The 70,215-nt window shown below is 58.4% G+C and overlaps 1 protein-coding gene and 1 pseudogene across 1 annotated transcript; both read right to left on the reverse strand.

Moving 5' to 3' along the window:
* Positions 1-9,164: 9,164 nt before the first annotated feature.
* LOC135893066 (immunoglobulin superfamily member 1-like) lies at positions 9,165-16,929 on the reverse strand (annotated as a pseudogene).
* Positions 16,930-18,164: 1,235 nt separating this feature from the next.
* Positions 18,165-28,682, reverse strand: LOC135893067 (leukocyte immunoglobulin-like receptor subfamily A member 2). Its single transcript, XM_065420856.1, is given in 7 exon segments — positions 18,165-18,295; positions 18,893-19,023; positions 19,620-19,722; positions 21,633-21,923; positions 22,671-22,763; positions 27,545-27,616; positions 28,652-28,682. Coding segments are annotated over 7 exon segments (852 nt in total).
* Positions 28,683-70,215: the final 41,533 nt, after the last annotated feature.

Consider the following 70,215-nt stretch of genomic DNA (forward strand, 5'->3'; position numbering starts at 1 on the left):
CAGCACATCCATTGGCCATACCATCACATAATATACTGAGAGATGGAGGATAAAATGAACGCTCTACACATAATCGGGCTGTAGTGAGCAGAGCAGCCTCCCTCTGGACTTGAGAGCGAGGGACCACTATGTCCCCCCCCGGTGGGTGGAGCCAAATGTGCCCCGCCCCCTTCCCAGAAGTATCAGGGCAGGGCTGGAAGTATAAAGGGAGGGCCCTGCAGGGGAAGGAGGCAGATATCTCCAGCCTGCTGCCGAATGCGAGAGCTGAGCCTGCGCTGTGCAGTGCCCTGCCCCCGGGGGAGACCAACCCTGGAGACGAGGTGCCGGGACTGTCGTCCGCAGTGTACCCTGAGGAGATAGAGGACCCATGGACCACGGAACTCCCCCCCCCCCCGCCCAGACTGTGGTAGGAAGTAGCCCATGGACACCAGACTTTCGTCCAGTTTTGTCGCCGGAGCACAGGCCGGCGTGTTTGGGTAGGATCCCCGCTGACCCAGTTGTGGCACTTCATATTTTTCATAGAGATACGGTTCTGAAAGGAATAGGGCATAACTGAGATGTATTTTATGCAAGATGAGTCATGTAAGATATCACTGGAAAAGTGATGATTTACTGAATGCAATTATCTTATTATCCTATTTGTATGCATGGATAATTTCTGTATCAGTCAATATTCCTAACTTCAATGTACCAATTACAAAAGTGTTTGCACCTGAGGAACGCCCACCAGACAAAATGCCAACAGTCTGGCTGGTTAGTCAATGAACCATTAGGGGGAACAATAGGACTTTGAAGAGGCTAATCTCCCACCTTCCTCAGATGTTTCCTGGGATGCTCCGAACAACCTTTGACTCGTGGCTGCTTTGACATGGCAAGGTCATGTGATCATGTCACCTGGTACTGGACTCCACCTTGGACTGCTAGTATTTTTCCACTAGTAGGGGGTGGGGATCAAACTGGGAAACAAAGGATTCCCACCTTATGTAAATCCTATTTAAGGCTGGGGAGTGAGATAATCAGGGTCGGTTCTTTACTGAATCCCTGCGCAACCTGACTGCTGAAAACAACTAAGACTGATCTGGGGAAGAAAAGACTGAACCCAGGCTAGAAAATGTCTGGCCTGTGAAAGGAATAGCTGGAGCTTCAAGCTGCAAGCAAGAGAAGTTTGTCTACAAGAAACTCTGCAACCTGCTTAAAACAACATTTAGGGTGAGAAATTATTACTTGTAACCAGTTTCTTTAGTGTATTAAGCTTGGTTTGCAGGTTTGTTTTATTTGCTCAGCAATCTGCTTTGATCTGTTTGCTATCCCTTATAATCACTGAAAATCTGTCCTTTGTAGTTAATAAACTTGTTTTGTTTTCTCAAAATCCAGTTTGTGGAACTCATTACTGGGGGAGCTGTGCATCTCTTCCTCCACATTGAGGGAGGAGGCAAATTTCAATCAGCTTATGCAGTACAGGTCTCTGTGCAGCACAAGACAATACAATTTTGGGTTTACACCCCTGAGAGGGTGTGCACTTGAGTGTGGGTCAATTCCTTAGCTGAAGGCTTCGCACGCCGAGCTGGTTTCAGTGTCTGTGTCTTTCTGCAGCTGGGTGTGTCCCTACCTGTGTGTGTGCTGGAGGAGGCTTGAGGGCCTGGCTCAGCAGGACAGGGTGAGAGAGCCCAGGCTGGTGAAATGGGTGGGTTCAGTGGTACTCCAATACATCAGGTGGCATCCCCGGAGTGGGGGGCAACCATCACACCAGTGTTGGAACCATTCACCATTGTTTATTCCTAGGGGAATTCTGTGCATCTGCAAATGTGCAGAATTAATCTGTCCTGCATAATCTTGATTTTTCCCGCATTAAATATATTCTGGCCAAGAAGTGCTGCAGTTCCATGTTTTGCCCACCAGAGGCCGGCATGGCACCAGAATAGCCGGCTGCATCCATGCACTGCCAGCCACTGAGGGAGTGGCATTAGCTGGGCAGTGAAGGGAAAACTGCCTGAGACCGCTGGTGTGGAGGGAGACTTTGAACGGGGGAAAACGCCTGTCGTGACCTGGCCGCCGGGCTGAGTCACGAAGAGGCAGCAGAAGCTGCTGGAGTGAGAGAGAGAGGCGGGGAGACTGCAGGCTGCCACGGGAAGGGGCGTCGAGCTGGCGAGCTGCTCCCCAGAGCACCCCGTCACAGCACTGTGCAAAAGTCAACAGAGGTGCTACTTAGGGAAGAAAAACCAAATGCACAAGCACAGGATGGGGGCTAGCGGACTTGGCTGCAGCACTGCTGAGACGGATCGGGGAGCTGTCGTGGATCATCACACCCTCAACGTGAGTCAGCAACGCGATGCCGTTGCAAAACAAAAGCAAATGCAATGTTCGGCTGCATTAAGAGGGGTGCAGCGTGCAAGTCACGGGCGGTGAGAGTACCGCTCTGCTCGGCGCTGGGCAGGCCGGGAGTGCTGTGTCCAGTTCTGGTCACTGCTGTGTAGGAAGGATGTGGAGAAACTGGAAAAGGATCCAGAGGCGAGCGACAAAGGGGTCACCTCACCTAGGGCGCCCCCCTCAGGCGGCTGTAAGAGGCCTCAGCCAGGATCAGCCCCAGGATGAGCAGGACCACGGCACCCAGCCCCAGGCGGGCGATGTTGGCGTGGGTGAAATCCGGGCGCCCTGGGGGTTTTGCTGTTGGGGGAAGGGGAGAGTCACTTGGCGGCTCGGACGGGGAGATCAGCAGCTGGTGCTGCCCTGGGAGCGGAGCCCCCAACCTACCTCCAGCAGGTCTGGCTCTTTCCCCAACAAAGCGGTTGCCCAGGTGAATGAACTGCTCCTGCCCCGAGGCCTCACCCCTAACTCACTCCATCCCCCCCCTCCCTCCATCACTCGCTCTCCCCCACCCTCACTCACTTGCTCATTTTCACCAGGTTGGGCAGGTGGTTGGGGTGTGGGAGGGGGTGAAGGCTCTAGCTGGGGGTGTGGGCTCTGGCTGGAGCCAGGGATGAGGGGGTGGGGCTGAGGGGTTGGGAGTGTGGCAGAGGGCTCTGGGCTGGGGCAGGGGCGCAGAAGAGGGTGTGGGCTCTGGGAGGGAGTTTGGGTGCAGGAGGGGGCTCAGGGCTGGTGCAGGGAGTTGGGGCATGCGAGGGGGTTTGGTGTGCAGGCCTCAGGCGATGCTTACTTGAGGCATCTCCCGGGAAGCAGCCGTTATGTCCCTCCGGCTCCCAGGTGGAGGGACAGCACTGCTCCCACCCACAGGCGCTGTCCCCCATCAGCTTCCATTGGCTGCAGTTCCTGGCCAATGGGAGCTGCGGAGACAGCACTCATGTTGGGGCCGGTACACAGAGCCCCAGTGGCCACCCTGCACCTAGGAGCCGGAGGGAGATGCCGGCTGCCGCCTGGGAGCCGTGCGGAGCCATGGCAGGCAGGGAGCCTCCCAGCCCCACTGTGCCCCCGACCGGACTTTTAACTGCCTGTAGCAGGGTGCTGGTGCAAAGGCACCTAATTAGCCCCTGCTCAGCCAGCCCCAATCAGGGGAAATAGATTGGGGCTGGGGAGAAGTCTGGTGCCTGGCCTTTAGAACTGACTGCACCTGCGGGCCTGAGGGTTCACGGGCTATAAAGGCCGGCTGGCAGCAAGATGGAGGGAGAACGGCCAGGGGAAGGTCAGTCTCCGGGCTGAGGGCAGACTTTGGGTGGCAGAGGCGATTCTAAGGCCTGCAAGCTGTATATAGTATATCACTGGTGGTGGGAGAAATGTGTGAATAAAGCCACGGGTGCTGCAGAAGGAGAAGCCTCTCTGTGCTTTATTGGGGCAGCCAGTGGGCCCCAGGAAGAGGGTTGGGCAGAGGACCTGTTACACTGCCCCACCAGGGTCCCTTTGCAACTGGGTGTTTGGGTCAAAAACCGGACACCTGGCAACCCTGGCACCCAGCCGGCAGGGCCGGCTCCAGGCACCAGCGTGTCAAGCAGGTGCTTGGGGCGGCCACTCCGGAGAGGGGCGGCATGTCCGGCAATTCGGCGGACGGTCCCTCACTCCAACTCAGAGCGAAGGACCTCCCGCCGAATTGCCGCCGAAGATCACGATCGCGGCTTTTTTTTTTTTTTTTTGGCTGCTTGGGGTGGCCAAAACCCTGGAGCCAGCCCTGCGAGCCAGTTCCAACCCCAGAGCCAGGCCCCCCCAGATCCTGTCCCTCTCCTGGGATCCCCAGTAGCTTCCAGCAGCAACCTACAGGGCAGGAGGTGCCGGAGGAGCTGGGGGTCTGGTGGTGAGGGAGGGGCAGGGGCTGCCCCCCCCCCGGTGTCTGGGCTCATGCACCAGGAGTCACTTCCCCCATCCCCCCCCAACCCCCGGGGGCAGCTCCTTGGGCAGCACGAGCCTTCTAGGGCTGGTTCAAGGGTGATTCCCCCCCCGGCCCCAGTACTTGGCCCCGCCAGGGCTGGCTTTAGGAAGTGCGGGGCCCAATTCGAACATTTTCAGTGGAGCCCCGGTAGGGATGACTAAAAAAAAAAACAAATGTAAAAAAACACCTTTCATTTCTTCCATGTATTATTTACTTTCCATAACTATATAAATTATATATTACGTACATTGCGTAATGTATGCGGATGCATGTTAACCCTACCTAAAGTTCTTTTTTAAAAAGATGGGCCTGAACTAGAAATGAGCTCTGTTTCACATGTGTGGGTCCCCGCCACTCCCTGGGGGGGTGTGCACATGTGTGGGTCCCAGCTGCTCCCTGCCCCCCTCATTGAAGCAGGTGTGCAGGGTTACTGCCCTGGGAACTGCAGGACACCAGTGGACGTGGGGCTGGCTGGAGGCAGGGTAGGGGCTAACTGGAGGTAGGGGCTGGCTGCGGGCAGGGCAGGGGGTGCGGGGCTGGTGCAGGCAGGGCGCGGGGGGCTGGTGCAGGCAGGGCAGGGGGTAGTAGCAGCAGCCCCGGACTCGGGGGCTATTTAAAGGGCCTGGGGCTCCCCTGCTTCTACCGTCCCAGCCAGCTGGAGCCCTGGCCCTTTAAATAGCCCCCGGAGCCCCCCGCTACCCCAGGGCTCTGGGGGCTATTTAAAGGGCCCGGGCAGGGCTGGCTTAATGGCTTTAGGCCAATTCAACCTATTCTCCTCTTTAGGGTGCGGGGCCAGTGATGAGCTGCCAAAATATTAACAACAGGTTCCCTCCTCCTTACCCCACAAGGGGGTCATGGCCCCCCCGGGACTCCTGCCCCATCCAACCCCCCACATTCCTTGACGCCCACCCCGGTACCCCTGCCTCATCCACCCCCTTCCCTGTCCCCTGACTGCCCCCTGCCGCCCCATCCAACCCCTCCTCTCATTCCTGATGCCCCCCCGGGACCCCTGCCCCATCCAACCACCCCTTCTCTCTGTCCCAACTGCCCCTGGAACCCCTGCCCCTGACTGCCTCCCACTGCCCCATCCAACCCCTGCTCCTTCCTGACTGCCCCCCGGGACCCTTGCCCCCATTCAATCCCCCCGTTCCCTGCCCTCTGACCGCCCCGACCCCTATCCACTCCTCCACAACCAGGGCTGGCTTTAGGAAGTGCGGGGCCTAATTCGAACATTTTCGAGGGGGCCCCGGCAGGGATGACTAAAAAAAAAAAAAAAAAACCATGTAAAAAAAAAGCCTTTCATTTCTTCCATGTATTATTTACTTTCCATAACTATATAAATAATAAAATTATATATTATGTACATTGCGTCATATATGCTGTTGATCGGTTATTAATGAGCTCCGTTTCACATGTGTGGGTCCCCGCCACTCCCTGGGGGTGTGCTAGGGTGACCAGATGTCCCGATTTTATAGGGACAGTCCTGATTTTGGGGTCTTTTTCTTATATAGGCTCCTATTACCCCCCTGTCCCGATTTTTCACACTTGCTGTCTGGTCACCCTAGTGGTGTGCACATGTGTGGGTCCCGGCTGCTCCCTGACCCCCCTCATTGAAGCAGGTGTGCAGGGTTACTGCCCTGGGAACTGCAGGGCACCAGTGGACGTGGGGCTGGCTGGAGGCAGGGCAGGGGCTGACTGGAGGTAGGGGCTGGCTGCAGACAGGGCAAGGGGTGCGGGGCTGGCTGGAGACAGGGGTGTGTGGGGCGGGCTGGCTGGCTTCAGGCAGGGCTGCAGGGGGGTGCAGCAGGGGTTGGCAGGGCTGGAGACAGAGGAGTGCAGGACTGGCTGGCTTCAGGCAGGGGGGTGTGGCAGGGGTTGGCTGGAGACAGGGCAGGGGGTGCAGGGCTGGTGTGGGCAGGGCAGGGGTGCAGGGCTGGTGCAGGCAGGGGTCTATGTGGGGCTGGCTGGCTTCGGGCAGGGCTGCAGGGTGTGTGTGGCAGGGACTGGCTGCAGGCAGGGCAGGGAGTGCAGCAGGGGCTGGCTGAGGGTAGGGGGTGCAGGGCTGGTGTGGGCAGGGGTGTGTGTGGGGCTGGCTGGCTTCGGGCAGGGCCGCAGGGGGGTGCGGCAGGGGTTGGCTGGAGACAGGGCAGGGGGTGCGGCAGGGGCTTGCTGCAGGCAGGGGGTGCAGGGCTGGCTTTGGGCAGGGCAGGGGGTGCGGGGCTGGTGCGGGCAGGGGGTGCAGCAGAGGCAGCTGGAGCCCAGGTCCTTTAAATAGCCCCTGAGCCCCCCGCTACCCCAGGGCTCTGGAGGCTATTTAAAGGGCCCGGGGCTCCCCTGCTTCTACCGCCCCGGCCCTTTAAATAGCCGCGGGAGCCCTGGGGAAGTGGCGGGGCTTCGGCAAAGGGTCGGGGCGGTAGCAGCAACGGGAGTCCCGGACTTTTTAAATAGCCCCCAGAGCCCCGCAGCCCTACCCCAGGGCTCCAGCAATGGGGCTTTGGTGGCAATTTAAAGGGCCTGGGGCTCCAGCCCCTGCAGGGAGCCCCAAGCCCTTTAAATTGCCCCCTGGGGAAGCCGGGCCACCCCGGTACGGCACACCGGCTCTTGCCAGTACGCCATACTGGGGCTTGGGCGCGGGGCCCTCTTAGGAGCGGGGCCCAATTCAGGGGAATTGGTTGAATCGGCCTAAAGCCGGCCCTGGACCCGGCTGCATGGAAGATCACCTGCCCCCTCTGGCCCCACCTGAGGCCAACCAGAGACCCTGACCAGTGGGCCCCCTGCAGCTCTGCCCCCCGCCCTGGGGTTGGAAATAGTCTGTGACTGGCGGGAGTCGCACAAGACCCAACTTTTCCCCAGGCCTTGGGAACGGGGGGGCTGTGAGTGCAGGGGAGGGGGCTGTTGGGGATGGATCTAGGGATGGGGGTGGATCTGGTGGGTTCTTCCCACTGCTGCACTGACTGGGAACGTTTCGGTTCCCCAAGGGGATCTAAAGCCCACGGACGGGCCCTGTTAGTGTTTGTATGAGCTGAAATAAATCCATGTGATGACCCCCCACCCCCAATCCTCACAGCCTGGGGGGGGAGAGGGGAGGGCAGGGCTTTGAACCAAGGGACGGTTCCTGCTTCGTCAGACCCCGGGAACCAGATTCGGCTCCTAGTTACTCACTGGCGGAGGGTGGGGGAGGGACAGAAGAACGGGGCCGGGTCTGAGCTCACAGGGGGAGTTTGGGTTGAGTTTTGGGGAAGGTTCAGGGCTCAGTTCCTCTTTTCCCCACCCCACGCATCCCCTCCCCAATCCTTGATGTTACCGTCTTCCCCACAGACTGATACTCACCTCCCCACACCCCGCTGTGCCCGGCCAGCCAGCAACCTGGAAAGGAGATGGCTCATTAGTGACCAGATCCCAAAGCAACTGGATCCTACAACCTCGTCTCAGATCCGCCCCTGCATAGGCACAGACCCTGGTCTCAGATCCCCCCCATGGGTGCATGCATGAGCCTCAGATCCTGCCCCCCATGGATACACACCCGGGTCTCAGATCCCATCCCCCCCAAGAGACACGTGCCCTGGCTTTATCCGATACTCACCGAGGAGGAGGATGGTGAGAGCAGATGCCATGATGGGGGCAGTGAGGGGACCCTCAGGGCTGCCACCAACACCCTGGTGCCCAGCTCCACCGAGCCCCAAATAAGGAACTCAGCTGGTGGCTCCAGCTACAGGAAGTTGAAGATGTCTCGTCTCTTCCTGCGTCCATCACAGCAGGGTTTATTTTCGGGCATTTCCCCTGTTGCGCTGCTGGAGAGGTGCTGCGAGGGACCAGGGCAGGGGTTCCGTGTTGAGTGAAGGGACCAGAGTGGCACAAAATGATGTGGTTTAAGGATTTTCCTCTATTTTTATCCATTGAAATATTGAGAGATGTGCAAAATTATGGGGGGTGGTGTCAGGCCATGGTGAGGTCGGATGATAATTATGACATGACAGCGGATGGGGAGATGCAGGAGGTTAAGAACATAAGAACGGCCAGACTGAGTCAGACCAAAGGTCCATCCAGCCCAGTATCCCGTCTCCCGACAGTGGCCAACGCCAGGTGCCCCAGAGGGAGTGAACAGAACAGGGAATCATCATGGGATCCATCCCCTGTCGCCCATTCCCAGCTTCTGGCAAACAGAGGCTACGGACACCATCCCTGCCCATCCTGGCTAATAGCCATTGATGGACCTATCCTCCATGAACTTATCTAGTTCTTTTTTAGAACCCTGTTATAATCTTGGCCTTCACAACATCCTCTGGCAAGGAGTTCCACAGGTTAACTGTGCGTTGGGTGAAGAAATACTTCCTGTTGTTTGTTTTAAACCTGCTGCCTATTCATTTCATTGGGTGATCCCTAGTTCTTGTGTTATGAGAAGGAGTAAAATAACACTTCCTGATTTAGTTTCTCCACACCAGTCATGATTTTATAGACCTCTATCGTATCCCCCCTTAGTCATCTCTTTTCCAAGCTGTTTGAAAGTCAACAGAGGTGCTGCACTTAGGGAAGAAAAACCAAATGCACAAGCACAGGATGGGGGCTCACTGGCTTGGCAGCAGCACTGCTGAGACGGAGCGGGGAGCTGTGGTGGATCACACCCTCAACATGAGTCAGCAATGCGATGCTGTTGCAAAACAAAAGCAAATGCAATGTTCGACTGCATTAAGAGAGGTGCAGCGTGCAAGTCACGGGCGGTGAGAGTACCGCTCTGCTCGGCGCTGGGCAGGCCGGGAGTGCTGTGTCCAGTTCTGGTCACCGCTGTGTAGAAAGGATGTGGAGAAACTGGAAAAGGATCCAGAGGCGAGCGACAAAGGGGTCACCTCACCTAGGGCGCCCCCCTCGGGCGGCTGTACTAGGCCTCAGCCAGGATCAGTCCCAGGATGAGTAGGACCACGGCGCTCAGCCCCAGGCGGGCGATATTGGCGTAGGTGAAATCCGGGTGCCCCAGGGGGGCTGCTGTGGGGGAAAGGGGAGAGTCACTTGGCGGCTCGGACAGGGAGATCAGCAGCTGGCGCTGCCCTGGGAGCGGAGCCCCCAACCCCCCGTCCAGCCGGTCTGGCTCTGGGACCTCAGCTTCCCCAACAAAGCGGTTGCCCAGGTGGACGAACTGCTCCTGCTCTGAGGTCCCACCCCTCACTCACTCCATCCCCCTCCCTCCATCGCTTGGTCTCTCCCATCCTCACTCACTCGCTCATTTTCACCGGGCTGGGGCAGGGGGTTGGCGTGCACCCGGGTCCCTTTGCAATCGGATGTTCCAGTCAAAAACCGGACACCTGGGAACCCTAGTCCCAGGCCCCCTCCGGGCACCCAGCTGGTCCCAACCCCAGAGCCAGGCCCCCTAGATCCTGTCCCTCTCCTGGGATCCCCCAATAGCTTCCAGGAAGTAACATACAGGGCAGGAGGTGCCGGAGGAGGTGAGGGTCTGGTGGTGAGGGATGGCCAGGGGCTGCCCCTCCCCCTGGTGTCTGGGCTCATGCACCAAGAGTCACTGCCCCCATCCTCCCCCCCCAACCAGCCCCAACCCCCGGGGGCGGCTCCTTGGGCAGCACGAGCCTTCCAGGGCTGGTTTGATGGTGATTCCCCCCTGGCCCTGGTACCTGGCCCCGCACTGCCTGGGCGGGTGGGAGCCGGCGCCGCTCCAGGCTGGGTCGGGTCGGTTCCCCCTGCGGGAATAGAACCAGCGTCTGTTGAGGCGGGGGGGAGGGGCTGAAACAGTGACTCAGCAATTGCCCCTCCCCCAAAACTCAGCTTCAGTTATTCCCGGGGGGACAGGGTGTTTGTGTGGCTGGGGCCAGTGCCATAGGGGGCCACTTGGCCCTGACCCCTCTGTGCATCCCCGGAGCAGGGACAGCCATCTGGGGGCTGGGATCCCCCCTCAGCCCAAAATCTCAAGCAGCTGCTGCTCCCTGGGGTCACCTCACCTAGGGCGCCCCCCTCGGTCGGCTGTACTAAGCCTCAGCCAGGATCAGCCCCAGGACGAGCAGGACCACGGCGCTCAGCCCCAGATGGGCGATGTTGGCATAGGTGAAATCCGGGCACCTGGTTCAATGGTGATTCCCTCTCTGGCCCCGGTACCTGTCCATGCGCTGCCTTCCCCGCCCGCCCCAGCCCTGGGCAGATCCAGGGGCCCCCTGGGCAGATTCTCTCCCAGATCCCAGAGTTCCCCACACCCAGAATCCCGGCCCTGCCAGCTGGGCTCCCAGCCCCACAGACACCGAGCTGTGGCTCCCTAGTTCTTGGGATCCTCATATGCCGTGTGTGGCCCCTGCCTCGCTCACTGCGTCCGGCCTGCCCTGGACAGAGGGACTCACGGGCTGGTCTCTGGAGCCTGGAAAGTGGGTTGAAAAGGGAACCTGGCAGGGACACTGTCTGATTCCCTTCAGTACCCGGCCTCTGCCACCAGGGGGCGGGAAGAGCAGCAGCTGCTGGAGCCTGGAGGAGCAGTGGAGCTACTCAGCAGGGGCGTGGGTCCCCCTCCCCCACCCTGCCCCACTCACCCCCACCCCTACCCCTAGAGCCCTGATCACTTGGCAGGGGGAGGGTGGTGGAGAGAGCAGCAAGTGACGGGGGGGGAGGGGGAAGAAGAGGAGCAGGGGGCGGGGCCCCAGAGAAGGGGCAGAAAGGGGTGGGGCCATGGGAGGGGACGCAGGCTGAGGAGGCAGAACGGGAGAGTGACTGGATGGGCAGCCCCTGGGCCCTGACTCCTTTGAGTGCCCCCAGTGCAGGGGCAGCCAGGAGAGCATCCCCTGGCAAAGCCCCCCTGCTCTGCAGCTCCCCCTTGAGGCAGGGATCCCCCCTCCCTCAGCCCTTAACCTCCAGGAGCTGCTGCTCCCCCCTGGCTGGGGAACACCCTAGTGACACTGTCCCCGCCCCATGTCCAGGCGAGTCCTAGGGCTCTGGGCAGAGACTGGCTCTGAGCATCCCATTAGGGTGCCGAACTTTTGAGGGTCCGGCTGGCAGCGGGGATGTGGAGCCGGGCCCCTCACCTGCTACCACCAGCTGCACGGGGTCGCTGGGCTGCGACGAGACGAAGGGCTCTGATCGGGGCCGGTAGCTGCAGCTGTAGCTCCCTCCGTGCTGCTGGCCCACGGTGGGGATGAGGAACTCGGCCCCGTCCCCAGCAGGGTCCACGTGTTGCTGCAGGTTCAGGTCTCCAGCCTTGTGCAGGAAGAACCTCACGTCCCGGCGCTGCCCCTGACACTGGATGGTGACGTCTTCCCCTGGGGCGGTGACCCCAGTGGGGCTCAGTGAGATGGAGGGTCTGGGTAAGCTGGGATCTGCGCACAGGAGACAGGCTGTGAGAGCCAGACCCGGTCACCCACCCAGCCCCGTCCTCCAGCTGCAGAAGAGAAGAGTGAGGGGGGATTTGATAGCAGCCTTCAACTACCTGAAGGGGGGTTCCAAAGAGGATGGAACTCGGCTGTTCTCAGTGGGGGCAGATGACAGAACAAGGAGCAATGGTCTCAAGTTGCAGTGGGGGAGGTCTAGGTTGGATATTAGGAAACACTATTTCCCTAGGAGGGTGGTGAAGCACTGGAATGGGTTCCCTAGGGAGGTGGTGGAATCTCCTTCCTTAGAGGTTTTTAAGGCCTGGCTTGACAAAGCCCTGGCTGGGATGATTTAGTTGGGGTTGGTCCTGCTTTGAGCAGGGGGTTTGAGTAGATACCTCCTGAGCTCTCTTCCAACCCTCATCTTCTGTGATTCCCCAGCTGGCCCGAGGCACGGGCAGATCCAGGGGCCCCCTGGCAGAAATTCTCTTCCAGATCCAAGAGTTTTCCTGAGCCAGCCCCACAGACATAGAGCCGCGACTGCCGAGTTCTTGGGTTCTTCATATGCCGTGTGTGGCCTCTGCCTCATTCACTGCATCCAGCCTGCCCTGGACACAGAGCGACTCACAGGCTGGACTTTGGCAGGGCCTGAGTCCCACACAGGAAGGGAGTCAGCCCCCCGGGAGGCAGCGAGGCGTCTTTATCCCCCTTCTACAGGGGGGAAACTGAGGCACAGACAGATTCACTTTCCTTAGTGAGCTCCCAGGGGCAGGGGCTGTCTCTTCACTCTGTGTTTATGCAGCGCCTGGCACAGCAGGGCCCTGATCATGGCGGGGGCCCTACATGCTCCCCCAACACAAGGGCTCCCGCGCTATTGAGGCCAGCGTTTGCAGAGGTCTCCACTAACTGTGGGCGTCTCGGTTTGTGGGCACTCGGCCTGAGATCCCCCAAGATTGAGGCCCCCCCACAAGGAAGGACACTTTTGAAAACTGTGACATGTTCCCATGACACAGAGTCTGTGGCTGCGCCAGGAGCTGGCCCAGATCTCCTGGGTTCCAGCCCAGCGCCGTGTCCACCAAGTCACTGCTTCCCCTGCAGCCCCTGCCTCATTCAGCCCCGGTCAGGGCACTGCCTGGGGCGGGGCGTGGAGAACAGAGGCGATGGGATCATGGGATTAAATAGCGACTCACGGTTCCTACACACAAGGGGCAGCGTTAAAGCAGCCTCCCTGCCCCGAGTCTCCAGGGGCTGCTGCTCCCACCTGGCTGGGGAACCCCCAGTGACTCTGTCCCCGCTCCCCGGCTGGGTGTCCCCTCTGCGGGGTCAGGGCTCAGGGCAGAGCCTGGCTCTGAGTGTCCCATTGGCACCGAGCCCCCGTGAGGGTCTGGCTGGGGCTGGCAATGGGGATGCTGAGCCGGGCCCCTCACCTCTCACCACCAGCTCCACGGGGTCGCTGGGGTAGGACACGGCAAATGGCTCTGATCTGCTGTGATAGGAGCAGCTGTAGCTCCCGCCGTCCTCCCGGCGCACGTTGCTGATGGTAAACACAGCCTCAGACCCGTCCGAATCCACAGGTGGGAAATGATGTCCCTCTTTATTCAGCATGAACCACATGCCCCGGTGCTGCCCCTGACACCAGACGATCACGGCTCCCCCCAGGGAGACCCCCCCGCTGGGGCTCAGGGCGATGTTGGGTTTGGGGTAGCTGGGCTCTGCAGTGGGAAGCAGACAGGCCGTGAGACGCAGGCCCCGTCATTCAGTCCTGGGGCCCAACCTCACCACGTGGCCTCAGTGGTGGGTCAGACCCGGCGGCCCTGGGAACGGACTCCTGGATGCCTTTCCACAGGGACCAGAGTTTCCTCTGAGCCCTGGGCTAACAGCATGAGACACGGAGCAACCCCAGCCCCTGGGGGCCCAGAGCTCTGCTCCCTAGCGGGTGACAGGCCAGTCCAATCTCTAGGGTCCATTCACTGCCTGACTTCTCTGCTGGGACGGCTGGGAGCCAGGACTCCTGGGTTCTTTCCCCAGCTCAAGGAGGGGAGTGGGGTCTAGTGGGGAGAGCAGGGAGGATGGGGGCCAGAACTCCTGGGTTCTCTGCACAGCACCACCACTGACTTGTAGGGGACTGTGCAAGTCTCTACTATACACTGACGTTTATAACCTTCAGCTCCGCCCATCACCCCCTAACTAATATGTTGTCTGCGAAAGGCCCCCCCCGCTCTGCAGCTCCCCCTGGGCGCAGGGATCCCTCCTTCCTCTGCCCCAAATCTCCAGTGGCTGCTTCTCCCCCCTGGCTGGGAACCCCCCAGTGACTCCGTCCGTGCTCCCCAGCAGGACGTCCCCTCTGCTGGGCCCAGGGCTCAGGGCAGAGCCTGGCTCTGAGCGTCCCATCGATGCAGAGACCCCCTGTGGGTCTGGCTGGGTGTGGGGCTGGGAGCCGGGCTACTGAGCCGGGCCCCTCACCTGCTACAATGATCTCGACGGGGTCACTGAGATTCGACCAGCGATTCTGATCCATTATGGAGCGATAGTCACAGGTGTAGCTCCCTCCATCTTCCCGTCCGACCCTGGCGATAGGAAATTCAGCCACGGCCCGATCAGGCACCATCCACACCTGCGGGTTTGGTTGTCCAGCTTTACGCAGAAAGAACTCCATGTACAGGTACAAACCCTCACAGCGGATGGTGACGCTTCCCTCGAGCGCCACCACCCTGCTGGGGCTCACCCAGATGGTGGGTTTGGGAAATTCTCGCCCTGCTTTCAAGAAGAGACAGGAGTTAAACAGGGGAGACACAGCCACCTGCCCCCCACCCCAATTCAGTCCATCCGTCATTCGGCCTCTCTAGGAGTCTGTCCCCTACCAGGGTTGGCACTGCTACCCATGGGGCTTGGGGGCAGGGGGTTCACCCAGACATAGCTGAGGACCCGGCCAGGGCCGGCTTTAGGAAATGCGGGGCCCAATTCGAACATTTTCGAGGGGACCCCGGCAGGGATGACTAAAAAACAACAACAACCAAGTAAAAAAAAGCCTTTCATTTCTTCCATGTATTATTTACTTTCCATAACTATATAAATAATAAAATTATATATTATGTACATTGCATCATATATGCTGTTGATCGGTTATTAATGAGCTCCGTTTCACATGTGTGGGTCCCCGCCACTCCCTGGGGGTGTGCTAGGGTGACCAGATGTCCCGATTTTATAGGGACAGTCCTGATTTTGGGGTCTTTTTCTTATATAGGCTCCTATTATCGCCCCCCGTCCCGATTTTTCACACTTGCTGTCTGGTCACCCTAGTGGTGTGCACATGTGTGGGTCCCGGCTGCTCCCTGCCCCCCTCATTGAAGCAGGTGTGCAGGGTTACTGCCCTGGGAACTGCAGGGCACCAGTGGACGTGGGGCTGGCTGGAGGCAAGGCAGGACTGACTGGAGGTAGGATCTGGCTGCAGACAGGGCAAGGGGTGCAGGGCTGGCTGGAGATAGGGGTGTGTGGGGCGGGCTGGCTTCAGGCAGGGCCGCAGGGGTGTGTGGCAGGGGTTGGCAGGGCTGGAGACAGAGGAGTGCAGGACTGGCTGGCTTCAGGCAGGGGTGTGTGGCAGGGGTTGGCTGGAGACAGGGCAGGGGGTGCAGGGCTGGTGCAGGCAGGGGTCTATGTGGGGCTGGCTGGCTTCGAGCAGGGCTGCAGGGTGTGTGTGGCAGGGACTGGCTGCAGGCAGGGCAGGGAGTGCAGCAGGGGCTGGCTGAGGGTAGGGGGTGCAGGGCTGGTGTGGGCAGGGGTGTGTGTGGGGCTGGCTGGCTTCAGGCAGGGCCGCAGGGGGGTGCGGCAGGGGTTGGCTGGAGACAGGGCAGGGGGTGCGGCAGGGGCTTGCTGCAGGCAGGGGGTGCAGGGCTGGCTTTGGGCAGGGCAGGGGGTGCGGGGCTGGTGCGGGCAGGGGGTGCAGCAGAGGCAGCCAGAGCCCAGGTCCTTTAAATAGCCCCTGAGCCCCCCGCTACCCCAGGGCTCTGGGGGCTATTTAAAGGGCCCGGGGCTCCCCTGCTTCTATCGCCCCGGCCCTTTAAATAGCCGCGGGAGCCCTGGGGAAGTGGCGGGGCTTCGGCGGCTATTTAAAGGGCCGGGGCGGTAGCAGCAACGGGAGTCCCGGACTTTTTAAATAGTCCCCAGAGCCCCGCAGCCCTACCCCAGGGCTCCAGCAGTGGGGCTTTGGTGGCAATTTAAAGGGCCTGGGGCTCCAGCCCCTGCAGGGAGCCCCAAGCCCTTTAAATTGCCCCCTGGGGAAGCCAGGCCACCCCGGTACGGCACACCGGCTCTTGCCAGTACGCCATACTGGGGCTTGGGCGCGGGGCCCTCTTAGGAGCGGGGCTCGATTCAGGGGAATTGGTTGAATCGGCCTAAAGCCGGCCCTGGACCCGGCTGCATGGAAGATCACCTGCCCCCTCCGGCCCCACCTGAGGCCAACCAGAGACCCTGACCAGTGGGCCCCCTGCAGCTCTGCCCCCCGCCCTGGGGTTGGAAATAGTCTGTGACTGGCGGGAGTCGCACAAGACCCAACTTTTCCCCAGGCCTTGGGAACGGGGGGCTGTGAGTGCAGGGGAGGGAGCTGTTGGGGATGGATCTAGGGATGGGGGTGGATCTGGTGGGTTCTTCCCACTGCTGCACTGACTGGGAACGTTTCGGTTCCCCAAGGGGATCTAAAGCCCACGGACGGGCCCTGTTAGTGTTTGTATGAGCTGAAATAAATCCATGTGATGACCCCCCACCCCCAATCCTCACAGCCTGGGGGGGGAGAGGGGAGGGCAGGGCTTTGAACCAAGGGACGGTTTCTGCTTCGTCAGACCCCGGGAACCAGATTTGGCTCCTAGTTACTCACTGGCGGAGGGTGGGGGAGGGACAGAAGAACGGGGCCGGGTCTGAGCTCACAGGGGGAGTTTGGGTTGAGTTTTGGGGAAGGTTCAGGGCTCAGTTCCTCTTTTCCCCACCCCACGCATCCCCTCCCCAATCCTTGATGTTACCGTCTTCCCCACAGACTGATACTCACCTCCCCACACCCCGCTGTGCCCGGCCAGCCAGCAACCTGGAAAGGAGATGGCTCATTAGTGACCAGATCCCAAAGCAACTGGATCCTACAACCTCGTCTCAGATCCGCCCCTGCATAGGCACAGACCCTGGTCTCAGATCCCCCCCATGGGTGCATGCATGAGCCTCAGATCCTGCCCCCCATGGATACACACCCGGGTCTCAGATCCCATCCCCCCCAAGAGACACGTGCCCTGGCTTTATCCGATACTCACCGAGGAGGAGGATGGTGAGAGCAGATGCCATGATGGGGGCAGTGAGGGGACCCTCAGGGCTGCCACCAACACCCTGGTGCCCAGCTCCACCGAGCCCCAAATAAGGAACTCAGCTGGTGGCTCCAGCTACAGGAAGTTGAAGATGTCTCGTCTCTTCCTGCGTCCATCACAGCAGGGTTTATTTTCGGGCATTTCCCCTGTTGCGCTGCTGGAGAGGTGCTGCGAGGGACCAGGGCAGGGGTTCCGTGATGAGTGAAGGGACCAGAGTGGCACAAAATGATGTGGTTTAAGGATTTTCCTCTATTTTTATCCATTGAAATATTGAGAGATGTGCAAAATTATGGGGGGTGGTGTCAGGCCATGGCGAGGTCGGATGATAATTATGACATGACAGCGGATGGGGAGATGCAGGAGGTTAAGAACATAAGAACGGCCAGACTGAGTCAGACCAAAGGTCCATCCAGCCCAGTATCCCGTCTCCCGACAGTGGCCAACGCCAGGTGCCCCAGAGGGAATGAACAGAACAGGGAATCATCATGGGATCCATCCCCTGTCGCCCATTCCCAGCTTCTGGCAAACAGAGGCTACGGACACCATCCCTGCCCATCCTGGCTAATAGCCATTGATGGACCTATCCTCCATGAACTTATCTAGTTCTTTTTTAGAACCCTGTTATAATCTTGGCCTTCACAACATCCTCTGGCAAGGAGTTCCACAGGTTAACTGTGCGTTGGGTGAAGAAATACTTCCTGTTGTTTGTTTTAAACCTGCTGCCTATTCATTTCATTGGGTGATCCCTAGTTCTTGTGTTATGAGAAGGAGTAAAATAACACTTCCTGATTTAGTTTCTCCACACCAGTCATGATTTTATAGACCTCTATCGTATCCCCCCTTAGTCATCTCTTTTCCAAGCTGTTTGAAAGTCAACAGAGGTGCTGCACTTAGGGAAGAAAAACCAAATGCGCAAGCACAGGATGGGGGCTCAGTGGCTTGGCAGCAGCACTGCTGAGACGGAGCGGGGAGCTGTGGTGGATCACACCCTCAACATGAGTCAGCAATGCGATGCTGTTGCAAAACAAAAGCAAATGCAATGTTCGGCTGCATTAAGAGAGGTGCAGCGTGCAAGTCACGGGCGGTGAGAGTACCGCTCTGCTCGGCGCTGGGCAGGCCGGGAGTGCTGTGTCCAGTTCTGGTCACCGCTGTGTGGAAAGGATGTGGAGAAACTGGAAAAGGATCCAGAGGCGAGCGACAAAGGGGTCACCTCACCTAGGGCGCCCCCCTTGGGCGGCTGTACTAGGCCTCAGCCAGGATCAGTCCCAGGATGAGTAGGACCACGGCGCTCAGCCCCAGGCGGGCGATATTGGCGTAGGTGAAATCCGGGTGCCCCAGGGGGGCTGCTGTGGGGGAAAGGGGAGAGTCACTTGGCGGCTCGGACAGGGAGATCAGCAGCTGGCGCTGCCCTGGGAGCGGAGCCCCCAACCCCCCGTCCAGCCGGTCTGGCTCTGGGACCTCAGCTTCCCCAACAAAGCGGTTGCCCAGGTGGACGAACTGCTCCTGCTCTGAGGTCCCACCCCTCACTCACTCCATCCCCCTCCCTCCATCGCTTGGTCTCTCCCATCCTCACTCACTCGCTCATTTTCACCGGGCTGGGGCAGGGGGTTGGCGTGCACCCGGGTCCCTTTGCAATCGGATGTTCCAGTCAAAAACCGGACACCTGGGAACCCTAGTCCCAGGCCCCCTCCGGGCACCCAGCTGGTCCCAACCCCAGAGCCAGGCCCCCTAGATCCTGTCCCTCTCCTGGGATCCCCCAATAGCTTCCAGGAAGTAACATACAGGGCAGGAGGTGCCGGAGGAGGTGAGGGTCTGGTGGTGAGGGAGGGGCAGGGGCTGCCCCTCCCCCTGGTGTCTGGGCTCATGCACCAAGAGTCACTGCCCCCATCCTCCCCCCCCAACCAGCCCCAACCCCCGGGGGCGGCTCCTTGGGCAGCACGAGCCTTCCAGGGCTGGTTTGATGGTGATTCCCCCCTGGCCCTGGTACCTGGCCCCGCACTGCCTGGGCGGGTGGGAGCCGGCGCCGCTCCAGGCTGGGTCGGGTCGGTTCCCCCTGCGGGAATAGAACCAGCGTCTGTTGAGGCGGGGGGGAGGGGCTGAAACAGTGACTCAGCAATTGCCCCTCCCCCAAAACTCAGCTTCAGTTATTCCCGGGGGGACAGGGTGTTTGTGTGGCTGGGGCCAGTGCCATAGGGGGCCACTTGGCCCTGACGCCTCTGTGCATCCCCGGAGCAGGGACAGCCATCTGGGGGCTGGGATCCCCCCTCAGCCCAAAATCTCAAGCAGCTGCTGCTCCTCCCTGGCTGGGGAACCCCCCAGTGACTCTGTCCTGCTCCCTGGCCGGGCGTCCCCTCTGCTGGGCCCAGGGCAGAGCCTGGCTCTGAGTGGCCCATCAGTGCAGAGCCCCCATGAGGGTCCGGCTGGGTGTGGGGCTGGGACGGGGATGACGGGCTGGGCCCCTCACCTGCTACCACCAGCTGCACGGGGTCACTGGGCTCTGAGGAGACGAAGGGCTCTGATCGGGGCTGGTAGCTGCAGCTGTAGTTCCCTCCATGCTGCCGGCCCACGGTGGGGATGCGGAACTCGGCCCCGTCCCCAGCAGGGTCCATGTGTCACTGTGGGTTCAGGTCTCCAGCCTTGTGCAGGAAGAACCTGAAGAACCTCATGTACCTCATGTACCGGCGCTGCCCCTGACACCGGATGGTGATGTCTGCCCCTGGGGCGGTGACCCCAGTGGGGCTCAGAGAGATGGAGGGTCTGGGTAAGCTGGGATCTGCGCAAAGGAGACAGGGTGTGAAAGCCAGACCCAGGCAACCACCCAGCCCCCGCCGCCTGAGCCGGCCCCAACCACCACAGATCCAGGGGCCGCCGGGCAGAGATTCTCTCCCAGATCCCAGAGCTCCCCACACCCAGAATCCCGCCCTGCGAGCTGGGCTCCCAGCCCCACAGACAGCGAGCCGCGGCTCCCTAGTGCTTGGGATCCTCATATGCCCGTGTGTGGCCCCTGCCTCATTCACTGCGTCCGGCCTGCCCTGGACAGAGCGACTCATGGGCTGGTCTCTGGTGCCTGGCACCGCAGGGCCCAGGGTTGCCGGTGTCCAGTTTTCAGCCGGAAAGTGGGTTGAAAAGGGAACCTGGCAGTGCCGGTGACCAGACATTGTCTGATTCCCTGCAGTACCCGGCCTCTGCCACCAGGGGGCGGGAAGAGCAGCTGAGCTACTCAGCAGGGGCTCTGCCCCACTCACCCCCACTGCGCAGCTCTCCCTCCCCCATCCTGCCCCACTCACCCCTACCCCCACCCCTGGAGCACGGCTCACCTGGCAGGGGGGCAGAGGGAGGGTGGTGGAGAGAGCAGCGAGTGACGGTGGGGAAGGGGGGGGAAGAGGAGCAGGGGGCGGGGCCTCGGTGAAGAGGCGGAGCAGGGGGCGGGGAGGTTCCGATGCTCAATATCTGGTTTTCACTAGCAGGGCCTGAGCCCCCCACAGGAAGGGAGTCACCCCCAGGGAGGCGGGGAGGGGTCATTATCCCCATTTTACATGGGGGAAACGGAGGCACAAACAGATTCACTTTCCTCAGTGAGCTCCCAGGGGCCGGGACTGTCTCTTCACTCTGTGTTTATGCAGCGCCTGGCACAACGGGGCCCTGAACATGGCGGGGGCCCTGCGTCCTCCCCCAACACAAGGGATCCAGCGCTATTGAGGCCAGCGTTTGGAGAGGTCTCCACTAACTGTGGGTGTCTCGGTTTGTGGGCGCTTGGCCTGAGATCCCCCAAGATTGAGGCTCCCCCACAAGAAAGGACACTTTTGAAAACCGCAACGTGCTCCCATCACACAGTCTGTGGCCGCGCCAGGAGCTGGGCCAGATCTTCTGGGTCCCAGCCCAGCGCCGTGTCCACCAAGACACCGCTCCTCACGCAGCCCCTGCCTCATTCAGCCCCGGCCGGGGCACTGCCTGGGGCGGGGCCTGGAGAACAGGGAGATGGGAGCACGGGATTAAATAGCGACTCACGGTTCCTACGCACAAGGGGCAGCGTTAAAGTCGCCTCCCTGCCCCGAGTCTCCAGGGGCTGCTGCTGCCCCCTGGCTGGGGAACCCCCCAGTGACTCCATCTCCGTTCCCCGGCCGGGCGTCCCCTCTGCTGGGCCAAGTGTCTGTCTAGGTGTGGAGCTGAGAGCTGGGACCCCGAGCCTGGTCTGGATCCGAGTCGGGGGGATGATAGCAGGTGTTGCTGCCTCCGTCTGCCCGGCTCACTTTGGGGATGGGAAATTTGACCCCAGCCGAGTCCCCGCCCAGCGCTGCTGCGTTCCTGGCCCCAGCCTTGTCCAGAACAAACTCCAGACCCCGGCGCTGACCCTGACACGGGATGGTCACGGCTCCCCCCAGGGTGACCCCCCGCTGGGGCTGAGGGAGATGGAGGGTTTGGGGGAGCTGAGCTCTGCAGTGGGAGGGAGACGGGGCGTGAGACAGACCCCGGCACAGTCACTGTGCCCCGTCCCCAGCATGGAGCGTCAGTGACAGGGCAGAGACAGGGTCAGGGTCTCCCCTGGGATCCAGGGCACCAAAGCACCACGGGGCCGAGATATCCCCCCTCCACCCAACCTTCAGTGCTTGGGCTGGACGTCCCATCTGCTGGGATCCGTCTGGGTGTGGGGATGGGAGCCAAGGTGCTGGCTGGGCCCCTCACCTGCTACAATGATCTGCACAGGGTCGCTGGGCTCCGAGAAGGCAGCTTGTCCTGTTCTGTGTCTATAACGACAGGTGTAGCTGCCACCGTGTTCCCGTCTGGCGCTGGTGATGGGAAATTCAGCCTCAGAGCCAGCAGGGACTGTGTAAGTCAGATAGTTCCCATCTCCAGCCTTGTAGAGGTGGAACCTGAGGCCCAGGTGCTGATGCCGACACCGGATGGTGACGTTTCCCCCCACGGGGATCACCCCACCGGGGCTGACGGAGATGGAGGGTTTGGGGTAGGACCCCTCTGGATTCACAAACAAACAGGCAGTAAGTGGGGGTGACACAAACTGCGTCCATCTGATTCAATCCTCTGCCCATCTGTCGCTCCAGCGTTTTACCCCCCGCCCCTCCCTGGGGTACAGGCCCGGCCCCGCAGCTCACAGCCGGGGAGAGACACGGGACGGGGGAAAGGAGATTTCCAGTCTCTGATTCCTTTAGTTATGCAGGGTCAATTCAGCCCTGCCCCCGCTGCACTCAGGGGCAACTCCGGATTGACCCCAGGGGACTGAGCTCAGAATCCGGCCCTGCCCCAATCACAGTCAGGCCGTGAACTGGGATCTACGCTGTGGGGTTCCTGGTCCAAATTTGGGTCATTTGAGCAAGCGGCTCCCAGGACAGGCCCCCCAAGAAAACATGTTTACAAAATCCCCCAGTTGTTCTAACAGGTTCCCATCCCTGTAATGAGTGGGGCGAGGTCCCAGGCCCCACCTCTGGGTATGGGAGGGAGCACGTGTCTGACAGGATCATCCCTTTGGGGGATCTGTGCCCCCCACCCCCAACGCACATCGCTCGTCCTTAATGCGGAAATTCCCCCAGCTGCCCCATTCCCCACAGATACTCACGTCCCGACACTCCGCTCCGCCCGGCCAGCCAGCAATCTGGAAAGGAGATGGCTCATTAGAGATCAAATCCCAGAGTGACTGGATCCTACACCCTGGTCTCAGATCCCCGCCCCCCATGGGCACATGCCCTGGCTGTCTCCGATACTCACCGAGGAGGAGGACGGTGAGAGCAGACGCCATGACGGGGCAGTGGGGGCCCCACAGTGCTGCCACCAACACCCCAGTGCTGAGCTCCACTGAGCCTGAGGCCCGAGTGCGAGTGGAATGAGGAACTGCGCCAGGTGCTGCAGCCCCAGGAAGCCCGTGATGCGCTCGGCCCCTTTCTTCCCATCAGCTGATTTCTCTGCAATCTCCAGCCCAGGTCTACCACGGTCAGAGCAAAGCCAACTCCTTGCCACGCCCAGCAAACCACATCCCCTCCTGCAGCTGCCTGGTTCCCCCCCCCCCCCCCGCGCCCCATCACCTCCCAGCCCCAAATGGGAGCTGCCCAGTCCAGGGACCAGCTGAGAACGTGTGAATCTCAGGAGGCGTCAAGAGGTGCCCAGGCTTCCCTGACCTTTTCCAATGTTCCCGTCTAGACTCCCTGTAGCAGCAACTCAGAGCAGAGGAGGGCTCCCACCCCCCACACACAGTGCCCCCCATGGAGTGACCCTCTCCCATATAGCGGGGCAGAGGTTCCTTCCTGACCTGGTTGGGCCCAGCACCCGCCCTGGAGCATGAGGGTGGAGGGACCTGGCCAACCTCCTTCTCAGGTACCGTCGCTGCAGACACTGTTCTTAGCTGAGTGATATGGCACAGAGACAGGATGGCGGGGGTTGTGGTTTCTGGTTCCCATGAGCAGGAGAGAGAAGGGTAAATTTAGATCCTGCATTGTTAAAGGAGTAGTGGATAAATCCATGAAAGGGGAAGTCTGCCCAGAGCCAGCGCTCGCTTCCTGTTTCTGCTACTGCCAGTGAAACTCTGCGTAAACCTGATGCCCCAGCACCTACCCTGTTATATACCCTGGCTCTGGTGGGGGTGAGGGGGCAATGATTGGGGGGCAGGGATGGCTGGGAGCCAGGACTCCTGGGTTCTCTCCCTGGCTCTGGTTGGGGAAGTGGGCTGTAGTGGATAGAGAAAACGACACAGATTAGAGCCAGCCCTGCCCCCGTGGAGGTGAAAGGCCCCGTGTCCCTTCCCCATCCCATCCCCGGGGCAGTGGGTCTGCGCAGCTCAGGGCCCGGGGTGGCTGAGCCAAGTTTCCCTCTCAGGATGCTGAGAAAGGGACATGGGGGGAGGGAGGAGCCTAGAAAGGGGAGGGGACAAGATCATGGGGACAGAGCTCAAGAGAAACTGGGTCCCCTGGCAGATACCCCAGCTCTGGCTCCCCAGCTGATTTGCCCTTCACCCCCCACAACGTTCACCCATTGGCCCCCTCAGCCCCCCGTTCTGCCCCCTGGCCTGCGTCCCCTCCCCCAATCACATCCTCCCAACACCACCCCCATCCCGTGTCCCCTCATGTCCCTGGCTGTCCCCCCTGTTCTGTCCCCTCAGCCTGTAATTGCCTCACGTCCCCCCCCTCAGGTCCCCACACTCCTAGTGCTGCCCCGTCCCATGTCCCTTCACCCCCAGTTGTGCCTTCATGCCCCATGTCCCGTCCCCTGTTCTCCCCCCACCCCCTATCCCCTCACGCCCCTGATCTCCCTGTTGTAGGAAAGGGACCCCTGGCTGTCCTCAGTTAACGTGGCCGCCCCGAAACCCCCTGCAGCCCTCGCTGACCCCTGGCTAAGATGGCTGATGCTTCAGCCTGGGGACGGGAACAATCCTGCCCCCCCGACTGTTGCGGTGGGGCGATGGCTGCATGGGAACGAGCCCCCCGGCATCTCTGACCCTAGCCTGACCCCCAGCCTGTGTCCCCCCAACTCCCATCTCTTGATCCCACCCTGTGGCCATGGGGGGTCGTTTCCTCCCCCCACACCCGTCCTGCAAGTGTGGGGAGCAGAGAAGGGGGGTCAGGAAAGGGCATTGGGGGGCTGGGAATGTTGGGGCGCAGGAGTATCTAAAGGCTCAGAGAGGAGAAAGAGGGGAGGGGAAGGTGAGGCATGGGGGGGTCATTATGGGACAGGGAATGTGGGCCACAGGGAGGTGTGGGGGCAGGAGACTGAGGGGAAAGAAAGTGGGGACCCAGGACTGAGGGGCGGGAGCAGGAGGGGGCAGTGAGAGGGGAAGCTGCTGAGGGGTGGAAATGGCAGATCCCTCCCAGCCGGCACCGTCTGCCCCTCCCCCCTCAGACACCCCAACAATCCTACTCCCCCCAGCTCTGACCTTCTGGGGGGAGCCTGTCTGCCCTCAAACTCCTGTCCCCCATCCCGGCCCCCTCAACCCCTCCCGACACCCTTAACCTACTTCCCTCAAACTTCTGGCTCCCGCCAGACACCCGCCATGGGGGGGCCCAGAAACGCCGGCGGCTAAATCACTCTGGGCCCTGTTGTGTTCATGGAGCCGCAGTAAAGGCCCCAAGGTGCGAACAGGCCCCAGCTCCTGCCCCACACTGAACAGGATTAAACACGGGCCGGGGGCGGAGTCCAGAGCCCACAGCCTGCTCAGCCCCACGGCAAACCCCCCCACTGACCCCTGGGACCGGCTGTTACAGACACAGCAGAGCAGGGACCAGGGGAGCTGTGGCAGGCGCCGTGTGAAACGAGGGGTTTGTTCCAGCCCCATTCGCTGGAGCGAGTCTCTAGCCGGAAAATCCCCCGGGTTTGGGCGTCTCCCCACTGGCCCCGGAGACGCTAGTGACTGTCCGGGGGGGGGGGGGGGGCAGTGGAGCCAGTGGAGCTGGGCTGGAGCCGGCGTCACCGCGGCTGCTGTTAAAGTCCAACCCAGTTTCCTCCCAGATTGGGGGTGCATCCGGGGGAGGGGCGATGGCGTTGGGGTCCCTCTCTCTGGCCGCTTTGCTCAGGACGTGTCCACAGAGCAGGGTCTGAATGGCCCGGGGCTGAGTCTACACTGCAGAGCAATAGGGCTTGAACCCTGGGGGCCGGCTTGACTCCCATGGGGTGCTGGGGCACTAGGTCCAAGCCCCGGGGGAGCACGATGGCTGTGTAGACGGAAGCGGGGGTAGACCTGAGCCTGGGTTCGAGCTCTGGGTTTGCATTGCCATGGAGACGCAGCCACTGAGTTCACCGGTGCTTCCTGCCGTTGCGTGTGGATGGTTCAGGGTCGGGCCCTCTGGTGTCCCTCTGGATCTGGGTCGGATTCAATCAATTCCTTAAGGGCCCAGACAGCCTGGTGCCACCCACACCTCCGGGCCCGTGCTGCCCCTGAGAGCAGCTGTAACCCTAGTCCTCCCCCAACCCTGGTAGCCATGCGAAGGACAGAGGGAAACTGAGGCACGCTGAGGCTTCATAATAATATTACAGGGCATTGCCCCTTGGTCACACATGGGGAGACATCCCTGTCCTGCTGTACAAGGTGGCTCTGCAGCATGCAGAAATAGGACAGTACCCCTTTAAACTGGAGGTGAGCCCTCAATGGGCACTCACCGGGTTCTGTGTTGTACAAAGGGCCCCAGAGCAGACAGAGCAACAGGGCGCGTGAAGCCAGGCTGGACCTGTGGGGGTGTAGCTGGTGAACGGGGGTAGGTGGCACCAGTCTGGGGAGACTGTGGAAGGGGCAGAAGAGGAAGGGGCAGAAGAGGGGGGCAACCAGAACTTCCCAAAGGGAGGGGCGGCTGACGAGTTTCGGGGCAACTGGGCTCTTCCCCTGGCTCCCAGCAGCGTCCGCAGCTCCCTCCACACTGCCCCACGGCCCCGCAGCCCCTTCTGGCACCGGCTGGCTCGTAGGACAATTAGGAAGGAAAAGGGATGCCTGGTCCAGGACTGGTTCCCCCAGGCAGGGGCCTATTGCCAGGGGGGCTTGCCCTGGAAGGTCCCAGGTTTGCCACGCACTAGGCTCTTAGCCCAAAGGCTGAGGAGAGGTGGGATACGGGCCCCCCTAACTGCAATGGGCTCAGGGCTAGATTCTGATCCCAGATGGCAATCTGGAGTCACCCACTCTCCTCCCAGAGCCTGGGATAGAACCCAGGAGTCCTGGCTCCCAGTCCCCCTGCTCTAACCACTAGACCCCACTCCCTTCTCAGAGCTAGGGGTAGAACCGAGGAGTCCTGGCTCCCAGCCCCCATGCTTTAACCACTAGACCCTGCTCACCTTTCAGAGCCAGAGATAGAACCCGAGAGTCCTGACTCCCCACCCCAGTGCCCTATACCCTAATCCCACCTTTTGGCACATGGCACGGCTGTTATGGAAATACTCTCCCACTGGGAGGCGCTGTGAAGAGTAGGGTGGGAGCAGTGGCTATGTGGTGGGGGGGCTCCCCACTTCCCCAGCCCCATCTCTCCCAGTAGGGGGCGTCTCCACTGCACAGAATTGCTGCCCAACCAGTGTCCCTGCTTCGCAGGGGGCGCCGGCGACTGGAAGAATCATTTCACCATGGCGCAGAGCGAGCACTTTGCCCAGATTTACCGAGAGCGGCTGCAGGAGCTGGCCGGGACCGTCCCCTGGGACAAGGAGTGACACCCGCCCCCAGCTCAGGCAGGGTGCACGGGGCTGTACATAACCAGGGAACACCGTGGCTGCTGGATGTCCCTCCATGGAGACAGGGCTCCCCCTAGTGGTGTCCCGTGGTAGCTCCCCCCCCAGAGCAGCTGGTGCTACTGCCAGGGGGGCGCCCTCGCCTGACATCCGGTGCCCCACGCTTGCCCCTGACCACGTCCACTCTTTCCTGCCCATTTCCCTCTCCGCCAAATAAAAGCTGCCTGCATCTAGGGGTCGGTTTATATCCCACGCTGCTCCTGAACCCCCTAGTCCGGATGGCAGGACACGCCGTCAGCAGCTGCCTCGCCTATTGCATCCACCTGTGAGCCAGGACTCCTGGGTTCTCTCCTTGGCTCTGGGAGGGCAGTGGGGTCTAGTGGTTAGAACAAGGGGCGGGGCTGGGAACCAGGGCTCCTGGGTTCTATCCCTGGCTCTAGGGCCATTCATACAGTGGATGGTGACGCTTCCCCCAAGCACCACCACCCTGCTGGGGCTCACCGAGATGGTGGGTTTGGGGTATTCTCACCCTGCTTTCAACAAGAGACAGGAGTTAAACAGGGGAGACACAGCCCCCCGCCTCTCCCTGCCCCAATTCAGTCCATCCGTCATTCAGCCTCTCTAGGAGTCTGTCCCCTACCAGGGTTGGTACTGCCTGCCCATGGGGCTTGGGGGCAGGGGCTTCACCCAGACGTAGCTCAGGACCTGGCTGCATGACAGATCACCCGCCCTCCCCCCACAGCCCCACCTGAGGCCAGCCAGGGAGCCTGACCAGTGGGCCCCCTGCAGCTCTGACCCCCGCCCTGGGGTTGGAAATAGAGTCTGTGACTGACAGGAGTCGCACAAGACCCACCTTTCCCCAGGCCTTGGGAACGGGGCGGGGGGCTGTGAGTGCAGGGGAGGGGGCTGTTGGGGGTGGATCTGGGGGGTTCTCCCCACGGCTGCACTGACTGTGAACGTTTCGGTTCCCCGAGGGGATCTGGAGCCCACCGACGGGCCCTGTTAGCATCTGTATGAGCTGAAATAAATCCATGTACCACCCTCAACGCCCAATCCTCACAGCCTGTGGGGGGCAGGACATTGAAACAGGGGATGGTTCAAATCCCAGCTGCTTCGTCAGACCCCGGTAGCCAGATTCGGCTCCTAGTTACTCTATGGGGTGGAGGGCACAGAAGAACGGGGCCGGGTCTGAGCTCACAGGGGGAGTTTGGGTTGAGTTTTGGGGAAGGTTCAGGGCTCAGTTCCTCTTCCTCCCCCGCATCCCGGACCCTCCCTGATGTTAATGTCCTCCCCACAGACTGATACTCACATCCCAATGCCCAGCTGTGCCCGGCCAGCCAGCAGCCTGGAAAGGAGACGAGTCGTTAGGGACCACATCCCAGAGCAACTGGATCCTACAGCCTGGTCTCAGTTCCCCCCTCTATGTGCACACGCCCTGGTCTCAGATCCCCCCGCCATTGGCGCATGACCTGGTCGCAGATCCTCCCCCATGAGCACATGCCCTGGTTTCAGATCCCCCATCTCCATGGGCACACGCCCTGGCTGTCTCCAATACTCACCGAGTGAGAGGATGGTGAGAGCAGACGCCATGATGGGGGTAGTGGGGAGCCCCTCAGCGCTGCCACCAATGCCCCAGTGCCCAGCTCCACCGAGCACTGAAATCATAGAATCATAGAATATCAGGGTTGGAAGGGACCTCAGGAGGTCATCTAGTCCAACCCCCTGCTCAAAGCAGGACCAATTCCCAACTAAATCATCCCAGCCAGGGCTTTGTCAAGCCGGGCCTTAAAAACCTCCAAGGAAGGAGACTCCACCACCTCCCTAGGTAACGCATTCCAGTGCTTCACCACCCTCCTAGTGAAATAGTGTTTCCTAATATCCAACCTAGACCTCCCCCACTGCAACTTGAGACCATTGCTCCTTGTTCTGTCATCTGCCACCATTGAGAACAGCCGAGTTCCATCCTCTTTGGAACCCCCCTTCAGGTAGTTGAAGGCTGCTATCAAATCCCCCCCCATTCTTCTCTTCTGGAGACTAAACAATCCCAGTTCCCTCAGCCTCTCCTCATAAGTCATGCGCTCCAGACCCCTAATCATTTTTGTTGCCCTCCGCTGGACTCTTTCCAATTTTTCCACATCCTTCTTGTAGTGTGGGGCCCAAAACTGGACACAGTACTCCAGATGAGGCCTCACCAATGTCGAATAAAGGGGAAGGATCACGTCCCTTGATCTGCTGGCAATGCCCCTACTTATACAGCCCAAAATGCCGTTAGCCTTCTTGGCAACAAGAGCACACTGTTGACTCATATCCAGCTTCTCGTCCACTGTGACCCCTAGGTCCTTTTCTGCAGAACTGCTACCTAGCCATTCGGTCCCTAGTCTGTAGCTGTGCATGGGATTCGTCCGTCCTAAGTGCAGGACTCTGCACTTGTCCTTGTTGAACCTCATCAGGTTTCTTTTGGCCCAATCCTCTAATTTGTCTAGGTCCCTCTGTATCCGATCCCTACCCTCTAGTGTATCTACCACGCCTCCTAGTTTAGTGTCATCGGCAAACTTGCTGAGAGTGCAGTCCACGCCATCCTCCAGATCATTAATAAAGATATTGAACAAAACCGGCCCCAGGACCGACCCTTGGGGCACTCCACTTGAAACTGGCTGCCAACTAGACATGGAGCCATTGATCACGACCCGTTGAGCCCGACGATCTAGCCAGCTTTCTATCCACCTTACAGTCCATTCATCCAGCCCATACTTCTTTAACTTGGCAGCAAGAATACTGTGGGAGACCGTATCAAAAGCTTTGCTAAAGTCAAGGAATAACACATCCACTGCTTTCCCCTCATCCACAGAGCCAGTTATCTCATCATAGAAGGCAATTAGGTTAGTCAGGCACGACTTCCCCTTGGTGAATCCATGCTGACTGTTCCTGATCACTTTCCTCTCCTCTAAGTGTTTCATAATTGATTCCTTGAGGACCTGCTCCATGATTTTTCCAGGGACTGAGGTGAGGCTGACTGGCCTGTAGTTCCCCGGATCCTCCTTCTTCCCTTTTTTAAAGATGGGCACTACATTAGCCTTTTTCCAGTCATCCGGGACCTCCCCCGATCGCCATGAGTTTTCAAAAATAATGGCTAATGGCTCTGCAATCTCATCCGCCAACTCCTTTAGCACCCTCGGATGCAGCGCATCCGGCCCCATGGATTTGTGCTCATCCAGTTTTTCTAAATAGTCCCGAACCACTTCTTTCTCCACAGAGGGCTGGTCACCTTCTCCCCATATTGTGCTGCCCAGTGCAGCAGTCTGGGAGCTGACCTTGTTTGTGAAGACAGAGGCAAAAAAATCATTGAGTACATTAGCTTTTTCCATATCCTCGGTCACTAGATTGCCTCCCTCATTCAGTAAGGGGCCCACACTTTCCTTGACTTTCTTCTTGTTGCTAACATACCTGAAGAAACCCTTCTTGTTACTCTTAACATCTCTTGCTAGCTGCAACGCCAAGTGTGATTTGGCCTTCCTGATTTCACTCCTGCATGCCTGAGCAATATTTTTATACTCCTCCCTGGTCATTTGTCCAATCTTCCACTTCTTGTAAGCTTCTTTTTTGCGTTTAAGATCAGCAAGGATTTCACTGTTTAGCCAAGCTGGTCGCCTGCCATATTTACAATTCTTTCTACACATCGGGATGGTTTGTTCCTGCAACCGCAATAAGGTTTCTTTAAAATACAGCCAGCTCTCCTGGACCCCTTTGCCCTTCATGTTATTCTCCCAGGGGATCCTGCCCATCTGTTCCCTGAGGGAGTCAAAGTCTGCTTTTCTGAAGTCCAGGGTCCGTATTCTGCTGCTCTCCTTTCTTCCTTGTATCAGGATCCTGAACTCGACCATCTCATGGTCACTGCCTCCCAGGTTCCCATCCACTTTTGCTTCCCCTACTAATTCTTCCCTGTTTGTGAGCAGCAGGTCAAGAAAAGCTCTGCTCCTAGTTGGTTCCTCCAGCACTTGCACCAGGAAATTGTCCCCTACACTTTCCAGAAACTTCCTGGATTGTCTGTGCACCGCTGTATTGCTCTCCCAGCAGATATCAGGGAGATTAAAGTCTCCCATGAGAACCAGGGCCTGCGATCTAGCAACTTCTGCTAGTTGCCAGAAGAAAGCCTCGTCCACCTCATCCCCCTGGTCTGGTGGTCTATAGCAGACTCCGACCACGACATCACCCTTGTTGCTCACACTTCTCAACTTTATCCAAGACACTCAGGCTTTTCTGCAGTTTCATACCGGAGCTCTGAGCAGTCATACTCCTCTCTTACATACAACGCAACTCCCCCACCTTTTCTGCCCTGCCTGTCCTTCCTGAACAGTTTATATCCATCCATGATAGTACTCCAGTCATGTGAGTTATCCCACCAAGTCTCTGTTATTCCAATCGCATCATAGTTCCCTGACTGTGCCAGGACTTCCAGTTCTCCCTGCTTGTTTCCCAGGCTTCTTGCATTTGTGTATAGGCACTTAAGATAACTCATTGATCGTCCCTCTTTCTCAGTATGAGACAGGAGTCCTCCCCTCTTGCGCTCTCCTGCTTGTGCTTCCTCCCAGGATCCCATTTCCCCACTTACCTCAGGGCTTTGGTCTCCTTCCCCCGGTGAACCTAGTTTAAAGCCCTCCTCACTAGGTTAGCCAGCCTGCTGGCGAAGATGCTCTTCCCTCTCTTTGTTAGGTGGAGCCCGTCCCTGCCCAACACTCCTCCTTCTTGGAACACCATCCCATGGGCGAAGAATCCAAAGCCTTCTCTCCGACACCACCTGCGTAGCCATTCGTTGACTTCCACGATTCGACGGTCTCTACCCAGGCCTTTTCCTTGCACAGGGAGGATGGACGAGAACACCACTTGCGCCTCAAACTCCTTTATCCTTCTTCCCAGAGCCACGTAGTCTGCAGTGATCCGCTCAAGGTCATTCTTGGCAGTATCATTGGTGCCCACGTGGAGAAGCAGGAAGGGGTAGCGATCCGAGGGCTTGATGAGTCTCGGCAGTCTCTCCGTCACATCGTGTATCCTAGCTCCTGGCAAGCAGCAGACCTCTCGGTTTTCCCGGTCGGGGCGGCAGATAGATGACTCAGTCCCCCTGAGGAGGGAGTCCCCGACCACCACCACCCTCCTCCTCCTCTTGGGAGTGGTGGTCGTGGAACCCCCATCCCTAGGACAGTGCATCTTTTGCCTTCCAATCGGTGGAGTCTCCTTCTGCTCCCTTCCCTCCGATGGGTCATCTGCTCCACTCTCTGCATTAGTACCTGTAGAGAGAACATGGAAACGATTGCTCACCTGTATCTCCATTGCTGGTACATGGACGCTCCTCTTTCTCCTTCTGGAGGTCACATGCTGCCAAACTTCTTCATCATCCGTCTGTCCCTGCTGCGTCTGCTCTGAATCTTCAGAACATTGTGGCCGTAGAAGCATCTCCTGACGTCTGTCCAGGAAATCTTCATTTTCCCTTATGCAACGCAGAGTCGATACTTGTTTCTCCAGACCTCGAAACTTCTCTTCCAATATGGAGACCAGCTTGCACTTTGTACAGACAAAGTCGCTTCTGTCCTGTGGAAGAAAGACAAACATGGCACAACCTGTGCAGGTTACAACTGCTGATCGCTCACCTTCCATATCACCTTCCTCTTAAGAGCTTCCTCAGCTGATGCAAGAACTACTGCAAAAAGAGGCACTGAGCCAGGGGCTGCAGCCGTGGGAAGCCGGCAATGGCTCGTCTCTTCCTGCGTCCCTCACACCTTTGCTCTGTCATCTGCCAGCAACATCTACATCGGACAAAATAGCCCCAGCAAACCACATCCTCTCATGCCACGGCCCACGGTCCCCGCACTGGGCAGGGGGCACCCCCGGGATGTGCGGACACTATCACCAACTCTGCCTGCCACATCGGGGCAGAGCTATGGGCCCCCTAGCCTGTGTCTCCCTCCCTGCTTGCTGGGGAGTCTCAGTGGTTAGATCGGGGGGGCTGGGAGCCAGGACTCCTGGGTTCCACCCCTGGCTGTGGGAGGGGAGTGGGGTATCTCCTTGTTCCAGGGCCGGGGAATGGCTGGCTCAGGGGGGTGAGCAATGGGACACAGGGTCTCTCCCCTCTGGGGGGCGCTGGCTCCAATCCAGCACGAAGACAGGGGCACAAGAAGAGTCAACTATCCTTTCACCATTGGGTGGGGGTCCTGTATCCCTTTGCCCCTCCTGACCCGTGTCCCCTCCTAACCCCCAATCCCATCCCCATTCTCCCCCCCATATCCCCTCATGTCCCTCTGCCCTCCATCCCATATCCCCTCACACCCCCATCCGCTCCCCCACTCTGCCCCCCTGGCCCATGTCCCCTCACACCCGTGTTCTGCCCCCCAGCCTGCCCCTGTCACGACCCAATGGCCCCCTCCCTCAGGGGGTCCCCGGGGAGGCAAATCAGCATTGTATGTTGCTAACGTTGTTGCAAGCATTACCAGGCATTTTGGGGAAGGGTTAAAGGTGTGAGCATGGAGTGAAAGATTCTTTTGCAGGTTGCAGGCCGAAGGGGGAAGCAGGGAGAAAGGAATGGATTAACTGGATGCTCCAGGTCTGAAGATAAGACACAGTCTCCAGCCTAAGGCCACAGCACACGATTGACGCTGGGCGGCATGCCAAGAAAGACGGGGGCCTGGAGTCCAACCCTGACCAGCCGTGAGAAAGGAAGATTCAGCTGCATAAACCTGCACCGGCTGCAAAACCGAGCGAGACAGTGAAGGCCGACGAGGGGGGAAACAACTGATGTAGCATCCCTAAAGCCAGGATGTTTTGGGAAAACTGGAGAAGCTACAAAAGGCCAGTTTGGACTGGTACAAAGAGCATGGGGGGGGGGGGCAGAAGTCCAGGACCGAGATGCCCCCAGAAGACCCTAAGGTTTAAAACCCTCCCAAGAGCTGAGGCAAGTCGGAGATCAACAGCGGACCTTGGGTGACCTGGGCCCAGGACAGAACTCCCGTCCACCTTTACCCCTCTTCTTCTTACGTTACACCCAGGCTTGGCCAGCCTTGGGTCGTGCGTGTGTGAGTTTGAAAGTGGGTTAGGGCTTGGGGCACTAACGCTTTCTTCCTTCCTCTGAGTGACGTGGGGAGCACCCATTGCTCTCCACTGTTATTTTATTATTTTATTAATAGAGCTTTAAAATTCAGACACTTGGTGTGCTCTGTCATCTTCTCCCCTAAAGATCCTGTGGCCTCCGCCTGATCACCTGACGCCCCTGGGCAGATTGGTAACAGAAATATGTCACACACCCACACACCCTCCCACTAGACATGGCCGCCATCTCCCATTGCTCTCAAAGGGAGGGAAGCCCCTGGCTGCCCTCAGTTAACATGGCTGCCCCCTTTCTTTCTCATGCTGCCCCCTGGCAAAATGGCCGACACCTCAGTCGGCGGGGGGGAACAATCCGGCCCCCTGGACTGTCGGGGTGGGTGATGGCTATGTGGAAATGAGCCCCCCCGCCGCTTCTCTGACCCAGCCTGTCCCCAGCCTATGCCTCCCCCAACTCCCATCTCTTGATCCCACTCTGTGGCCATGGCAGGGTCGTTGCCTCCACCCCGCCCACTCCTCCCCCTGGCTGGGCGTCAGTGTGAAAACAATCCTGCCCCCTGCTTTGCCGTGTGGGGGGAGCTACATGGGAAAGAGCCCTCCGGCCTGTCCCCTCTACACTCACCCCCAGTCAGCCCGTCTCCCCCAAATCCCCCATCTCCCTCCCGGCCTGTTCCCCATCAGAGAGGGAGGCTGAGGGCACATGGGGATGAGGGGGCCATTATAGGCCAGGCAGTGTGTGGGGCAGGGGGAGGGAGGGAAGAAGAATGTGGGGGGAGGGGAAGGGGAGCTGAGACTGAGGGGGCAGGAACTGAGGGGAGGCTGGGGCAGGACAGTGACAGGGGAGAGGGGGTTGGGGTGAGTGGGGTCCCCCCCAGTGTGTTTCAGACTGAACCTGCCCCATGGCCATGGGGCACCCCGTCCCCTCCCATCTCTGCAGGGGTTTTTGCAGGAAACAATCCTGCCCCCAACGTCCAGCTCACACCCACTGCAGATGGGGGGGCTACATGGCAAAGTTTGGGGAGCAGAGAAGGGGGGTCAGTAAAGGGTATTGGGGGCTGGGAATGTGGGTGGGGTAGGAGCATCTAGAGGGGCAGGGGGAAGGAGTAGGGGAGGGGAGGTATGGGGGCCATTATGGGGCAGGGAATGTGGGGCAGAGGGGGCTGCAGGATGCTGTGGGGGGCAGGAGACTGAGGGGAAAGAAAGTGGGGGACCCAGGACTGAGGGGGCAGGAGTAGGAGAGGGCAGTGCAAGGGAAACCTGCTAAGGCATAGAGATCACAGCTCCCTCTGGGGGGCAGCATCAGCCGCTCCCCCCTGACCCCCTCAAACAATCATGCCTCCCGGCTCTGACCTTCTGGGGGGACCCTGTCTGCACTCAAACTCCTGTCCCCCATCCAGCCCCTGTCCCCTCAGCCCCGCTCCCAATACCCCTAACCTACTTCCCTCAAACTCCCAGCTCCCCCCAGCCAGCTCCCCCCAAAGACCCACTATGGGGGCTCCCAGTGTGCCCTGTTTTGTTCATGGAGATGCAATAAAGGGCCCGAGGTGTGAACACGCCCCAGCCCCTGCCCTACACTGAACAGGGTTAAACACAGGCCGGGGGCAGGGTGCAGAGCCCGCAGCCTGCTCAGCCCCACGGCAAACCCCCCAGTGACCCCTGGGACCGGCTGCTACAGACACAGCAGAGCAGGAACCAGGGGAGCCGTGGCAGGAGCCATCTGAAATATTGTTCCAGCCCTGGCCCTGTTCACTGGTGTGAGTCTCTAGCCGGAATATCCCCCTGGGTTTGGGCATCTCGTTCCTGGCCCTGGAGATGCTAGCGACTGTCCTGGGGGGGCAGAGGAGCCAGCAGAGCTGAGCTGGAGCTGGCGTCGCTGCGGCTGCTGTTAAAGTCTGACTGTGATGGGTTCGGTCACATAGACCCCCTTAGGACTGTCACCTGACGTGCTGAAAGTACCTCTGAGCCCGTTTTCCCTGCCAGCTTGGGACTTCAGAACCCTGCCTTGTTGAGCCAGACACGCTACGTCTCCTACAACACAGACCCAGGGTCTGGGCCACGCCCCCAAAGCTGCAGACTTTAACTGAAAACCACTCAGCAGGTGCTCCTGTCTCCAGCACCCAGACACCTGGCTCCCAATGGGATCCAAAGCCCAAATAAACCCGTTTTACTCTGTATAAAGCTTATACAGGGTAAACTCATAAATTGTTCGCCCTCTATAAAACTGATAGAGAGATATGCACAGCTGTTTGCTCCCCCAGGTATTCATCACTTACTCTGGGCAATTAATAAACAAAAGTGATTTTATTAAGTATAAAAAGTAGGATTTAAGTGGTTTCAAGTAATAACAGACAGAACAAAGTAAGCTACCAAGCAAAATAAAAGAAAACACGCAAGTCTAAGCCTAATACATTTAAGAAACTGAATACAGGTAAATCTCACCCTCAGAGATGTTCCAATAAACTACTTTCACAGACTAGACTCCTTCCTAATCTGGGCCCAATCCTTTCCTCTGGTACAGTCCTTGTTAGTTCCAGCAGACATCTTAGGTGAAAAGCAGGGGATTCAACATGACTGGGACCCCTTTTGTTCTGTTCCACCCCCTTTAATAGCTTTGGTAGAAGGCAGGAATCCCTTGTCTCTCTCTGGGTTCCCACCCCTCCTTCTAAATGGAGAAGCACCAGGTTAAAGATGGATTCCAGTTCAGGTGACATGATCACATGTCCTGTGAGACTTCATTACCCACTTGCTGGCACACAGGTATACAGGAAGTTTTACAAGCAAACAGAGCCATTTACAACCAAATGTCCTGGTTAATGGGAGCCATCAACATTCCAAACCACCATTAGTGGCCCACACTTTGCATAATTAAAATAGGACCTCAGAGTTATATTTCATATTTCTAGTTTCAGATACAAGAATGATACATTCATACAAATAGGATGACCACACTCAGTAGATTACAAACTTTGTAATAATAGAATAATAGAATATCAGGGTTGGAAGGGACTTCAGAAAGTCATCTAGTCCAACCCCCTACTCAGAGGAGGACCAATCCCCATAAGCTTTGTAATGATCATAGAATATCATAGAAAAATTAAAGAATTAGATCAAGAAACCTTTTGCATAAAGCATATTCCAGTTACATCATATCCACACACATAAAAATATTTTTATAAAAATATGGAGTGCAACGTCACACCGACCCCATTTCCTCCTGGGTTGGGGGTTCAGCCGGGGGAGGGGCGATGGCGTCGGGATCCCTCTCTCTGGCCGCTCTGCTCAGGACATCTCCCCGGAGCAGGGTCTGGACGGCCCGGGGTGTTACCAGATTTGCCTGTTACTTTGGGGTACGCTCATTTATTAGGCTTACTCTTCTGGGGAGGAGGAGTGTTCTGTACTTCTATCAATGTGCTGCTTGTGTCATTTGTGTTTTCATACGGAGCTCTACTTCTCCCTTCTGCAAGTCCCCTCCCAATGGAGCCACCCTGCAGGACCTTGGTTCCCCTGGGCTGGGTTCCTCCAGCCACAGAACCACACACACACACACACACACACACACACACACACACACACACACACACACACACACACACACACACACACACACACACACACACACACACACCAAGTCTGAGTGGACTGGGTCAAGCAGCACTTCCAAGTTGCCACCCTCATATGTCCCAGGTTCAGCATGTCCCTATCCCCACTTTCACATCACAATTGTCCTGGTAGTAACCCACGTGATGAGCAAACCCCACAGTATTTTTGGGTGCTGCAGGGATCTTTAGCTTAGGTAAGAGGAGCGTTGCTGCAGAGTAAATGGGGAAGCTAAAAACACAAAAGAGTAAAGTTCAGAGAGAGAGAGAGAGAGAGAGAGAGAGAGAGAGAGAGAGAGAGAGAGGGAGGGAAGTAACCAGCTTAACCATAGAAGTTATTTATTGAATAATAGTGATAACCACACAAGGAGCCTAAACCAGCATAACAGTTACATTATTAAAGGTTACAAAAGTCATATATAGAAAACTCTACCTGCCTGAGATAGAAAAGAAAAGAGAGAGAGAGAGAGAGAGCTGAGGTCTCACCGCTCCATGAAGCTTGAACTGGTCGGGGTTCCCAGGTGATGGTGGTAGCTCAGGGTCCTGAGTGCTGGAGACAGGCAGAGCCCCCAGCACGATCAGTCAGGAGAAGATGAAATCCCAGTGGAACTGATGCAGAGTTTGGATCCATGCAGCAGAACACGTACTTGGGCGTGGTAGGGGTTTTTGGTAGGGAAACAACAATGGTTGAAGGGAGAACACTAGATTTGTTTATGGGTAAACTGATGACTCAAGGGGTTTCTTTAGGCTAGACAATAGGAGCTGATCACTCTTGGCTATGGATGATGTTCCTTCCAGGGAGCTCACAATGCAATTAGGGAGCTTCAGTGTTTTGGATACCAATCAAGGGTTCATTACTAGAATTGGTCTGATAACTGCTGAGCTGGGAGTGGGCAGGCTTGGTCTCATTAACATCTGGAGCAGAGATCCCCCATGATGCAGTGCTTCCCTGCTTCACTGGTCCCAGAATTTCATGAGGTTCTTGCCTTGGAATCTCTGGTCTCCATTCTGCATGCTAATGGAGATGCCTCCTTGTCCCATCTTTGATGCAGATGAGGCAAGGGGAATTGCCTTAATCTTGTCACCCTTCTCAGGAGGGGTCTAGGTGTGTCTCTGTGACGTTATTGACATAAACTGGGACCATATAGATCATTGTTGCAACCAAGGTCCTGTAGTGGCACCCAAATCTTGTATAAAGGGGGTCAAATGGGGTGTCTAAGACAAGGTTATGGTTTACTGGTTATGATTATGCTGTCTATATGTGTGTATCAGTTTTGTAGTTGAAGTTGTGAATATTGGCTCTATACTGTCTGTATGGCAAACTTATGCTATGCTTCTGGGTGACATCCCAGACAAGCTGGGATTAGCTCTGCCTAGCCTGCTTGATGGCCCATTAAGAACCATCAGCTATACAATGGACCCATTGAGAGAAGGCAAATATGCCTTGAGACTCAGCAAAGTATGCAGGGACTGGCCCATGTGACTCCAGGCTCCATTTTGCTGTAATTTTCCACAGTAAGAACAAAGAGGTGTTCTTACACCTGGAAAAGACTATATAAGGCTGATGCCTCATCTCCATTTTGTCTTCAATCCTGCTTCACACCTCTGGAGGAACTTTGCTACAAGCTGAAGCTTTGAACAAAGGACTGAGGACCCATCCCAGCTGGGGATGTATTCCAGAGAGTTGATTTGAACCTGCAGTTTATTCTATCGCTGCTGCAAGCCTGAACCAAGAACTTTGCCATTACTGTATGTAATTGATTCCATTTAACCAATTCTAACTCTCATCTCTATCTTTTTCCTTTTATGAATAAACCTTTAGATTTTAGATTCTAAAGGATTGGCAACAGCGTGATTTGTGGGTAAGATCTGATTTGTATATTGACCTGGGTCTGGGGCTTGGTCCTTTGGGATCAGAAGAACCTTTTTCTTTTACTGGGGTCTTGGTTTTCATAACCATTTGTCCCCATAACGAGTGGCACTGGTGGTAATACTGGGAAACTGGAGTGTCTAAGGAGATTGCTTGTGAGACTTGCGGTTAGCCAGTGGGGTGAGACCGAAGTCCTCTTAGTCTGTCTGGTTTGGTTTGCCTTAGAGGTGGAAAAAACCCCAGCCTTGGGCTGTAACTGCCCTGTTTGAGCAATTTGTCCTGAGTTGGCACTCTCAGCTGGGTTCCGCCAGAACCGCATCGTCACAGTCTCCCACGGTGTTTTCGTTGCCTTTTGTAAGTCTTTCTTCTGATCGTTTTGGTGCAAGCAGATGCTTGGGGTGGGGGTGGGGAGGTCGAGGTCTTTCATGAGTCAGACAGGCTGGATACTGTGCCCTGGTTCCCCAAGAACACAGAGCTGACTGGTATCAGGGTGGCCCAGGAGACGGGGATGGCAGCCACGGCGGTGAAGCGAGTCTCTTTCTTTAAGGCCCCCAAATGGTGGTGGGCGGCACAGCCCGTCCCCCCAGTATTTTATCCAGCAATTAGGCCTCATTTCTGACACCCCAATTTTGGGTCACGGATTTCTGCCCCCCCACTTCTCCCGTGTCCCAGGTGGGCCCCAGCCCGGCCTGTGGGTTCTGACCGTCAGCTGCTCGGGTTGGACTAATCCCGTCTTTCTGTCTCACCAACTTTCCCCCCAACGTTCATTCGTCCAGGTTCTCATGACACTGCCTGAACTTCTCACTCACCTTCGTCGGCTGAACCCACCACGAGGGGACATTTGGAGGCTCCGGTATCACAGTCGCCCCCTGGGATGGGGAATATGGGGGGCAGGGGAGCAGGAAGCTCTGGGGGTTTGTACAATAGAAATACAGGGCAGGGGAGGTCTAGGGAGAAAGGGGGGAGAGAAAAGGGGCTGGGGGACCCTGCTGCAGAGAGAGGAGGGGGACAGACACCTGGGGGCAGTAAGTGCCGTTATTCCAGCGGCAGGGCCAGATGCAGTGTTCCCACACACAGAGGCCGAGGGCTCTGTCTAGGGATGATGGGGGGGGGGGGCACTGGGATTCTGCGGGATGGGGGGCCTGGCTCGGGGCTGGGCGATGAGCCCTGGTGGTCCTGGGGGATTTAACAACCCAGATGCTGGTTGGGAAAGCGCTAGGGCCGAACGCACCCTGCCCAGTGCGGCCCTGGATGGATGGGGGATGACGGCGGGTGTCCGAGGGGGAGGCTGTAACTGGGAGCGGCCGGTTTAGACTCGATGGGGACCCCTAGGCAAGAGCTGGGTGTGAAGGGGCAGGCGGGTGGGGTGACCGTGGCTGTGAAATGCCGGGTGCCCAACCCTAAGGAAAGGGAGCAGGCAGAGTGGGTGGAGCTGGGAATGCAGCCGGGGAGGGGTTAGTTATCAAGTGCCCGGCCCCCCAGTGCTCTGGGCTCCCCACAGACGCAGGTGGTGCCCTCCAGATGCTGAGCCCTGCTACGGCCCCGCTCCCCACTGAGAGCCCTGGGCAGAGACCGGCCCAGCTGGACCACTGAGTGGAACCCCGTCGCCCTCCAGGGGCTGCTCCGAGGGGAGCCCGACGCGCCCAGTGCAGGGGCGGCTCCTCTAGCAGGTATCGAAGGGGCTCGTGCTCACGATGTGATGGCTTCGGTCACAGAGACCCTCTTGGGACTGTCACCTGACGTGCCGGGATTAATGACCTCTGAGCCCGTTTTCCACTGCCAGCTTGAGATTTCAGAACCCTGCCTTGTTGAGCCAGAGATGCTAGCCTGCTGCAACACAGACCCAGGTCTGGTACACGCGCCCAAAGCTGCAGACTTTAACCAAAACCTGCTCAGCAGGTTTCCTATCTCCAGCATCCAGACACCCAGCTCCCAATGGGATCCAAACTCCAAATAAATCTGTTTTACTCTGTATAAAGCTTATACAGGGTAAACTGATAAATTGTCTGCCCTCTATAACACTGATAGAGAAATATGCACAGCTGTTTGCTCCCCCAGGTATTAATCAGTTACTCTGGGTTAATAAAATCACTTTTGTTCATTAATTAAGTATAAAAAGTAGGATTTAAGTGGTTTCAAGTAATAACAGACAGAACAAAGTAAGTTACCAAGCAAAATAAAACAAAATATGCAAGTCTAAGCCTAATACATTAAGAAACTGAATACAGGTAAATCTCACCCTCAGAGATGTTCCAATAAGCTTCTTTCACAGACTAGACTCCTTCCTAGTCTGGGCCCAATCCTTTCCCCTGGTATAGTCCTTGTTAGTTCCAGCTCAGGTGGTAACTAAGGGATTTCTCATGACTGGCAGCCCCCTTTGTTCTGTTCCACCCCCATTTATATGTTTGGCACAAGGCGGGAATCCTTTGTCTCTCTGGGTTCCCACCCCTCCTTCTAAATGAAAAAGCACCAGGTTTAAGATAGATTCCAGTATCAGGTGACATGGTCACATGTCCCTGTGAGACCTCATTCTTCATTACCCAAAGGCTGGCCCCCACGTCCACAAGAAGGCTTGAGGCTAAGTAAACCATCTACAGCCAATTGTCCTAGTCAATGGGGGCCATCAAGATTCTAAACCACCATTAATTGACTTCAGACTTAACTTCATATTTCTAGTTTTAGATACAAGAATGATACATGCATCCAAATAGGATGAACACACTCAGTAGATCATAAGCTTTATAATGATACCTTACAAGAGACCTTTTGCTTAAAGCATATTCCAGTTACATTATATTTACACTCATAAGCATATTTCCATAAACATATGGAGTGCAATGTGTGACGGACTCACAGATCGTGCCCACTCTTGGCCCCGTGCAGTCCATGGGGGGGTGCCCCTTTCAGTGCGACAGCCCTTCTCGGGGGTCCACTCTCTCCCGGGGTCAGGCCCCTCCACCTCCTGGAGCTGCACCTCTCTGAGCCTTAGCACGTCTGTCTCTCGCCATGGGCCCCCTCAGGGAGGCCACTTGCTCTGGACCCCCGGGGCCTCCACCCCCCAAAGAGGATGATGCAACCCTGTTCTCTAGCCCAGTGTGACTCTCAGCCAGCGTAAAACAGGAGGGTTTATTGAGCATTGAACCCAGCACAGGAAACTCTCAGGGCCTCAGGCCTGGCCTCCCTCAGCACAGCACATCCCAGTCTCCCCTGCATCCAGGTGGGCTCTGCCTGCTCTCCCTCTCCAGCCCTGAGCCCCCTTGCTTCCCAGCTGGGCATCTGATATCACCAGCCCCAAGGTCCGCCTCTGTCCATTGTCTTCGACCCAGGTAAACAGGGTCATAAACAGGGTCGCCTGGGCCTCCTCTCCTCTCTTCTGGCCTCTGGCCCCCTCTGGCTGGAACCGGCTGGTTAGGTCACCGGGGTCCTCTGTTCTCAGTCCATTGTCCTCCCACTGGCAAGAACCAGCTGCGATCCCTGAGCTGGGTCACCAGGTCACCAGTCGCTGGGGTATCTGTCCTCCAGGCCATTGGCTGGGGTCCCAAGTTCCCTCTCCAGTCCTTTGTAACAACAAACTCCCTCTCCCCTCACCTTGTTAAACCAGTAACAGCCAGGGACACTGAGTCCCACTCCCTCTGCATGCAAACCATTGGTAAAACAAGGAAAAAACAGGAAAATCCCCCACTTTGTCACATTTCTCCCCCCTTCGAGGCTGAACGGAACAGGGTCATTTAGCCAGTGACCTGGGGAAGTTCAGGACCCCCACCCCATGATAAAGCATCAGCTATAACATTGGCACTCTCCCTAACATGGACCACCTCCATGTCATACCCCTGGAGGATCAGGCTCCATCTCAGCAGCTTGGCATTAGCTCCTTTCATTTGATGCAGCCACGTCAGGGGTGAATGGTCAGTGCACACGGTGAAGCGCCGCCCAAATAGATTTGTCTGCAGTTTTTTAAGGGCTCACACCATGGCCAGGCATTCCTTCTCTATGGCCGCATAGTGCTTCTCCCGGGGCAGCAGCTTCTTGCTCAGGTACACAATGGAGTATCTCTCCCCCTTAGTATCAGTTTGCATCAGCACTGCACCCAGTCCCGGGTCTGAGGCGTCAGTGAACACCAGGAAGGGTTTGTTAAAATACAGGTTTACCAGCACCGGGCCTTGGATAAGTGCCCTCTTCAGCACAGAGACAGCCCTCTGGCACTGCTCGGTTCAGACCACCTTGTCCGGCTTCCCCTTCCTACAAAGCTCTGTGAGGGGTGCTGCCAGGGAGCTAAAGTGGGGCAGAAACCTCCGGTAGTACCCTGCCATCCCAATGAAAGCCTGGACCTGCTTCTTAGTCTGGGGAGCGGCCAATCCTTGATTGCCTCCACTTTGGCCGGCTCCGGCTTCAGGTGGCCTCCCCCCACCTTGTGGCCCAGGTATGAAACCTCTGCCAATCCCACCTTGCACTTTTCAGTTTTTATGGTCAGTCCTGCATCCTGGAGGTGACCCAGCACCCTCTTCATCTGGGACACATGTTCTTCCCAGGTCTGGCTAAAGACACAGATATCGTCAATATATGCCAGAGCAAACTCCTCCATCCCCCTTAGTAACTGATCCACCAGGCGCTGGAAGGTGGCAGGTGCCCCCTTGAGGCCAAAAGGCAGGACCAGGAACTCGAAGAGCCCTATTGGGGTGGTGAAGGCAGACTTCACCCTGGCCTCTGGGTCCAAGGGCACCTGCCAGTAGCCTTTGGTAAGATCCATGGTAGTGAGGAACCGGGTGCCCTCCAACTTGTCTAGGATCTCATCGGTCCTAGGCATGAGGTAGGCATTGGACACGGTGATGGCATTGAGCTTCCGATAGTCCACACAGAACCGGATCGACCCGTCTGTGACAAAGTGGGGGTTTTTCTTGTTTTCTGTGGGGTTTCAATGGTTTGCATGCAGAGGGGGTGGGACTCAGTTTCCCTGGGGGTTACTGGTTTAACGAGGGGAGGGGAGAGGGAGTTTGTTGTTACAGAGGACCGGAGAGGGAACTTGGGACCCCAGCCAATGGCCTGGAGGATGGATACCCCAGTGACCGGTGACCTGAGACCACAACCCGGAGACCCAGCTCAGGAGTTGCAGCTGGTTCTGGCCAGTGGGAGAACAATGGGCTGCAGAGTGAGGACCCAGTGACCTAACCAGCCAGTTCCAGCCAGAGGACATAAGAGAGGAGAGGAGGCCCCAGTTTACAACCCTGTTTACCTGGATTGAAGACAATGGACAGAGGTGAGGCTTGGGGCCGGGGATCTCAGATGCCCAGCTGGGAAGCAGGGGGACTCTGGGCTGGAGAGAGGGAGCAGGCAGAGCCCACCGGGATGCAGAGAGACTGGGGTGTGCTGGGCTGAGGCAGGCCAGGCCTGAGGCCCTGAGAGTTTCCTGTGCTGTGTTTAACTCTCAATAAACCCTCCGGTTTTACGCTGGCTGAGAGTCACTCCGGTCTAGAGAACAGGGTTGCATCAACCCCTTTGGGGGTGGAGGCCCCGGGGGTCCAGAGCGAGTGGACTCCCTGAGGGGTCCCACGGCGAGAAACAGGTGTGCTAAGGCTCAGAGAGGTGCGGCTCCAGGAGGTGGAGGGGCCTGACCCCGGGAGAGAGTGGACCCCCGAGAAGGGCTGTCTAACTAAAAGGGGCACCCCCCACAGATCGCACGGGGCCACGAGTGGGCATGATCTGTGAGTCTGTGACACCATCCTTCTTGGGGACCAGCACCACAGGTGAGGCCCAGGGGCTGGCGGATGGCTGGATCACCCCTAAAGCCAGCATGTCCCCCGTCTCCAACCAGTGGACAGCCAGGTTAGTGAGCCCAGGCCGGTTGGAGAACAGCTGCTGGTATGAATGCAAGACCTCTCTGATCTCTGGGCAGGGGTTAGCTGGTCTGAGAGGGGAACTGATTCCAGCGAGGGGTCAGCCCCATCTTCAGGGAGGAGTCCCACCAGGGGATCCTCTGCCTTCTCTTACCACTGCCCACACACAGGCAGCACCAACTTCTCCCTGTCCCAGTATGGTTTCATCATGTTGACATGATACACCCAGTGGCTGTGAGCCCGGTTGGATAGTTCCACCACATAGTTCACCAAGTTTACCTGTCTGATGACTTTGAAGGGGCCGTCCCAGGCAGCTTGCTGCTTGTTCTTCCTCACGGGGATGAGGAGCATCACCTGGTCCGCGGTAGCATAGGAGTGGATACGTGCTGAGCGGTCGTACCAGACCTTCTGCCTCCTCTGGGCCCTGGCTAGGTTTCCCCTGGCCGAGCCCATGAGCTCCACGAGCTTTTCCCAGAAAGTCAGTACATACTCCACCACTGATTCCCCATTTGGAGAGGCCTTTCCCTCCCATTTGGCCCTCATCAAGTCCAGGGGCCCCCTCACCCTCCTCCCGTACAGCAACTTGAAAGGGGAAAACCCTGTGGATTCCTGGGGCACGTCCCTGTATGCGAACAGCAGGTAGGGTAAATACTTGTCCCAGTACTGTGGGAGCTGGTCCATAAAGGTTTTCAGCATCATCTTTAGGCTCCCATTGAACCTCTCCACCAGCCCGTTGGACTGAGGGTGGTAGGCCGAGGCCCAGGTGTGCCAGACCCCACACTTCTCCCACAATCACTGGAGCAGGGTTGACATGAAATTAGACCCCTAGTCTGTAAGGACCTCCTTGGGGAACCCCACTCAGCTGAAAATGGCCAGCAGCATGTCTGCCATGGTGTCTGCCTTGATAGAGGACAAGGCCACTGCCTCGGGGTAGAGAGTAGCGAAATCTACCACCACCAGAATGTATTTCTTCCCTGACCAGGTCACCCTGGTGAGGGGCCCCACTATGTCCATGGCCACCTTCTGGAAAGGCTCCTGTATGATGGGCAAAGGTCTCAGAGGTGCTTTACACTTATCCTGGGCCTTTCCCACCCTCTGGCAAGAGTCACAGGTCCTGCAATACTGTTGGACAGCGTCAAAGACCCCGGGCCAGTAAAAGTTCTGCAGCAGCCTCTGCCTGGTCCGCCAGATGCCCTGATGCCCCAAAAGGGGGATATCGTGGGCCAAGAACAACAGTTTGTGGCGGTACCTCTGGGGAACCACCAGCTGGCTCCCGACTTTCCAAGGTTCGGTTTGCCCTGAACCCGCCCATACCCAGTACAGGAATCCCTTCTGCCACAGGAATCTCTCCTGGCGGTCCTCCACCTGGGATCCTGCACTGCCGTGGCCAACCACGGCCTTCAGCTTCTCCAAGGAGGGATCCTCCTGCAGCTCCATCTGGAACTCAGCTGCTGGATTTGAGGATACAGCCCTGGCTGGCGGTGCCTCAGTTTCCCCCCCTTGGGACGGAGGCTCTGGCCCAGCCCTGTCGAGCCCTACCCTCGGCGCTTCGGTCCCCCCCTTCGGGAGGTCCCGCATCCCTCGCTGGCTCTGGCTCCGGGTAAGGACCAGGGCGCTCTGAGTGCCATCCGGCCAGTTCTCCAAGTCATTACCCATTAGCACCTCAGTAGGCAGGTGATCCCTCTTTGGGTCCCTCCTTAGCCCCCCATTTCAGGAGTATCCTCGCTACACGCACCTTGATGGTGTGATGAAGTGAGGGAGTTTCTTGTTTTCCTTGTTCCCTATGGGGGATTTTCTTGGTTTTCCTAGGGTTGCATGCAGAGGGGGTGGGACTCAGTTTCCCTAGGTGCCACAGGTTAACAAGGTGATGGGAGAGGGAGTTTGTTGGTACAGAGGACCGGCGAGAGAACTTGGGACCCCAACCACTGGCGTGGAGAATGGAGACCCCAGTGACTGGTGACCGGGTGACCCGGAGGCCCAGCTCAGGAGTCACAGCCGGTTCTGGCCAGTGGGAGGACAATGGGCTGTTGTAGCGGGGTGGAAACCCGCTCTTGCCTGGAAGGACTTGAAAGCAGCCCTGGCGAGGGCTGCAGCTCTAAAAGCTGGGCTGATTGGGGAAGTGGCCGCAGCTGGGCCACACCCCAATCAGGCCACAGCTGGCCTGTAGGAAAAGGCTGGGTGCCAGGAGCTCACCAGTCTCTTTCTGTGTTCAGAGAGAGAAGGGCCTGGCTGCAGGGAGGTTAACCAGGTATCTGGAGTGGAGCAGGACTGGGGAAAGGCCAAGGGAGCTGGGAAGCTCTGGCCTAGGAAAGCCCCAGGCTGCAGGCCTGGTAAGGCCTATTAGGTACTGGGTTGAAGGGCCAGCCCACGGGTAGCCAGAGGCAGCAGGTCCGAACCCCTTTGCCTGTGATGTGTGGCTGATACTGCAGTCTGCCCTAGGGAACGGGGCTAGATGGAGACGGGGCAGTAGCCAAGACGGAGGTGAAGTGGGGACAGTGGGTGGGGGTTCCCTTGGGAGGGGGAGACCCAGAGCTGTGAGGGGTTACTGCCAGGGGGCAGCACCCCAGACAACAGGGCACCGGGTCCGGGAGGGAGGGACATGGGAGCCCAGTCGTAGTGGATCACCCGCCTGCAGAGGGTGCTCCAATGGCTGGAGAGCTAATTCCTGAGATGACCAGCAGGAGGCGCCGCAGGGGTGAGTCTACACCCTTACAGCTGCAAAGAGAGGAGAGGAGGCCCAGGCGACCTGGTTTATGATCCTGTTTACCTGGAGAGAAGACAATGGACAGAGGCGGGGCCTGGGGCCGGTGATATCAGATGTTGAGCTGGGAAGCAGGTGGGGCTCTGGGCTGGAGAGAGGGAGCAGGCAGAGCCCACCTGGATGCAGGGGAGACTTGGATGTGCTGGGCTGAGGGAGGCCAGGGCACGTTCTGTGAGTCTGTTACAGATGGGGGGCCCAAACACTCCCCTCAGAGTCATGTAGGCATCGGGCATTAGCTGGTCTGGGCCCACCACCTTGTAAAGTGCCAGCGTCCCCTCCGCACCCGTGTCCCAGAACCCCTGGATGTGTCTTCCCCCCCACCTCAATGGGGATGATGTGGCGATTGTTCCCCGGGGCCTGTCCCACGCTCACCTGGCGGATTGAGTACGGGCACTCTGGGGGTGGGGCCCCGCATTCCCCTGCTGGCCTGGCCTGGCGGTCCCTTCCCCCTGACACAGCCCCCTCGACTGCAGCCCCCTCGACTGCAGCCCCCTGGACCTGTGGTGCCCCCTCTCGGGGGGCTTCCACCCAGTTGACACCCACGGTTTCTGCTTGGCCGCCATTTCCTTCATCTTCAGGCACTGTGCCACCTTGTGTCCCTTTTGGCCATAGTAATTACATTTCAGATCTCTCAAATCCCACGAGGGGGGTTGGCCTGCCCCCGCATTCCCGGGCACCCCTGAGTTGGGCTTCCTGGAGTCCCACCTTGAAGAGGTCTGTGGGTGACTCCCCTTCTGAGTCCCCGATGTGGGTCTCCCTCCTGCCCCCGATCTGCTGTCCATGAACTCATCTGCCAGCGCCCCTGCACTGCGCAGATCTTTGGGTTTCTGGTCCACTAGCCACATCTTAAGGTCCGGAGGGCAGATGTCATACAGCTGCTCCAACCCCACCAGGTTATACACGTCCTCGAGGTAGTGGCCTCTGCGCCCTTCCCCCACTTGCGGAGATATTCCCCCAGCAGGTTGGCGACCTCCTTGTAAGTGACACCTGGGGTCTTGCGCACACCCCGGAATCGTTTCCTGTACGCCTCGGGGGTCAGTTCAAACTTCAGCAGCAAAGCCTGTTTGAACAGGTCGTAGTCCCCTGTCTCAATCCCATCCATTTGGCTGAACGCCTCTATGGCCTTGGGACCCAGCAGGGGGGTCAGACAGCGAAGCCTGTCTGCGGGGTCAATCTGGTTCAGATCACAAGCCTTCTGAAAGGCTGTGAGGTAGGCATCAATATACCCCCCTCCTGGAACTGGGGCAGCAGTTTGGTGTCTAGATTCCCCACAAAACTGGTGTCCCGGGGCCCTTCCCCACTTACCCCCCCCGCAGGCTCTCTTGGCCCACCTCTCGTCCATCTCCAACTCGTGCTTCTGCTGTTCTGAATGGTCCACCAGTCTCTGCTCCTCCAGCTCCTTTGCTTTTAGCTTCAGTCTCCACAGCTCCTCCAGGCAGAAACCTGATTGGGGAGCTCCCCACTGACTGGGGCGTTCGATCTGATAGACTCCCGGCTGCTACAGTGACCGCCCCCTGGCTACACCCCGAGAGCCCACCTGGGGTCTGGAGTCTGTTCCTCAGACTGGTCGTTCTCTACAAGCTGAGCAATCAGCCGCTCCTTGGGGATCCTCCCAATGCTTAGCCCTCTCTCCCAAGTGCCAGGTCCCTCTTATGGAGCTGGTTCTAGGCCATTTCCAGGCTGGTTCCTTTCAATTCCCTCATTTTATTGCTGGCAGCCACTCCCTGCAAAGCGCCTGCACTCGCAGCCAACCATCTACAGGGTGCAGCCACCAACCATCCTCTGCTACCACGTTGTCACAGACTCACAGATCGTGCCCACTCTTGGTCCCGTGCGGTCCCTGGGGGGAACCCCTTTCAGTGCGACGGCCCTTCTTGGGGGTCCACTCTCTGAGGGTGGAGGGTCCTTGCCAACCTGCTTCTCAGGTAGCATCGCTGTAGATGCTGTTCTTAGCACAATGGTGTGAGACAGAGACGGGACAGAGTGTGGAGGGGTTGTGGTTTCCGGCCCCGGAATGGGACGGGGGAGGGATAAATTTAGATCCTAAGTTGCTAAAACAGCAACCGAAATATCTGTGAAAAGGGGAAGTGTGTCCAGAGCCGGCGCTCGCTTGCTGGTTCTGCTACTCCCAGTGAAATTCAACATAAACCTGATTCCCCGGCAGCTCCCCATCTCCCCCAGGTGTGACACACTCTCCTGGCGCCGGGACAGGGGTTGGGGGCTGCCCGGGGGGGGGGGGGGCTGGTTTAATGATCTGTGTTTATTACAAATCTGGAGGTTAACAGGATGCAAAATAACATCAAAGCTGCCTTGAAGCATCTCCTACCCATCCTGGTGCTGAACCTCCCTTCTCCCCACATGTAGGTCTGAGCGGGGCAGGGGGACAGAAGCTTGATGGGACAGGGCTGCAGCGGGGGGAGAGCAACATCCCCCCTAAATCTTCCCTAGATGCAGAGTTCTCTGGGGCTGGCGCTGTTGGGGCGTGAGGCTGTTGCCCCCTGAGGTCTGGCGCCCCATGGCTGCGGGGGGCTCTCACTGCGGGGGCCCTTGTCTCACGTTGATCACATCGTACACACTGGGCTGCAGCGTCTGGCGGTCCAGCTCGGCGTAGGTGCCGGGCTCCTTGGGGTGGGAGGGGAGAGAGTCACTCGTGTGTGTGTCTGTGTGTGTGCGCGCGCATGCACCAACCCCCTGCCACACACACAGAGCAGGGTCCATCCCCTCCAACAGAGGGCGACAGAGAAAAACACACACACCCTGCAATCCCAGCTGGCGATCCCATAATCCCCCCCTTATAGCCCGACCCCAACCCCAAACCACTGAGTGTGCCAGGATAGGCTGGGGGGGGGGGATGTGAGAGGCCTGCTGGTGCCCATGTGGGTCAGGGTTGGAGGTCAGACCCCATGGGGGAACAGGGGACACTTACCAGGGTCTGCAGCTGTTTCCCTTTGTCGATGGAGGCGTCTGCAGAACAGAGACACCCGCTGAGCTGCACCCCTGGCCGGCCCAGAGCAGAACCCCACACCCAGCTCCGACCCCTCTGTCCAGCCAGTGGGGTCAGAGCCCAGCACAACCACCCCTCCTCCGCCCCACAGCATGGGCCAGGTTCATTAGCCCCATGTTACAGAGAGGAAAACTGAGGCACAGAGACGATGGCAGAGTCTAGGGTGTTACGGTGGGGTGGGAGGGGGGCTGGGAGTCAGGATGCCTGGGTTCTCTCCCCGGCTCTGGGTGGGGAGTGGGGTCTAGAGGTTAGAGCAGGGGGCTGGGAGCCAGGAGTGGATGGGGATTCCCTGTAGGTCACTGGCTGGGAAGATCTGATAGAGAAATGAAGGGGGGGACACAAGACCCCCCAGGCCTGGGGGGAAGAATGGGGGGCAGACAGAGGGAGAGCATGAACTAGAGGGGGAGGGGAGCCCCCAAATCCCCTCCCTTCCCCAGGGGTCCTGCCCCACTCTGGTACCCCCTTGGGTGTGTTACTCACAGATGGGGTCTTCCTGAGGCGGGGCCTTCAACACCCCCATAGGGCTGGCATTAAAAGAGAGAAAATCCCTTTGTAAACGTCATATCCCCCAACCCGCAACCCGCAGGGAGATTCCCCAACACACCCAGAGAGCCCCCATCCTGCCTCACACTGAACCCTGTTCCCTAATTCAACCTTGCCCCAACCACTAGACCCCACTCCCCTCCCAGACCAGGGAGAGTCCCGGCTCCCAGCCACCCTGTTCTAACCACTAGACTGAACTCTCCTCCCTGAGCTGGGACAGAACCCAGGAGCCCTGTGACCCCGGCAGGTCGATCGGGAGGGGGAGGAGCCAGGTTCCTACCTGCTCGGTCTCGGTGCGGCTCCTTTTCCTGCAGAGGGACACAAACCAGAATCCCCCATGAGCCGATCGGGATCCCCCGGTCCCAGCGCCCGGCCACTCATCCCCACAGGGCAGCAGGGATGGAGGGTCTGGGGGGTCCCCTCTGCTGCTGGTGCTGAGCCTGGATCCCTGCTGGGGTGGGCTTGACCAGCAGGGGGCAGCACAACACCAGAGCATGCACCGGGGGGAAGGGGCAGATTAACTCAGGGGGCTTTTCCTGTCCCCAATCCTCCCTCGTTAGTGACTTGTTATAACGAACCTGGTCCACAGCTTGGCTCCCCTGGCACCTGAGAGGCACGGTACCGGTGGCTCTTTATACAGGGACCCCTCGCCCAGGGCTGAGATGCAACCACCTCTGGGGTGGGTGTGACAGCTGTGTGTACAGGGATTACTCATGCAGCAGAACCCCCTGCTGAGCCTTCACCCCCACCCCCGTCCTTGGCTTTCCTGGCACAGTCCCCCATCCAAGCCGTGACCCCATCCCGCCCTGCTTAGCGGCAGGTTTAACCCTTCCCTCGCTGGGGGGGCACTTACTGGCTTGGGTTTTTCTGAAGCAGACGAAGGCCACAAGGAGGAGGAGGAGGACAGCAGCTACCACACTCACCCCGGCGATGATGGGGCTGGTCAGACCCGGAGGTGCCGGTGATTCCAATCCGTCTGGGAAACAGCAGAGCCGTGAGTGCCAGGAGCGGCTGGTCTTTTCCCCCCGCAGCCCCTCCCACCCCAGGCGGTGCCCAAGGGGCTGGGGCTCCGCAGGGAACAGGCAGCAGAAAATTCGATGGGGAGGATTTTGGGGCCCCAGGGTATCAAGTGGGGTCAGAGCCAGCAAGATTTGGGGGATTTGTAGTGCTAGGGAGCACTGGACTGCAGGGGGTGGGGGGCTCAGCAGGGGGCATTCGCCCCATCGGTCAGGGCTGGCCTGATTGCCCCAGCACGGCGCTAGGGGGCGCTGTCTGATCCATCCTGGCCATCATTTCTAAGGCATTTCAACCCCTGCCTCATGGCCACACTGGCTCAGGCCAACGGGCCCATCTAGCCCGGTATTCCGCCTCCCATGCTGGCTCTTCCTGGCTGCTTCATGGGGAGCTCCAACGCACCGCCCTCCCGTCCATGGCCACTGATGGGCCTAGCTGCCCCCAGAGGAAGCCTCCAGCTGCCCCGTTAGCGGTGGGTTCGTGTCTGAGCAGGAGGCTTCGGTCCCCTCCCAAATCTGTTGGCGTCGGTGGGGGGGAGTCACTGCCCCTGTGAACAGCCTCCATCCCTTCCCCTGGCCAACCACTGGGGGAAGCTGCCCCATAATCTGTGACTCAATAGATTCCCCCCCAGCCCTAGTACCTGACCCCGCGCTGCCCGGGCGGGTGGGAGCCGGCGCCACTCGAGGCTGGGTTGGGTGGGTTCCCCCTGTGGGGGGCGGGGGGGGGAGCCGACCCGACCCAGCCTGGAGCAGCATCAGTCAGGGCGTGGGGAGGAGCTGAAACACTGACTCAGAGATCGCCCCCCACCCTCCGCGACCACTGGTAGATCAGACACAGGCCCTACGGCCCTGGCCAAGTGGGGGGCCCCAGAGCTCTGGCTGCCGGGTGAGGAAGATGGGAGAAGCCGCAGCACCCCGACCCTGGTCCCCCGCAGGAGCATGTGGGGGGGGGGGTAGGGGAAGCCTTAGCAACGGGACCTCCACTGTGGCCCCAGGATGGCCTCAGGGCTGGGGGACTCTCACTCCCCGCTAAGCCCCAGGGCTGAGGCGTGGGGACAGAGCTTCTCCGGTCTTGGGGACGCAGTAGCGGGGGGGGGGCATAAAGTAGCAAATGGGTTGCAGGGCTGCAGTGGGGGGACAGATAGGGACAGGACCGTGGGTGGAATAGGGGAGGGGTCCCTGGGAAGGGGCAAAGTGGGTGGGGCCGTGGGTGGGGTTGCAGGCCGAGGAGGCGGGACAGGAGAGGGACGGCAGGTGGGAGGGGTGGGGAGGGACCCCCCCTTTCTCTGGTCCAGGGCCCCAGGAAACCTTATTTCACCTCTGCCCGTGACTCAGCATCGATCGTTACTGTCAGTCCCGGGGAGGGGGGTTTGTGGCTGGGGATGGTGCTGGCTCGGCAGCCCCTGGGCCCTGACTCCTCTGTGAGTCCCCAGAGCGGGGGCAGCTGGGGGAGCATCCCCTTGGAAAGGCCCCTGCTCTGCAGCTCCCCCTGGGGGCAGGATCCCCCCTTCCTCGGCCCTGAATCTCCAGGAGCTGCTGCTCCCCCCTGGCTGGGGAACTCCCCAGTGACACTGTCCCCGCCCCATGTCCAGGCGAGTCCTAGGGCTCTGGGCAGAGCCTGGCTCTGAGCATCCCGTCAGGTGCCGACCTTCTGGTGGTCCGGCTGGGAGCGGGGATGTGGAGCTGGGCCCCTCACCTGCTACCACCAGCTGCACGGGGTCGCTGGGCTGCGACGAGACGAAGGGCTCTGATCGGGGCCGGTAGCTGCAGCTGTAGTTCCCTCCGTGCTGCCGGCCCACGGTGGGGATGCGGAACTCGGCCCTGTCCCCAGCAGGGTCCATGTGTCGCTGCGGGTTCAGGTCTCCAGCCTTGTGCAGGAAGAACCTCACGTCCCGGCGCTGCCCCTGACACCGGATGGTGACGTCTGCCCCTGGGGCGGTGACCCAAATGGGGCTCAGAGAGATGGAAGGTCTGGGTAAACTGGGATCTGCGCACAGGAGACAGGCTGTGAGAGCCAGACCCGGGCACCCACCCGACCTGGCCTTCAGCTGCAGAGGAGAAGAGTGAGGGGGATTTGATAGCAGCCTTCAACTCCCTGAAGGGGGGTTCAAAGAGGATGGAGCTGGGCTCTTCTCAGTGGGGGCAGATGACAGAACAAGGAGCAATGCTCTGACATTGCAGTGGGGGAGGTCTAGGTTGGATATTAGGAAACACTATTTCCCTAGGAGGGTGGTGAAGCACTGGAATGGGCTCCCTAGGGAGGTGGTGGAATCTCCATCCCTAGAGGTTTTTAACACCCGGCTTGACAAAGCCCTGGCTGGGATGATTTAGTTGGGGTTGGTCCTGCTTTGAGCAGGGGATTGGACTAGAACCCCCTGAGGTCCCTTCCAACCCTGATATTCTATGATTCACCGGGCACAGGCAGATCCAGGGGCCCCCTGGCAGAGATTCTCTCCCAGATCCCAGAGTCACCCTGACCCAGAATCCAGCTCTGTGAGCTGGGGTCCTCATATGCCATGTGTGGCCCCTGCCTCATTGACTGCATCTGGGCCCCCTGAGCACAGAGCGACTGATGGGCTGGTCTCTGACATCCAGCATCACAGGGCATGAGCCCCACACAGGAAGCGAGTCAGTCCCCCAGGAGTCAGTTTCCCCCATTGTGCGGGGGGGGGGGGGAGGGGAAACTGAGGCACCCACTGATACACTTTACTTAGTGCAATCCCAGGGGCAGGGACAGTTTCTTCTTCGCTCTGCGTTTAGGCAGCGCCTGGCACAAAGGGGACCCTACATGTTCCCACAACACAAGGGATCCAGCGCTATTGAGGCCAGCGTATGCAGAGGTCTCCACTAACTGTGGACATCTCGGTTTCTGGGTACTTGGCCTGAGATTCCTCAAGATTGAGGCCCCCACACAAAGAAGGACATTATTGGAAACCGCAACGTGCTCCCATCACACAGAGTCTGTGGCCGCGCCAGGAGCTGGGCCAGATCTCCTGGGTCCCAGCCCAGCGCCGTGTCCACCAAGCCACCGCTTCTCCTGCAGCCCCTGCCTCATTCTGCCCCGGCTGTGGCACTGCCTGGGGTGGGGCCTGGAGAACAGAGGCGATGGGATCACGGGATTAAATAGTGACTCACGTTTCCTATGCACAAGGGGCAGCGTTGCAGTAGCCTCCCTGCCCCGAGTCTCCAGGGGCTGCTGCTTCCCCTGGGCTGGGGAACCCCCCAGTGACTCAGTCCCTGTTCCCCGGCCGGGCGTCCCCTCTGCTGGGGTCAGGGCTCAGGGCAGAGCCTGGCTCTGAGTATCCCATTGGCACTGAGACCCCGTGAGGGTCTGGCTGGGGGTGGGGCTGGGAATGGGTCCGCTGAGCAGGCCCCTCACCTCTCACCACCAGCTCCACGGGGTCGCTGGGGTACGACTCAGCAAATGGCTCCGATCTGCTGTGATAGGAGCAGCTGTAGCTCCCGCTGTGCTCCCGGCTCACGTTGCTGATGGGAAACACAACCTCCAACCGGTCCGAATCCACAGGCTGGAAATGACGTCGCTCTTTATTCAGCATGAACCGCACGCCCCGGCGCTGCCCCCGACACCAGACGCTCACAGCTTCCCCCAGGGAGACCCCCCCGCTGGGGCTCAGGTAGATGTTGGGTTTGGGGTAGCTGGGCTCTGCAGGGGGAAGCAGACAGGCCGTGAGACACAGGCCCCGTCACTCAGTCCTGGGGCCCGTCCTCACCACACGGCCTCAGGGGTGGGTCAGACCCAGGGCCCTGGAGACGGGCTCCTGGATGCCTTTCCACAGGGGCCAGAGTTTCCTCTCAGCCCTGGGCTAATAGCATGTGTCACGGAGCAACCCCAGCCCCTGGGGGCCCAGAGCTCTGCTCCCTAGCGGGTGACAGGCCAGTCCAGTCTCTAGGGTCCATTCACTCCCTGGTTTCTCTACTCAGAGTGCTGGGAGCCAGGACTCCTGGGTCCTGTCCCCAGCTCTGGGAGTGGAGTGGGGTGTAGTGGGGAATGCAGGGAGGATGGGGGCCAGGACTCCTGGGTTCTCTGCACAGCACCACCACCGCCTTGTAGGGGACTGTGCAAGTCTCTACTATACACTGAGGTTTATAACCTTCAGCTCTGCCCATCACCCCATAACCGATGTGTTGCCTGGGAAAGGCCCCCCTGCTCTGCAGCTCCCTTGGGGGCCTGAATCCCTCAGCCCTGAATCTCCAGAGGCTGCTTCTCCCCCCTGGCTGGGGAAGCCCCGAATGACTCTGTCCCTGCTCCCCGGCCGGGCGTCCCCTCTGCTGGGCCAAGGGTCTGTCTGGGTGTGGAGCTGAGAGCTGGGACCCCGAGCCTGGTCTGGATCCGAGTCAGGGGGATAATAGCAGGTGTTGCTGCCTCCGTCTGCCCGGCTCACTTTGGGGATGGGAAATTTGACCCCAGCCGAGTCCCCGCCCTATGCTGCTGCGTTCCTGACCCCAGTCTTGTACAGAACAAACTCCAGACCCCGGCGCTGACCCCGACACGGGATGGTCACGGCTCCCCCCAGGGTGACCCCCCCCTGCTGGGGCCCAGGGAGATGGAGGGTTTGGGGGAGCTGAGCTCTGCAGTGGGAGGAAGATGGGGTGTGAGACAGACCCCGGCACAGCCACTGCGCCCCGTCCCCAGCATGGAGCGTCAGTGATGGGGCAGAGACAGGGTCAGGGTCTCCCCTGGGATCCAGGGCACCAAAGCACCACGGGGCTGAGATATCCCCCCTCCACCCAACCTTCAGTGCTTGGCCTGGACGTCCCATCTGCTGGGGCCTGGCTGGGTGTGGGGCTGGGAGCCGAGGTGCCGGGCTGGGCCCCTCACCTGCTACAATGATCTGCACAGGGTCGCTGGGCTCCGAGAAGGCAGCTTGTCCTGTTCTGTTGCTATAACGACAGGTGTAGTTGCCACCGTGTTCCCGTCTGGCGCTGGTGATGAGAAATTCAGCCTCAGAACCAGCAGGGTCTGTGTAAGTCAGATAGTTCCCATCTCCAGCCTTGTAGAGGTGGAACCTGAGGCCCAGGTGCTGATGCCGACACCGGATGGTGACGTTTCCCCCCACGGGGATCACCCCACCGGGGCTGACGGAGATGGAGGGTTTGGGGAGGGACCCCTCTGGATTCACAAACAAACAGGCAGTAAGTGGGGGTGACACAAACCGCGTCCGTCTGATTCAATCCTCTGCCCATCTGTCGCTACAGCGTTTTACCCCCCGCCCGTCCCTGGGTTGCAGGCCCGGCCCCGCGGCTCACAGCCAAGGAGACACACAGCAGGGGGGAAAGGAGATTTCTAATCTCAGATTCCTTTAGTTATTCAGGGTCAATTCAGCCCTGCCCCCGCTGCAGTCAGGGGGTGACTCCTGATTGACCCCAAAGAGCTAAGATCAGAACTTGTCCCTGCCCCTGCCCCCTGCCCCCTGCCCCTGCCCCTGCTCCAGTCAGGCAGTGAATTGGGATCTACCCTTTGGGGTTCCTGGTCCAAATTTGGGTTATTTCAGCAAGCGGTTCCCAGGACAGCCCCCCCAAGAAAACATGTTTACAAAATCCCCCAGTTGTTCTAACAGGTGCCCATCCCTCTAATGAGTGGGGCGAGGTCTCTGTCCCCACCTCTGGGTGTGGGAGGGAGCATGTGTCCGACAGGATCATCTCTTTCAGGGATCTGCGCCCCTCACCCCCCACCCACATCCCTTCTCCTTAATGCGGAAATTCCCCCAGCTGCCCCATTCCCCACAGATACTCACGTCCCGACACCCCGCTCCGCCTGGCCAGCCAGCAGCCTGGAGAGGAGATGGGTCATTAGTGACCAGATCCCAGAGCAACTGGATCCTACACCCTGGTCTCAGATGCCCCCCAATGGGCACACACCCTGGCTGTCTCCGATACTCACTGAGGAGGAGGACGGTGAGAGCACACACCATGATGGGACAGTGGGGGACCCCTCAGCGCTACCACCAATGCTCTGGTGCCCAGCTCCACCCAGCCTGAGGCCCGAGTGTGAGCGGAATGAGGAACTGCGCCAGGGGCTGCAGCCCCAAGAAGCCCGTGATGCGCTCTGCCCCTTTCCTCCCCATCAGATGGTTTCTCTGCAATCTCCAGCCCAAATCTACCGCGGTCAGAGCAAAGCCAGCTCCCTGCAACACCCAGCAAACCACATCCCCTCCTGCAGCTGCCTGGTTCCCCCCCCCCCCATCACCTCCCAGCCCCACATGGGAGCTGCCCAGTCCGGGGACCAGCTGGGAATGGGGCGATCTCAGGAGGCATCAAGAGGTGCCCAGGCTTCCCTGACCTTTTCCAACAGGCCTATCTAGCCTCCCTGGATCAGCAGCTCAGAAGAGGCCCCCCCACACACAGTGCCCTCTACAGAGCGACCCTCTCCCATGGAGTGGGGCAGAAATTCCTTCCTGATCTGGCTGGGCCCAGCACCCGCCCTGGAGCATGTGGGTGGAGGGGCCTGGCCAACCTCCTTCTCAGGTACCATTGCTGCAGACGCTGTTCTTACCTGAGTGATGTGGCACAGAGACAGGACAGGGGGATGGGGGTTGTGGTTTCTGGCCCCCGTGAGTGGGGGAGGGAGGGATAAATGTAGATCCTGAGTTGTTAAAGGTAGGGTTACCATTCATCCAGATTCTCCCGGACATGTCCGGCTTTTTAGATTAAAAATAGTGTCCGGGGGGGTGGAATTTATAAATATCTTAAAATGTCTGGCATTCTCCCCCCCTGCAGAGCATGGCGCGGGTGATAGGGTGGCCGGCTGGATTGAGCCACTAGCATGGGGCTCTAGCAGCCAGAGCCTCTCCTCCCCTTCCCCCCTCCTCTCCCCTGCAGCTTCAAATCACTGGCCAGGTGGCCTCCGGCAACTCTAGAGCTCCTCCCCCCTCCTCCCCATCCCCATCCCCTGCTGCCCAGCGTGCCGCTCCCTGGGGAGAGCCGGGGCACGGCTGTTCTCACCTGCTTTTGCAGGGGGGAGAGAACCGCCCTGCAGCAGGGAAAACAGAGGGTTTAGCTCCTGTCTGGAGCCCAGGTGTCCCTTTCCTCGCAGGGCGCTGGTCATGCCCTCGCTGGAACGGAGCAGGGGCAGGGGGAGGGTGACTGCGGGGCACATGACCGATGGAAAGGATGCCTGGCAGCAGTAGTCGTGCCCAGCCTGGTGCTGGGCGCTGGGGGATAGATTTTGGGGAAGATTTAAAAAAACAAAGCCCCAGACAGATGATGGTTAGAGGCCTTGGGGGGCCACCCCCATTAATGTCTTCTGAAGTCTCCCCACCCCCAGGCCCTCTGAGCCAGTTGTGGCTGTGTTCAGATGCCCCCTGGACTGTGCTGCAGAGTGGCACGGTAAGGGAGCCAGGGGGTTGGAGAAGGGGCAGGGGGGTTCTGGAGGGGGCAGTCAAGGGACAGGGAGTAGGAGGGGTTGGATGGGTTGGAGGTTCTGGGGGGGCCTGTCAGGGGACAGGGGTGTGGAGAGTGGTCGGAGCAGTCAGGGGACAGGGAGCAGGGGGGTAGATGGGTTGGGGGTTCTGGGGGGGCAGTCAGGGCACAGGGAGTGGTTGGATGGGCATGGGAGTCCCGGGGGTCTGTCTGGAGGTGGGGGTGTGGATAAGGGGGGGGCAGTCAGGGAACAGGTAGGGGGTAAGGTCCTAGCGGGGGAGTTAGGGTGGGGTGGGGGGTCTCAGGAGGGGGCAGTCAGGGGACAAGGAGCAGGGAGGCTTAGGTAGGGGCTGGGGTCCTGGGGGGCAGTTAGGGGCAGGGGTCCCAGGAGGGGGCAGTCAGGGGACAAGAAGCAGGGGGGGAGTTGGAGATTCTGAGGGGGGCAGTCAGGGGGCGGGAAGTGGGAGGGAGTGGATGGGGGCAGGGCGGGGGTGGGGCTAGGGCGTAGCTAGGGTGTCCTCTTTTTTGATTGTTGAAATATGGTAACCCCATTAAAGGAGCAGTGGATAAATCCATGAAAGGGGAAGTCTGCCCAGAGCCAGGGCTCACTTCCTGTTTCTGCTACTGCCAGTGAAACTCTGCGTAAACCTAATGCCCTGGCAGTGACCCTCTGGCAGGGCAGTGGGCTCTAGTGATGGGGGGTGGCTAGGAGCCAGGACTCCTAGGTTCTCTCCCTGGCTCTGATTGGGGGGTGGGGTCTGGTGCTTAGAGAAAAGGACACAGATTAGAACCAGCCCCCTAGAGGTGAAAGGCCCCTTGTCCCTTCCCCATCCCATCCCCGGGGCAGTGGGTCTGCGCAGCTCAGGGCCCAGGACAGAGCTCACAGGGGCCGACGGGCCGAGCTTCCCTCTCCGACCCCAGGATGCTGCGAGATTCCCACCTGGCCACGTGAATCCTGGAGCTGGGGCTTTAAGAAAAGCACCGAATATTGCCAAACCTGCGGTAACATTGCAGGAGTCGGCAACCCCGTGAGACCAGCCTGCCAGGAATAACCCTGTGAAGCGTGTTCTGTATGCCAGGGATAAAAGCGAGGGGAGGCTGACCGAGTCCCGCGCTGGGGGTGAGTGAGCAGGGTTCTCAGACAGCCACACCAGCTCCTTACCCACAGACTCACCGTTGGCTGGAAGGCAGAAGAAACCCCGGCTGCACCCAAACACAGATGATGTGTTTAATTAACAGGAGGAAATGAAACCTGACAAGAAACCTTTTGCATAAAGCATATTCCAGTTACATCATATCCACACAGAGAAAAATATTTGTATAAAAATATGGAGTGCAATGTCACACCGACCCCATTTCCTCCTGGGCTGGGGGTTCAGCCGAGGGAGGGGCGATGGTGTCGGGGTCCCTCTCTCCAGCCACTCTGCTCAGGACAGCTCCACAGAGCAGGGTCCAGATGTCCCGGGGTGTTACCACACACACACACACACACACACACACACACACACACACACACACACACACACACACACACACACACACACACACACACACACACACACACACACTCTCTCTCTCTCTCTCTAACAGAGCAAGTCTAAGTAGACTGGGTCAAGCAGCACTTCCAAGCTGCCACCCTCGTATGTCTCAGGTTCAGCATGTCCCTATCCCCACTTTCACGTCACAATTGTCCTGGCAGTAACCCACGCGATGAGCAAACGCCACAGTATTTTTGAGTGCTACAGGGATCTTTAGCTTAGGTAAGAGGAGCGTTGCTGCAGAGTAAATGGGGAAGCTAAAAACACAAAAGAGTAAAGTTCAGAGAGAGAGAGAGAGAGAGAGAGAGAGAGGGAGGGAGAGAAGCAACCAGCTTAACCATAGAAGTTATTTATTGAATAATAGTGATAACCACATAAGGAGCCTAAACCAGCATAACAGTTACATTATTAAAGGTTACAAAAGTCATATATAGAAAACTCTACCTGCCTGAGATAGAAAAGAAAAGAGAGAGAGAGAGAGAGCTGAGGTCTCACCACTCCATGAAGCTTGAACTGGTCGGGGCTCCCAGGTGATGGTGGTAGCTGAGGGTCCTGAGTGCTGGAGACAGGCAGAGCCCCCAGCACGATCAGTCAGGAGAAGATGAAATCCCAGTGGAACTGAGGCAGAGTTTGGATCCATGCAGCAGAACACGTACTTGGGCGTGGGTAGGGGTTTTTGGTAGGGAAACAACAATGGTTGAAGGGAGAACACTAGATTTGTTATGGGTAAACTGATGACTCAAGGGGTTTCTTTAGGCTAGACAATAGGAGCTGATCACTCTTGGCTATGGATGATGTTCCTTCCAGGGAGCTCACAATGCAATTAGGGAGCTTCAGTATTTTGGATACCAAGCAAGGATTCATTACTACTACAATTGGTCTGATAACTGCTGAGCTGAGGGTGGGCAGGTGTGAGTTCATTAACATCTGGAGGAGAGATCCCCCATGATGCAGTGCTTCCCTGCTTCCCTGGTCCCAGAGTTCCGTACCGTTCTTGCCTTGGAATCTCTGGTCTCCAGTCTGTATGCTAATGGAGATGCCTCCTTTTTCCATCTTTGATGCAGATGAGGCCAGGGGAGTTGCCTTAATCTTGTCCCCCTTGTTAGGAGGGGTCTAGGTGTTTCTCCCATGACCTTTCCATTGCTTTCTGTAAGTCTTTCTTCTGATCGGTTTTGGTTCAAGCAGAGGCTGGGGGGTGTCTTTCATGAGTCAGACAGGCTGGATACTGCGCCCTAGTTCCCCAAGAACACAGAGCTGACTGGTATCAGGGGGTCCAGGAGACAGGGGGTGGCAGCCGCAGCAGCGAAGCGAGTCTCTTTCTTTAAGGCCCCCAAAGGGTGGTGGGCGGCACAGCCCATCCCCCCAGTATTTTATCCAGCAATGAGGCCTCATTTCCAGCACCTCAATTTTGAGTCACGGATTTCTGCTCGCCCACTTCCCCCATGTCCCAGGTGGGCCCCAGCCTGGCCCGTGGGTTCTGTCCAGCGGCTGCTCGGGTTGGACTAATCCCGTCTTTCTGCCTCGGCAACTTTCCCCCCAACGTTCATTTATCCAGGTTCTCGTGATGCTGCCTGAACGTCTCACTCACCTTCGTCGGCTGAACCCACCACAAGGGGACATTTGGCGGCTCCATTATCACAGCCACCCCTTGGGGTGGAGAAATTTGGGGGGCAGGGGAGAAGGAAGCTCTGGGGGTTTGTACAGTAGAAATACAGGGCGGGGGAGGTCTAGTGAGAAAGGGGGAGAGAAAATGAGCTGGAGGACCCCGCTGCAGAGAGAGGAGGGGGACAGACACCGGGGGGGCAGTAAGTGCCTTTATTCCAGCACCAGGGTCAGATGCAGCATCCCCACACACAGAGGGCTGGGGGCCTCTGTCTCAGGGCGCTGGGGGGTGCTGGGATTCTGTGGGATGGGGGCGGGACCCGGCTCACAGCTGGGCAATGAGCCCTGGTGGTCCTGGGGGATTTAATGACCCAGCTGCCTGTTGGGAAAGTGCTAGGGCCAAACGCACCCTGTCTAGTGTGGCCCTGGATGGACGGGGGACAATGCAGGTGTCTGAGGGGTAGGCTGTAACCGGAGGGTGGCCAGTTTAGACTCAATGAGGACCCCCAGAAAGGAGCTGGCTGTGAAGGGACAGGTGGCAGGCGGGTGGGGTGACCGTGTCTGTGAAATGCCGGGTGCCCGGCCCTAAGGAAAGGGAGTGGGCAGAGTGGGCAGCACTGGGAATCTGGCCAGGAAGGGGTTAGTTATCAAGTGCCCGGCCCCCCAGTGCTCTGGGCTCCCCACAGACGCAGGTGGTACCCTCCCCAGGCTGAGCCCTGCTATGGCCCCACTTCCAACTGACAGCCCTGGGCAAAGACTGGCCCGGCTGGGCCACCGAGTGGGACCCCGTCGCCCTCCAGGGGCTGCTCCATGGAGAGCCTGACATGCCCAGTGCAGGGGCAGCTCCTCTCACGATGTGCTCACGATGTGATGGGTTCGGTCACAAAGACCCCCTTGGGATTGTCACCTGACGTGCTGGGATTACCTCTGAGCCCGTTTTCCACTGCCAGCTTGAGACTTCAGAACCCTGCCTTGTTGAGCCAGAGACGCTAGCCTGCTGCAACACAGACCCAGGTCTGGTCCATGCGCCCAAAGCTGCAGACTTTAACCAAAACCTGCTCAGCAGGTTTCCTCTCTCCAGCACCCAGCCACCCAGCTCCCAATGGGATCCAAACCCCAAATAAACCCGTTTTACTCTATATAAAGCTTATACAGGGTAAACTGATAAATTATCCACTCTCTATAACACTGATAGAGAGATATGCACAGTTGTTTGCTCCCCCAGGTATTCATCACTTACTCTGGGTTAATTAATAAACAAAAGTGATTTTATTAAGTATAAAATTAGGATTTAAGTGGTTTCAAGTAATAACAGACAGAAAAAAGTAAGCTACCAAGCAAAATAAAACAAAACACGCAAGTCTAAGCCTAATACATTAAGAAACTGAATACAGGTAAATCTCACCCTCAGAGATGTTCCAGTAAGTTTCTTTCACAGACTAGACTCCTTCCTAGTCTGGGCTCAATCCTTTCCCCTGGTACTGTCCTTGTTAGTTCCAGCTCAGGTGGTAACTAGGAGATTCCTCATGACTGGCAGCCCCCTTTGTTCTGTTCCACCCCCTTTTATAGCTTTGGCACAAGGCAGGAATCCTTTGTCTCTCTGGGTTCCCACCTCTTCTTCTAAATGGAAAAGCACCAGGTTTAAGATAAAAAGAAGAGGAGTACTTGTGGCAGCTTAGAAACTAACAAATTTATTTGAACATAAGCTTTCGTGGGCTACAGTCCATTTCATCAGATGCACAGAATGGAACATATAGAAGATAGATTCCAGTATCAGGTGACATGGTCACATGTCCCCGTGAGACCCCATTCTTCATTACCCGCAGGCTGGCCCCCACGTCCACAAGAAGCCTTGCAGGTAAATAAACCATCTACAGCCAATTGTCCTAGTCATTGGGGGCCATCAAGATTCTAAACCACCATTAATTGACTTCAGAGTTAACTTCATATTTCTAGTTTTAGATACAAGAATGATCCATTCATACAAATAGGATGAACACACTCAGTAGATCATAAACTTTGTAATGATACCTTACAAGAGACCTTTTGCTTAAAGCATATTCCAGTTACATTATATTTACACCATAAGCATATTTCTATAAACATATGATGTGCAAGGTCACACACGGCATCGGGGGTTCAATCCTGGGGAGCTGTTGTCAGGTCAGGAGTTGTTTGTGGGGGGGATTCTCTGAGGCAGGGGGGCTTGGGGGCAGGGGAGTTTGTGCCGGTGTCTCAGCACCCCGAGGGGAAGCAGCTCGTCTCCCGGGGAGATTCTCTTCCCTGCACGGCTGGATCCAGGCTCCTGGGGGCACAGGGAGAGGGCGGGTTAGAGGAGTGCATTTCACCCTGGCCCCAGCCCCTGGGGGGAGCAAGGAGCACAGAAGTGGGGGTCACCTCACCTAGGGCGCCCCCCTCGGGGCCTCAGCCAGGATCAGCCCCAGGACGAGTAGGACCCCAGCCCCCAGCGCCAGGCGGGCGATGTTGGCGTAGGTGAAATCCGGGGGGGCTGCTGTGGGAGGAAGGGAAGAGTCACTTGGCAGCTTGGAGAGGGAGATCAGCAGCTGGCGCTGCCCTAGGAGTGGAGCCCCCAGTGCCCAGTCCGGCAGGTCTGGCCCAGCCCTCTGGGGGTCTCCCAGGCGCTGCGGTTCTGGGGCCTCCTTAGGCCAGACCACCTCATGGGAGGCCACGTCCTGCTGTCCTGGGGGCTGAACCTCAGCTTCCCCGGTGAAGGGGGCTCCCAGGTGGACAAACTGCCCCTGAGGCACCCGGCACCCCAGCACTGGCCAGGAGATCGTGACAGTCAGAGCCTCAGGGTCTTAGCCCCCCAGAACAGGGAACCACCTCAGCTCCCTGTCCCCATAGGACCCCTTTGTCCACCCCCACAGGTGTCTCTGCTCCGGCCTGTCTGCTGTGCAGTGAGCCCAGCCCCGGGGTATCTTGGCTCCTGACAAACACAGCCAGGCAGTGCGTGCGGGGGAGGCTGGGACGTTACCTGCTGCCCCCGAAACTTGGGCGATGCCCAGGGCTCTGGGAACCAGGGCACAGCCAGAGGCAGCAGAACATCTATTGGGGGGAGGGTCGGGGGGCCCCTGATACCCCAGTTGGGGAAGGGGAAGGAACAACTCAGGGAATTCTGGGTAATGCTCACTCCTCTTGCCAGGGGGATGTCATGTGGCCAAAGAAGGGGGCGGTTATTACCCCAGGACTCTGGCACACAGCTGGGCCCAATTTCACAGCTCAGGCCCCGAGATCCTGCCGCTCTCTTGGGATCCCCCAGCAAATTCCAGGCAGCGACCTGCAGGGCAGGAGGCATTGGGGGAGCTGGGGGTCTGGGGCTGTCTCTCCCCCTGAAGTCTCAGCCCCAACCACCCCTGGGCACCACGACTTATTTCCACAGCAACTGCCCCCCCCCCCCGGCCCAAACTCCTCTATGGGTCCTGTGACACTATGAGTGTAATATAATATTTCATTGAAAGGTGACAAGGCCAGAAAGAGTTAATTAACTCACAGACTGACCTGACCCATGGCCGAACTTTAGAGACTGGTTAGGAAGATATGTAAATGAATAGAGCTTTGAAATGCAGCCTGCATTGTTAGAGGTAGAAGGGGAGGTGTTTGCTCAGGTCTTGTGATATAAGCAAACAAGTCTTGTCTATTGCTATAGCTTTGATTCAAAGATCAAAAAAGGAGTATTAACATTTAGGAAGATACTTGAGTGAAATAGTATTATTGTCTCTATGTCTCTTTGAAGGTTGTGGTAACCTGTATCTGAACTGTTTAATGGATAAATTACCCTGTGCTAATTGCCAGGATGTTTGGGAGAAGGAGAGTTAGGCCTATTGTTTTCTCAGGCCGAAAGGCTGCTGGAAATGTATAAAAACCCTGGGACACGATTCTGCTTCATCTCAGATCTGGTTTGGGTTTCAAGAGGTTTCAAGTTTCTTAAAACATAAGGATTGAGATCCCCAGTCACTGACTGGAGTCACCCTGAATATGGACATTGGACTATAACCTAGGATTATAATCTAAGAGGACTTTTGGCAACGACAAGCTCATCTCTGCTATGTATCTGAACCTCAAGAATTGAATTCAAGTCTGTCTGTCTATTGATCTTTTAACCAACTCTCTCTCTCTTCTTTCTGAATAAATTTTAGTTTAGTTAACAAGAATTGACTATAGTGTGTATTTTGGGTAGGATCTAAGTTATAATTGAATCTGAGTATCTGGCAGTTCCTTTGGGATTGGAAGAACCTTTTCTTTTATATGATGAGATAAGATTCTCAGGAATCATCATCATGTCTGGACTGAGGCCTGAGGCTGGGCACTTGAAGGGAACTGCGTTGTTTGGACTTCTGAGTAACCAGTGAGGTACTATAGAAGCTGTTTTGTGCTGACTTGATAAACCTAAGTATTGGAATAACCACCAGCGTTTGGGGTTTATCTGCCCTGTTCTGTTTGCAGTTCACCCTAATTGAGTGACTTCAGCTGGCTTCCCCGGCAGCATCGTCACAGGTCCCAAGAACGGGAGCAACCCAGGGGAACATCCCCCTGGGAAAAGTCCCCTTCTCTGCAGCTTCCCCTGGGGGCAGAGATCCCCTCCCCTTGCCCTGAACCTCCAGTGGCTGCTGCTCCCCCCTGGCTGGGGAACCCCCAAGTGATTCTGTCCTGGCTCCATGACCTGTTGTCCCCTCTGCTGGGCCCAGGGCTCACGGCAGAGCCTGGCTTTGAGCGTCCCATCAGTGCAAAGCCCCCGAGGATCCAGCTGGTTGTGGGGCTTGGAGCCGGGACAACAAGCCAGACCCTTCACCTGCTACCACCAACTCCACGGGGTCAATGGGCTCTGAGGAGACGAAGGGCTCTGATTGGCGCCAGTAGCTGCAGCTGTAGTTCCCTCCGTGCTGCCGGCCCACGGTGGGGATGCGGAACTCAGCCCCGTCCCCAGCAGGGTCCATGTGTCGCTGCGGGTTCTGGTCTCCAGCCTTGTGCAGGAAGAACCTCACGTCCCGGCACTGCCCCTGACACCGGATGGTGACGTCTGCCCCTGGGGCGATGACCCTGGTGGGGCTCAGAGAGATGGAGGGTCTGGGTAACCTCGGATCTGTGCACAGAAGACAGGCTGTGAGAGCCAGACACGGGCACCCGCCCTGTACTGTCCTCCCTGGCCGGTCCCAGCCGTGGGTAGATCCCAGGCAGAGATTCTCTCCCAGATCCCAGAGTTCCCCCCACCCAGAATCCAGGCCCTGTGAGTTGGGTTCCCACCCCACAGACACTGAGCTGCAGCTTCCTAGTTCTTGGGATCGTCCTACACCCGTCCGTGGCCCCACCTCATTCACTGCATCCGGTCTGCCCGGGACACAGAGCAACTCACGGGTTTGTCTCTGGCTCCCAGCACAAGAGGGCCTGAGCCCCACACTGAAAGGGAGTCAGCCCCCCAGGAGGCAGGGAGGTGTCATTATCCCTGTTCTACACAGGGGGAAACTGAGGCACAGACAGATTCACTTTCCTTAGTGAGCTCCTGGGACAGGGACTGTCTCTTTACTCTGTGTTTATGCAGCGTCTGGCACAATGGGGCTCTGATCACGGTGGGGGCCCTACGTGCTTCCCCAACACAAGGGATCCAGCGCTATTGAAGCCAGCGTTTGCAGAAATCACCACTAACTGTGGACTTCTTGATTTGTGGACGCTGGGCCTGAGATCCCCCAAGATTGAGGTCCCACCACAATGAAGGACACGTTTGAAAACTGGCCAGATCTCCTGGGTCCAAGCCCCGTGCTCTGTCCACCAAGCCACTGCTTCTCCTGCAGCCCCTGCCTCATTCAAACCCAGCCAGGGCACTGCCTGGGGCAGGGCCTGGAGCACAGGGGAGATGGGATCACGGGATTAAATAGCAACTCACGGTTCCTAAGCACAAGGGGCAGCGTTAAAGTAGCCTCCCTGCCCCGAGTCTCCAGGGGCTGCTGCTCCCCCCTGGCTGTGGAACCCCCCCAGTGACTCCATCCCCGCTCCCCGGCCGGGCGTCCCCTCTGCGGGGTCAGGGCTCGGGACAGAGCCTGGCTCTGAGTGTCCCATTGGCACTGAGCCCCCATGAGGGTCTGGCTGGGGGTGGGGCTGGGAACGGGGACGCCGAGCCGGACCCCTCACCTCTCAGCACCAGCTCCACGGGGTTGCTGGGATACGACACGGCAAATGGCTCCGATCTGCTGTGATAGGAGCAGCTGTAGCTCCCGCCCTGCTTCTGGCGCACGTTGTTGATGGGAAACACAACCTCAAACCAGTCCGAATCCACAGGTGGGAAATGGCGTCGCTCTTTATTCAGTACGAACCACATGCTCTGGTGCTGCCCCCGACACCAGACAGTCACAGCTCCCCCCAGGAAGACCCCCCGCTGGGTCTCAGGGAGACGCTGGGTTTGGGGTAGCTGGGCTCTGCAGTGGGAAGCAGACAGGCCGTGAGACGCAGGCCCCGTCACTCAGTCCTGGGGCCCGTCCTCACCACGCGGCCTCAGTGGTGGGTCAGACCCGGCAGCCCTGGGGACGGGCTCCTGGATGCCTTTCCACAGGGACCAGAGTTTCCTCTGAGCCCTGGGCTAACAGCATGAGACACGGAGCAACCCCAGCCCTTGGGGGCCCAGAGCTCTGCTGCCTAGCGGGTGACAGGCCAGTCCAGTCTCCAGGGTCCATTCACTGCCTGACTTCTCTGCTGGGAGGCCTGGGAGCCAGGACTCCTGGGTTCTCTCCCCGGATCTAGGAGGGGAGTGGGGTCTAGTGGGTGAGAGCAGGGAGGATGGGGCCAGGACTCCTGGGTTCTGTGCACAGCACCACCACTGACTTGTAGGGGACTGTGCAAGTCTCTACTATACACTGAGGTTTATAACCTTCATCTCCGCCCATCAC

The sequence above is a fragment of the Emys orbicularis genome, chromosome 21 (genome assembly GCF_028017835.1).
Source record: "Emys orbicularis isolate rEmyOrb1 chromosome 21, rEmyOrb1.hap1, whole genome shotgun sequence".
Lineage (NCBI taxonomy): Eukaryota > Metazoa > Chordata > Testudines > Emydidae > Emys > Emys orbicularis.